Source organism: Staurois parvus, unplaced genomic scaffold, assembly GCF_062004578.1.
Source record: "Staurois parvus isolate SC_StPar_1 unplaced genomic scaffold, SC_StPar_1.0 ptg001620l, whole genome shotgun sequence".
NCBI classification, from domain to species: domain Eukaryota; kingdom Metazoa; phylum Chordata; class Amphibia; order Anura; family Ranidae; genus Staurois; species Staurois parvus.
This window is the reverse complement of record NW_028319416.1, coordinates 217,565-289,653: the sequence shown is the minus strand read 5'-3', so window position 1 is coordinate 289,653 and position 72,089 is coordinate 217,565. Positions and strand designations below refer to the sequence as shown.

The window sequence follows — 72,089 nt, the reverse complement described above, 5'->3', positions numbered from 1 at the left end:
ATCAGAGACTGCAGATATAATAGAAGAGATGGTCAGAGACTGCGGACATGATACAAGAGATGGTCAGAGACTGCAGACAGGATACAAGAGATGGCCAGAGACTGCGGCCAGGATACAAGAGATGGTCAGAGACTGCGGACAGGATACAAGAGATGGCCAGAGACTGTGGACAAGATACAAGAGATGGCCAGAGACTATGGACATACAGTAATAGGAGAGATGGTCAGAGACTGTGGACAGGATACAAGAGATGGTCAGAGACTGCGGACAGGATACAAGAGGTGGTCAGAGACTGCGGATAGGATACAAGAGATGGTCAGAGCCTGCAAACATACTGCAGGAGATGGTCAGAGACTGAAGACATATTACAGTAGATGGTCAGAGACTGCAGACATGATACATGCCTGGTTGGAGTATACAGAGAAGCAGCAAAATGCAGTTAGGGACTGTGGGCATGTTATAGCAGACTTAGAGATCTCAGCCATTACAGCCCATTACAAACCAATGCAACCAAACCTGGTCTCCCTATCCAGCTATACACACTTAGATTTCCGGCTAAACAGCATGGATGGAGGACTCCCCCGGCAGGCTATTGTATTCAGACAGCAACAGCACCCGTAGCTGTCAGAATACCCAAACAGTGACTGCCTCTGGTTTGTTGCTGTAGCAATATGGATGGCAATTTTCTACCCAGCTCATTTGATTTTTCAAAGTTTGTTGAGCAGGGCAGTGCTGGCAGCGCCCCCTGTGGTCAGTGTGGAGTGGACCAGCCGTTTGACACAGGACATGGAGGAGCGCGGAGATCGCTGTAGCAGTGCCGACTACTAGAGTTTCACCAGTATGAGATATCCATACTTTGGTTCATGCCGGACCAATGAGGGTATGCAAAAAGGATCATAGCTGGAGTCCAGCTTTAATATCTACACCCCTTCTGGAACCTATGATGGCCATGGGCCTCCAGGACTGGCATCCAGTGAAGTCACTGGGCCTCTTGGGGTTAATATCCCAACCTAACGCTGGAACCAGACTCCAGATTATGGGCCCCAGACTGTATCTTATAACCCATAACGCTCACGCAGCTGGCGTGGGGTCTGGCATTACACCTCCTCGTGACTACCGGCTGTAGACTCCGCGTCGCACCCCTGCAGACAGACAGATGTGCTGAGCGGGGGATTATGGGTAAAGCCGCCTATAAAACCCCATCAGCCCCTTCACTGCCAAACCAGTGCCCCCCAGAGGTGATGGTCCCCGAACCCCTACGCCTCTGGCAGCCAGCTGCCTTGTCCACGAGGTGGTATCCATTATATCCTTGCACCTGTTGGCCCCTCGGACCCCCTTAGTCCTCCAGGGCCGCAGAGGCCCCTAGAAACTTGCACCTGTTGCCTGAGCTTAGATCCAGAGGTGTGGGAATGACTGGAGAACGGCATGTTCTACAGAGAAAAGAGGGAGAGGGGGCTTTAATCTAAGACAGGCTGGCCAGGGAGGTGAATTGGGCCCCCTCCCCAGCATCCCGGACCCCCCTCCTCGGCAGTAAGACCCACCTTTGTCTCCGATCATAACTTTCCCACAGTCCCGGGGCCCCTCTCCCTGGGAGAATGGCTTTCATTAGAAGAGGAATGAGAGCAGCAGGAGATGTGCAAGTCACAGGCCAGTCATTACACGGCACATGAACGGGACCCCGGCACAGCCATATGAGGAGCAATGATGGCAATACTGCCACAGACAACCAATCAGATTTCTCCTTGCATCAAATTGAACCCAAAATCTATTTTTCAGTACGTTTGGCATCATGTCTAGCACTTCTTCAAGTCATTTTTTTGTAAATCTTTTGCAAAGCTTCTTACCAGGAGATCCTGCCAGTAGCAGCACTTTCTGTTGCAGACTGACAACGCTCAGCCATCATTTGTTATTAGCAGCAGCGTTGTCAGCCTGCCACACGTGCTGCATCGGTTGGCTGTTGGGCTGCCTGTCTGATAGACTCAATAGGTAGCTGAAGGCTGACAACGCTGCTGCTAATTGCAATGGTGGCTTAGCGTTGTCAGCCTGCAAGGGCACACTGTGACACCAATACCTGTGAAACCATGACATGCAGGTTACCAGTACCAGGGGTTGCGGCACCCCTTCTTGCATGATTGTACTGCACCCAGAGTGGCTGCCCCTCCCTGGTGGCCCTGCCTGAAGATCCTGCCAGTAACATTATTTTCTGCTGCAGGCTTGATAGACAGTCTAACAGCCAAATAAAGCAGCTCACACCAGACTGACAACGCTGCTACCAATTGCAAGTTAGTGGTATAGTGTTGTCAGCCTACCACATGTGCTGCTTCAGTTGACTCTTGGGCTGTCCAACAAATCTATTAAATAGGTAGTCCAACAGCCAACTGAAGCAGCACAAACGGCAAGCTGACAACGCTGCTGCTAATTGCCAGTTTAGCATTTTCAGACTGCCGTATGTGCTGCTTCAGTTGGCTGCCTATCAAGTCTACCAGATAGGCAACCCAATAGCCAAATGAAGCAGAAAACATGGTAGGGTGACCCTGCTCTTAATTCCAAGATGGCAGCTTAGCATTGTTTAGCCTGCTGCATTTGTTGCTCCAGTTGGCTGTCGGGCTCCCTATTGAGTCTACCAGATCTAATTGCACCTGAAGACTCAATAGGCAGCCCAACAGCCAGGATGACAACTCCATACCTCTAACTTGCAATAGGTAACAGTGTTGTCAGCCTGCCATGTGTGTTGCTTCAGCTGGGCTGCCTATTGAGTCTACAGGTGCGATAGATCTCGTGGACTCAATAGGTAGCCTACCCGCCAGCTGGAGTAGCAAATGCAGCAGGGTGGAAATGCCAAGCTGCCTCCATGCAACTAGCTGCGGCGTCAGACTACCATGTGTGCAGCTTCATTTGGCTGTTGGACTGCCTATTAAGCCTGCAACAGGAGGATCTCCAGACATGGCCAGAACAAGATGGTGGTGGTGGTGGAGTTTAGTCAGCCGCTACGGATACAGTATGCACATGCAAGAGGGGGTGCCGCACTGTATGTATGCTGCAGATCAGTGGCTGGTAACCTGCGGGTCATGGCTCTATGTCTATTTTGGCAGCTGCTGGTGTCACACTGTGCTCCGTCATGCCAACTCTCTGCCCCAGCCACCAACACAAGAAACACACCCTAGCAAAAGCAAGTGATCAGCCATGCATGCGCAGAGCACACTCCATGCCAACCATGGCAGCTGAGGAGGGGGGGGGGGGTTGCAGGGCAGTACACCCATTCTATGTCATGCATTATTAGCAGTGGAGGGGGATGTAGTTTCACATTCTCATCCTGGAGGCTGGATGAATGTGTCCCGGTATGGAACTTACAGATTTACACATTTATTTATTACAGGCACTTATATAGTGCTGTCAATTTACACAGTGCTTTATATATATATATATACAGTTGTGTTCACAATAATAGCTGTGTGCTGAATAAAGTGAATAAAGCTGAAAATCCTTCTAATAGCTTTTATTTCCATCCACACAAATGCATTGGGAACACGACACATTCTATTCCAAATCAAAACATGAAGAAAAATACATCAAATTTGTGTTGTTCCCCTAAAAAAATTGAAGAAAAGTGAATATTAGACGGTTCAAAAAAATCGCAGTGTTTGTATTCTTCTTTACAAACTCAAACATTCACTATATAAACTGAGAAATGTTTGAAGATTTTGCTTTCCTTTGAATGTCTTCATGAATATTTGGTTGTAGTCGCACTGTTTCTGAGAACTGCTGTACATCTGTGTTGCATGGAGTCACCCAACTTCTGGCCCCTGTGATCAGGTATTCCAGCCCAGGATGATTGGACCACATTCTACAGTTCTTCTCTATTTCTTGGTTTTGCCTCAGAAACGGCATTTTTGATGTCACCCCACAAGTTTTCTAATTGATGAAGATCCGGGGATTGGGCGGGCCACTCCATAACGTCCATCTTGTTGGTCTGGAACCAAGATGTCGCCCATTTACTGGTGTGTTTGGGGTTGTTGTCTTGTTGGAACACCCATTTCAAGGGCATTTCCTCTTCAGCATAAGGCAGCATGACCTCTTCAAGTATTCTGATGGATTCAAACTGATCCATGATCCCTGGTATGCGATAAATAGGCCCAACACCGTAGTATGAGAAACATCTCCATATCATGATGCTTGCACCACCATGCTTCACTGTCTTCACAGTGTACTGTGGCTTGAATTCAGTGTTTGGGGGTCGTCTGACAAACTGTCTCCGCCCACTAGACCCAAAAAGAACAATCTTACTTTCATCAGTCCACAAAATGTTCCCCCATTTCTCTTTAGGCCAGTCAATGTGCTCTTTGGCAGATTGTAACCTCTTCAGCACGTCTTTTTTCCAACAGTGGGACTTTGCGGGGACTTCTTGCAGATAGCTTGGCTTCACATAGGCGTCTTCTAATTGTAACAGTCCTCACAGGGAACGTCACACCTTCTTTCATCTTCCTGGAGCTGATTGTTGGCTGAGTCCGCTCCATTTTGGCTATTCTTCTATCCATTCCAATGGTAGTTTTTCGCTTTCTTCCGCGTCTTTCAGGTTTTAGTTGCCATTTTAAACCATTTGCCATCATTTTAGCTGAGCAGCCGATCATTTTCTGCACTTCTTTATATGTTTTCCCCTCCAATCAACTTTTTAATCAAGGTACGCTGTTCTTCTGAACAATGTCTGGAACGACCCATTTTCCTCAGAATTTCAGAGAGAAATGCACTGTAACCAGCATGTCCAACATTTGCTGCCTTCCTTCCTTAAATAAGGGCAATAATTGCCACCTGTTTTTCAAAGAATGAATGACGTCACTAATAGAACTCCACACTGCTATTATTTTGAACATGCCCCTTTCAATGAGTGATTCAATGACACAGAATCAGCAGCATGCATGTCATGACTGTTGGGTCTGTTGGATTTCTATGACTCTACTACACCTGCTAGGAAATTATTTGCCATGTAGAAATATAATTTCTACCAAAAACAGTGATTGATCCGGTTAGTGATGTCTGACGGCTATTATTTTGAACACAACTGTATATATATATTGTACATTCACATCAGTCCCTAACCCTCAAAGAGCTTACAACCTAAAGTCCCTAACTCACATTCATACATACATATACTAGGGCCAATTAACCTACCAGCGTTACAGCATGTCTTTGGAGTGTGGGAGGAAACTGGAGTACCTGGGAGGAATCCCACGCAGGCACAGGGAGAACATGCCAACTCCAGGCAGGTGGTGCTGTGGTTGGGATTTGAATTAATGACCCTAGTGCTGCCAGGCAGAAGTGCTAACCAGCTAACCACTGTGCTGCCCACATGTACTCCCTCCAGCACTGGCTGCATGTCATTGCTTGGGATGGTGACAACAGTGGAATGTGCCTGCACAATGGATGTTGGTGGCTTATTGTTTCTACTAGAAGCACGTGTCAATAGATGCTAACTGTCCCAGATTTGCTGGGACAGTTCTACATGTAAGTGCTCTGCCCTGATGATGCTGTGTCCCGGGATCACAGCACCATTTTTATTTTGCAATACTGAGCATGCATAGTAATTAAAAAAAAAAGATTAGGGGGCAGTAAAACCAGGAGATTAGGCTATGGTTTTACCACCCACCTGAACCCGGGCCTACAGCCGACTCAGGGCTGTACTTATGCCGCAGACCCAAATGCAGTGCCTGGCATACACAGCAAATACCAAATCACATGTAGCGTGTGGTGGGCATTACCGCTGCTGAACATGACCCATGCAAGTCTATGGGGCCAAGCCGTAATCACCCCACAACTGTGCACAGTGTGGGCATTTGTGGCACAGTGCTTTACAGGGTTAGATCAAGTGGTGAGGAGGCAACGTAGAGGCAACACCCTCTGAAAAGCGTTCTAGTGCATATCACATTTCATAGGGGAGGTAAAGACTGACGCACATGAGCTGCTCTGAGTGGGCAGTTGCCCCATAATTAGGAACGAGGTTGCCAAGAAAGTGGACATTATCTGGGCAGGACCATTGGGAAATGTGAGCATGATCTGTCTAGGACTTCCCGGAAGGAGGGCATGATATGTGGGGGGGTCATGGGCAGGAGTGACAGCGTCCCAGGGACTAAGATAAAAATCTTGGTGAGTATGTATGTGATGAGTGACAACACAGGAGCACACCTAGGAGACAAGGGCAGAACGTTGTCACCCCATATCAGGAAGTGCCTGTAAGAAGATCCTCATGGCAGGATCATTATGTGAGGGAAAAGAAAGCAACTGAATTAAGTTAAGTTGAACTTTTCATGGTTTGGACTGACTCCAGAAAGCAAAAACGGCATTGCAGTACCTACAGCCTGGAACTGAAAGTCAGATATGGGCTGCAAAGGGGAAAAATAGGTTGTGTGAAAAATTCACCATAGCCTAGTTACTAAACATTGCAACACCATCAAAGTGTAACAAAGTATAATACAGCTACAAAGTATTTTTTTTCTTATTGCCATTTGGCTGTATTTGTTAGGGCAGCTTATGACGCAGGAAGTGGTCTTTATCGCCCCCCAGCGGTAGTGTTGCAGAAGTACAACATAATCGAATAGCCCACTTTGCATCTTTTTTAATAAAATAGCAAACACTCCAGGTAAACAGCATCAAAAAGCATAGAAAACAGACAATAACTGCACTGAAGGTGTATGCATGTTCAAGCATAGATACCTGAAAAGGATGTGATGACAGGTACTGGGGTATGAAGAGTACTTCCCCTGTGGGGGACCACAGACAGAACATTAAAGGGAAGTGATGCAGATATTGTCACCATAATTAATACATTCTGATTATGCTAATTCCTACACACCCCAGGGCCTGTAAATACACATACTCATAATTAATGAAAGCATATCTAAATTCCCCAAATTTCATACTAGACCCTTTGACTCTGATATGGAATTGAAGGGGGAAGCCCATGCAAAAAAAATAACTCTCCCCCCAAAATCCATACTAGACCTTTATTTGAACATGTAGCCTAGCAGGTAAAGAAAGGGGACATGAGTATGTGCCACACCCTCCTGAACAATACCAGGCCACATGCCCTCAACATGGGGGGCACATTGCCAGGGGGCACCCTCCTGGCCAAGAACATGCATTTACAAAAATTTTTTGTAATCATGTCCCTGTACAGTATTTATGCCTTTAAAGTGCACTTTATGAAGAGTTTTGAACAGATACGACTTTTTTTTTACTTTTTTCTGACCTCTGGAACGGATTAATTGGTTTTCAATGCATTTACAAATTAATCTTTAATCAGGGGCGGACTGACCATTTGGAAACTCGGGCACTGCCCGAGGGCCCAGGGTCAGTAGGGGGCCCCATGAGATGCCCCTGGTACATTTTTCATAGGCTTTTTTGAGTTTGGGCAAGGACACAGGGGCCCCATGATCCCCTATTGCCCGGGGGCCCCATGAGTTGTCAGTCCACCCGTCTTTAATCATGTCCCTGTACAGTATTTGAGCCTTTAAAGTGCACTTTATAAAGAGATTTGAGCAGATAAAAGACCTCTGGAACGGATTAATTGGTTTTCAATGCATTCCTATGGGAAATTGCATTTCGGTAAACCAAGGTATGCCTGTACTACTAGATATACCATGAACTGGATAAATGAGAACCATCACAGACCCTGTGATCCATTGTGTGTATTGTGGTAGTACAATCAGGAATCAGTTTGGCAGCCTGGACTTGGTACTCCAGAAATAAGTAACCAGCACTCTAATTAAACCAAGAAAAGGTCACAAGTCATCCTAATAAATGGGCAGAACAGCATGTCATTACTGAGTGTCTCCAGGTAATAGCTGGACACGTCTTAACATGTCCACTCCTCACTGGGCAGATGGTCATGGTGGGTCATCTACATGGAGTCTTTCACATGGTAATGTTCTCTAGAGAAGTTTTTGTCCTTCCAAACTGTTAATGATTTTTTTTTTTTAAAGTAATGCAAATTTTGATACTTAGGCCTCATGCACACAGGACTATTTAAAAACGCTCCTCCTTTTGGCAGCAGCGTTTTGGCCAAAAAAATGCCTGATACTTGTAGAAGTGTAACGCTTTTACAAACATTTAGGCGTATTTACAGGCATCAAGCGCTTGGGCGTTAGTTCATTTCATTGGCCAGAATAAGAATTTATTCTGGCCATTGAAATGAAATAATGTTTAAGTACTAAACGCGCCTAGAGTTAACATATAGGGTGGCACAGTGGCTTAGTGGTTAGCATGTCTGCCTTGTAGTAAATGGGTCATGGGTTCAATTCCCAACCATGGTGCCTCCTGCATGGAGTTTGCATGTCCTCCCTGTGCTTGCGTGGGTTTCCTCCCACACTCCAAAGACATGCTGGTAGGTGAATTGGCTCCAGTCTAAATTGTCCCTAGTATGTGTATGTATGAATGTGAGTTAGAGACCTTAGATTGTACACCCCTTGAGGGTTAGGGACCTTAGATTGTACGCCCCTTGAGGGTTAGGGACCTTAGATTGTACGCCCCTTGAGGGTTAGGGACCTTAGATTGTACGCCCCTTGAGGGTTAGGGACCTTAGATTGTACGCCCCTTGAGGGTTAGGGACCTTAGATTGTACACCCCTTGAGGGTTAGGGACCTTAGATTGTATGCCCCTTGAGGGTTAGGGACCTTAGATTGTATGCCCCTTGAGGGTTAGGGACCTTAGATTGTACACCCCTTGAGGGTTAGGGACCTTAGATTGTATGCCCCCTGAGGGTTAGGGACCTTTGATTGCATGCCCCTTGAGGGTTAGGGACTGATGTGAATGTACAATATATATGTAAAGTGCTGTGTAAATTGATGGCGATATACTGTATAAGTACCTGAAATAAATAAATATGCTTAAAGCAAGTTTTTTTTGCCAAAACACTGCTACTCCTGGACGCACTGGCAGTGAATTCTTTTTTTACAGCTCCTAAAAGCCCCTGCCACTAAAAACTTCTAAAAGTCTAAGTTTGCATGGACACATAGGATACCATGGAGGGGCCTTTGGGGAAAAAAAAAACGCCTGATCCCCCTAAAAGTGGCTGCAAAAATGTGAATGAGGCCTAAATATGGTGACTGTAAGGGAACTGTCCACAGTAAAACAGACCTAAGCCTGATCACTTTCCTTGCATTTCCTTAAAGTGCATAATGGGTTTCTACAGTGTTAGAATATTGCACAACACAACATGCGTTTTATGTGCTTAATACAATGCGTTCTCTTCCTTCTCATTGAATCTTACCTTCATTTTGTGGGTCTGCGTTGATTAGAAATATGAATGTGACTTGAAAAATGCTCTAATTAAAACATGCATTTTCAGGGCTCAGGCAGGTGAGTTGCGGTCATGGGCACTGCTCTATGCACACTATGCACACTACAAACCCCATAGTCCATCCTGGGAAAAAGAGGTGGCTAAATTCCTACTCATAGCGGAACCATGGACAGCAAATGTACCAATCCTCCAACATGCAGTCAGATCACAGCAGCAAAAACCTTTTTTTTTTTTTATTACATTTGGCCCAGGTATATCATTTTCAATGGTGTCAACTCCCTGGATTGTCAGTTTAACTGTTCCACTATTGCAAAACATTAGAGTGGACTTAACATTTTATATACTTTTTACATTTTTAGTGCATCCATGCTAATGACTGTGTACATGTAACACTTCCAGGTATTTAATACTTCTCACAGCACTCTCCCCGACAATACCTTTCAGCTGCTTTTATCTCCAGAAGAGCAGCACCATCTTTGTTCAGGCTTCATCCAATGTCACCATCTACTTCTTGGTCTGTGATGACAGCTCAGAGATAACACAGTCATGTAAATCCTGGTGTCTGTGCAGTTCTTTGCTGTGTTCACAAATGCCTGACTCCAGAAGAGCAGCACCATCTTTGTTCAGGCTTCGACCAATGTCACCATCTACTTCTTGGTCTGTGATGATGGCTCAGAGATAACACAGTCATGTAAATTCTGTTGCCTGGTCACTTCTTTGCTGTGTTCACAAATGCCTGACACAGATCAGCCTCTCAGCTTGTGGATTGATATAATGTTACCATGTTGCAGTCTGATCACCTGGGGGGGGGGGGGGGGGGAGACTAAGGAAATGCTTCCTCCTGCCTGCAGCAGGCTGATGACATCATCTCTGCCTAGGCCAAATCATTGGACTAGAACTTTGTGCTAGTAAAAATTGGAGCCTTAAAAAAAAAATGATATTGTTTATGTGTAGCGCTACCCTTGTGGTGTTTTATTAAGGGAGATCAACTTGGATAGGAATTATGGGATGCCCAGTTGGCTTGAATCAATGGAAGGGGGACATTTTCTTCCTATGTACAAAGGCAGATCCTGGACTGTTCTTTTCTTGAAAGCTGTCAGTCGTCGTGGATCAGTAGCAACAGACATTTAAGGGCGAGGAACTAGCAGCCCCTCAAAAATCAGCTTAACTTCTCTTGACTACATGCAGGTATGTCTTTTCTCCCCCCTGTAGAGCTACTCCCAGCTCCACGTCTGCAGACACTACCAGCCCTCCTAGATTCTTGGACGATCTCCCAGGGCAAGGGTAAAGGATTAGGCCCAGCGCTGTCCTTAGATATCTTGCTACATGTGGCAGTCTTCCCCCTTGTAAATCCCAGAGAGTATTGCTGTACACACTCTGTCCTCATTGCTCTCTGCTGCTCCAGGTCTTGATCCCATTCACACCTCACAGATGAATATTTCCTCCTGCGTCAGCCTGAGCCCAGCCTGGAGGTCGGCTCCCCCTAGACCTAGGGGACCTCTCCTAGGCACAGACAGTCTCCTCAGCCCTCCATCTTCCACTCGACTCCTCTGTTAGCCTGACTATCCCATATTTATGGGCCAGTCCACCACTCTACGAGGACCTCAAAACCTGGGATTGGCCAAACTCCCATAAACATGCAGATTAGGCCTGCACCCCTTCCTGCTTACCGACTTCTGGAAGGTTCTATGGTCCTCCAGAATCAAGAGGAGGCGATAGAGCCCCAACCTGTTATGTCATCCAGCTGACCTGCAATAACCTGGCCCCAGTCACAGACTCACGCAGTTACCATGAGTCATACACAATGATTTTCCTTGCAGTACACTATGCTAGTAGCACATTAGAGGGTGCTACAGATGTATACAGTGGTGTATTTAGGTTTTGTGCTTCCCTAGGGGAGAGAGAGCGAGGGCAGAGAGAGAGAGCGAGGGCAGGGAGCGATAATCCCACCGGTGTCCCCGCCGAGCATTCAGCATGTAAGGGGTCAACTGACTTCTCTGGCTGCAGCAGCTCTGCTTGTTCTGTCTGAAGCCGGCTGGCGCATGCAAAGTTTTTGTCACCTCTACCTAGTCTCAGGATACAGATTTTGCTGGAACATGCGGCAATGCCTACATCGGCCGGCGGCTACTCCACCACACTGCCTACAGTCCCCCTCCCCAGACCGTGTCCACTTCCCCAGGCCGGCAACACTCACCTGCCTGGCCAATCACAGGGTGCCCTTCGCTGAGCTTCAGGCAGGCTCACAGCCTCAGGCTACTGGCGAGAGCGGCGGTAGGAGTGGGAGCGCAGTGTCAGACAGACAGACAAAAGTTAAAAATGGAGTGACAGTGGATAGCCGGCGCAGGACTTTATGCGTCCCTTTAGATGTTGTGCCGCCCTCTTAAAAATGGCGCCCAAGGCAAATGCCTTGTTTGCCTTGCAGTAAATACGGCCCTGGCTGTATATTGTGACTTGTGCATACTTTTACTTACAGGTCCACTTTAAAGCTGAACTCCTGGCATAGTGACATTGTTCCAGCATGGAGAAATGTAAGTATGGATATGCAATGCCTGGGGCTTTCAGTGCCTGGTGACTGAGCGAATCCATGTGGTCACCGTGCAGCCAGCCAATTTATAAAGCATCTAATCAAACCGATCTTTGTTTGTTCAGATGCTTTAAGGCAGCCATAGACAATAGCCATAGAGCTATTTTCTTTCTTGCAACCACAAGTAGCTCGATTCCCCCATCAATATAGTCAGTGTTGATGGGGGAATCCCTCCCGCAGAGCGTTCTCCTGGTGGTGGGGGGGGTAGGGGTTCGAGGGGCCATCCTCACCGGGACAACAGTGATTACAGCTAGCGCCTATAATAGCCACTGGCATTAATTGCATGTAAAATCCGAAAATCCGACAGCCTGCCCATACATGGTTCAAATCTCGGCTGGCCCCTGCTGAACTGCCTGAGATTCGAACCGTCCATGGCCGGCTTTACAGGGTGAGGAGAGGTCTGGGGTTTAATAGACCCCAGATCTCTCAGTAAAGAGAACCTGACACTGACCATGCTTTTATTCACTCCTTGTGATAGCAATAAAGTTGATACAAAAAATAAAATAAATATATAAATTTGAAAATATTTTTTGACGCACCCCTTTTCCCCAGTGCTCACATATGGAAATGGAAATCCCACCCTACACATGAGATATTGTATGCGCTAAAATTCATCAAAGTGTGTTTTTTCCAGAAAATTGGCATTTTAAAAAATAGCTGTGAAAATGTTTTACAACATAAAACATTTGCAACAACATTTTTTCTCTAGGGCCTTTGCTTTCAGAAAATATATACTGTCTCGGTGTTCTAAGCAATTTTCTAGCAACATTCAGATTTTAACCTGTATATGAGAACGTTTAGGATTGTTCTGGGTGGCAACTGGTTAAAGCGGTATTAAACCCAAAACCAACAATGCAATATATTGGATCAACCATTAGAATTGGTGGCTGCATTAGTTTTCTTATTTTTTTTAGGCAGTTTCACCTGGTGATCTATCCAGTAACACACCTCCTGTATTAGAGTACCCCTACTCTGGATGAAGGAGCACAGGGGGCACCTTTGGACAGCAACATTGTCAAACAGAGGGGGGTTACATGTACTAGCAGACTAACGAACTTAAGCCAAGCTCCGACTCACACCTTATCAGTTACAACAATTTTTCACCTTTTGGGATAAAGGTTTTACACAAATAAATAAAAGCTTATCATTGTAAGCACCCCTGTCAGTGGTAAATTATTAAGTGTTCTTGCACGGCAAGACCACTTCCTGTTATCTCACATATATATTCTTATTATTATAGCCAAATTTACCACCCTAACTCCTCCCAGTTTTTACAATACATAGACAGGAATATACAGAAACGTGCGGATTTTTCCCGATTGGTGTGCTATTACTTTGTAGAACGTTTTGCCGAATGGTTCACGAAATATCGGCGTTTTTGTGGCGAAATTGGTCCCATAGGAATGAATGGCGGAATGTTCAAAACTAGAGTGGGAGCTGACAAAAGCTAGAGTGTGAGCTGAAAAATCAGGACATGATTTCTAAACTGCCATCACTCCCTCATTTTCAAGCCCACCTACACAAATCTTACATCAAAACGTCCAGCTATCCCTGCTGCCAATACAAATGTCCACGGCTAAGCCATAGTCCTGATAGTTTTCACAACATGACCATTTGTTTGCAACTCACGCCGCCCATTGACATTCATTGAAACTCCACTCTAGCCACCTCAAATTTGAAGGGCAATTTCTAAACTGCGACTGTGCCTTCATTTTTAATATTTCAGAGACATACTATGCATCAAAATTTAGGTCTGGGTCAGTGAAGTGAGCAAGTTGGAGCAGTTTGTTTTTAACCGCTCTTCTCTGCCCTTGCTGTAGAGTGAGTTGCCATAGAAACCCACAACACCCAGTTACTCCGCCCACTCCAGCTGTAGACTACTGGTGGAGGCAAGAACACTTCACACAATTTCCCCAGAAATTGTAGCTTTTCTATTTTGTCTTATTCCTGTAACTGCTACATCTGCAGGACAGCTTGTTCTTTTTAAAACCAACAGACTTATTGGCTGGATCACCAGGTGCAAAATAAAGGAAAAAAAGCCTTAAAAAGAAAACAAATGCAGCCACTACTCTAAGGATTGGTAAGCTCCAATATAATAATAGTTTGCTCTTGTATTTAATATTGCTTTAAGCTGCTGGAAAACATTAGGTGGCAGTTGAACTTGCATGCACCATCTGTTTGTTGGACAAGAATTATCCTTCAGGATCCTGAAGGGTCCTATAAGCATTTCCAGCCTCCTTAATGTCTTTAGGCACCTTGAAATGAAGGTGTCTATTAGAAGCAATCAATCAATGATTTCAACAGATTTCCAATTTTGTATTCTGCTTTTTAATTAGTCAGAGAATTGCTCTTCGAGGGCCAGACATTTTCACCTCTTCAATGGATGAAGATGACATTTTTTTTTTCCAGGTGGGTTTACAGGAGATGTAATTGGCCCCTAGGGATGAGACTGGGACCCCCTAATTATATGCTGGGGAACGTTTTGAGGATCTGTCACATCTGTAGGTGACATGTCCCAACGCATGGCCTTGTCTTCTCTGCTCATCCCTCGGGATATCCAGCTCCGGCCATTATCACCCAAATCCCTCAGTTGCGGCTCTCTCAGAAGCAGGATTAGGATGGCTCAATCTTCAATGAAAAATGATTTTGGAATTACGGCTTTTTTATTTTTGTGCACTTCAATTACGGCATCCATGACAAAGAGATAGAAGATGAAAAGACCAAAAGATGTGCTAAAGAACACTTTTGAAAGGCAACAGAGCTTGTACAATATGAGTCAGACTGGACAAAGCTGTTAGAGGATGGTTGGATGACGGGGAACGATCCAATCACCCAACAATGGTCATTTCAAATGGTGGTATTGATGTACAGCCAAGTATATAAGACACAGGGGCCCCATGATCCCCTATTGCCCGGGGGCCCCATGAATTGTCAGTTCACCCCTGTTTAGATGTATCTGAATTTCTGAATTACAATAGTAACACATTTAAACAAAACTAAATTTTAAATTCTTTGATTTGAATTGAAAATGAATTTGAAAGTGAAATTTAATTCAAAAACAATTCTGTAAACATATTGCGGATTTCCTTCAAAGACTGTGTCTTAGTGTTAGAATATAGCCATCTTCCAAAATTCAAAAATAATAGAATAAAACAGAATAGAATAAAAAAAAAGAAAAGAATAGAATGATAATATAGAAAAAAAATAGAATAGAATAAGATAGAAAGAATATAGCCATCTATAGATTAGAATAGAATAAAATTGAAAGAGTATAGCCGTCTTTCGAATTTCAAAATTTGAATAAAATAGATTAATTTTGAAAGAATATAGCTGGGAAACTGCTTGTCACATTTGTCCAGCAAATGTATTTATTTAATTAGAAAACAGTTCTGTAAACGTATTGCTGATTTCCTTCAAAGACTTTGTCTTAGACTATTGCCATCTTCCAAAATTCTAAATAAATAGAGAAAGACGAAATAGAGAAATAAAGAGTAGAATAAAAACAGAATAGAATTTAAAAAAAAAGAAGAATAGAAAAAAATAATATGGAAAAAATAAAATAGAATAAAATAAAAAGAATATAGCCGTCTTCTGAAATTCGATTTTCGAAATTAGTTTAGAATAGAATAAAATATAAAGAATATAGCCGTCTTTTGAATTTTGAATTTCAAAATTAGATTAGAATAGAATAGAATAAAATAGAAAGGATATAAACATCTTCTGAAATTCGAATTTTGAAATTAGATTAGAATAGAATAAAATAGAAAGAATATTGAATTTCAAAATTAGATTAGAATAGAATAAAATAGAAAGAATATAGCCGTCTTCTGAAATTCGATTTTTGAAATTAGATTAGAATAGAATACAAAAAAAATAAAAAGAATATAGCCGTCTTTCCAATTTCGAAATTTAAATAGAATGGAATGAAATTGAAAGAATATAGCTGGGAAGACGTGGTGCATCCATCAGCGTGATCTGCCTGCTAGGTGGGGGATCTCTCTGCTGATCCCTGCTGAGCAAGTGGATGACAGGTCTCTGCCTGCTCTGCTGCTGCCCACTGGTTTCAATGGGACGGTTGGATGGGGAACGGATCTGATCTGCTGGACGAATGGGGAACGGATCTGATCTGCTGGACGGATGGGGAACGGATCTGATCTGCTGGACGGATGGGGAACGGATCTGATCTGCTGGACGGATGGAGAACGGATCTGATCTGCTGGACGGATGGGGAACGGATCTGATCTGCTGGACGGATGGGGAACGGATCTGATCTGCTGGACGGATGGGGAACGGATCTGATCTGCTGGACGGATAGGGAACGGATCTGATCTGCTGGACGGATGGGGAACGGATCTGATCTGCTGGACGGATGGGGAACGGATCTGATCTGCTGGACGGATGGGGAACGGATCTGATCTGCTGGACGGATGGGGAACGGATCTGATCTGCTGGACGGATGGGGAACGGATCTGATCTGCTGGACGGATGGGGAACGGATCTGATCTGCTGGACGGATGGGGATTGGATCTGATCTGCTGGACGGATGGGGAACGGATCTGATCTGCTGGATGGATGGGGATTGGATCTGATCTGCTGGACGGATGGGGAACGGATCTGATCTGCTGGACGGATGGGGAATGGATTTGATCTGCTGGACGGATGGGGATTGGATCTGATCTGCTGGACAGATGGGGAATGGATCTGATCTTCTGGACAGATGGGGAACGGATCTGATCTGCTGGACAGATGGGGAACGGATCCCCATCCGTCTATTATTGGCATACACAGGATCGGATCCGATGCCAGCGAGTGTTAGCAGACTATTGCCCTCTAACACCCGCCAGTCCATAGAAGTCTAAGGATGGACCGATCGGGGCCGGCTGAAAAACGGACAGGCGGACCCCATCAGACAGGGACAGGGGGCTAAAAGGTGGGGTTTTCGAAAGGGACCCAACTAAGGTAGTCACCTTGTGATACAGCAGATCATAAAGATTATCATCCTTTTTTTTTGGATCAGTTAAGATCAGGGATGAACTAATACCGTTTTTCTTTATAGCGAGTACAACAATCCTTTTTTTTTTTACCAATTACCGATAACTGTTTTCTTTACACTTCAGCTGGCGAACCCGGCTGACAGCTGAATGAGTGATCAGTTGTTAAGAACTTGGTGGTCCCTCTCAGGGGCGGACTGACAATTCATGGGGCCCCCAAGCAATAGGGGATCATGGGGCCCCTGTGTCCTTGCCCAAACTCAAAAAGACCTATGAAAAAGGTACCAGGGGCATGTCATGGGGCCCCCTACTGGCCGTCCGCACCTGGTCCCACTCCTTAACCACTTCAGCCCACACACCTGTTCACCCCTCATGGACCAGAGCGATTTTTACATTTCTGCTAAAGACCTGTTTGTTCGGCGATAACTTTGTCATTACTTAAGATAACAACATAATACATATGTTGTTTTTTTATGGACAAACAAGGCTTTCTTTTTGTTAATATTGACTTGCAACAATAATATTTTTTTTACACAAACTTTAGACAATTAAATGTAACAAAACTAAAACTAAAAACACACTTTCAATTTTTTTGAGCAGTGTTTAAAATAAATAGTATTACTGCACATAAAAAGTGCCATTTTTTCTGCAATTTGCCCTGTTTAAAAGGACACCAAAATTATGATTCTGGTATAAGGCATTGAAAAGTTATTTACAAATGAAATTTATCTTTTTTATTTTCAATTTTGCACTTTTTTTTATGTGAAACATGTAAATATATGTTAAAGGTGTAAAAATATTACCGAACAAAGCAAACAAAAAAAAAAAAAGAAGAAAATTAGTAATAGTTTATAAAATAGAAATGAACAAAAAAAAAAACCAGCAGGAAAATAATAATTAAATGGAGAAGGAAAATAGGGAGTTAAGTAGGGATGATTAGAGTAAAATAAAGAGGTAGTAAACCGATTTTATTTCCAGAAAAATATATAGTTTTAAGTTTTTTGTTTTTTTTTGCTTACTGCATTTTCTTTCTATGCCAAGAGAAACTGGTGCCATATTGGGTCTCCTCTTCCGCATCTAGGCTGCTAATAACTCTGCCCTCTCTCTATGATGGCCCAAAATCTTGCGCATGCGCAGTATATATTAGCTAACCCTCGTTTTTATCAATAGTTACTATGGGGTGTTTCAGGAACTCGGCCGAGCATCCGCACTCTTGCGATATTTCATTGCAATGCCACGACTGCTGATGACAATGGAATGGTAGGAGGCCATCTTAACTGATAGCACACAGATCATGCCATGAATGATGGACTAATTGTGCATGCGCCAGTGACATCATTAAAGAAGAAATCAGGCTAAATATACTAACGGGCTGCAGTGGGGAAGGTGTAAAGCACATGGGCCAGTAAGGTAAAGCACACTACTTATAATTTATTTTTTTATTTCAAGTACTTATATAGCGCCATCAATTTACACAATACATTACTTTATATATTGTACATTCACATCAGTCCCTAACCCTCAAGGGGCGTACAATCTAAGGTCCCCAACTCACATTCATACATACACATACAAGGGATAATTTAGACAAGATTCAATTAACCTCCCAGCATGTCTTTGGAGTGTGGGAGGAAACCGGAGTACCCGGAGGAAACCCATGCAGGCATAGGGAGAACATGCAAACTCCAGGCAGGCGGTGCTGTGGTTGAGATTTGAACCAACGACCCTAGTACTGCCAGGCAGACGTGCTAACCATTTAGCCACTGTGCTGAAAGAATTTATGTATTGTGAGTTTACTACCACTTTAAAAGTTAAACAGAGGAACATTTCATTAAAAACATAACAAAGCAATTTTTTTTTAACTTGACAGGTTGCTTTTAACTGACTTCATCTGTAGATGGAAGTTCAACCCTTTGATCTGTAGATGAATAAACAGAAAGATATAAAAAAAAGAAACATTTTTTCATTTTGTCTTTCTGTTTTAGGGCTGAGCATTGTTGTTGATAAACATTGTCAGGCTGCTCTTTTCTTTTCTTTTTTTGACTGCTCCAATTTGGGAGGTTTCTTTTGTTAACACTTTAGCTGTCAGCAGGGGAACACCATTGACAGCAGATTGAACCATCCTTTATTAAGGACGCGGCAACCCCATTTCTTAGCAACCAGTAATTGCCAGCTTTTTTGTGGGTTTTGTCTACATTTCAGCTGTCAGCGAGAAAATCCTGCTGACAGTTGCAAGAACCGAGCCTGAAGGTATCAGTGTCAGGTATCAGCATTTGTACTGATACTCGTGCAAATACTTAATATCGGCACCGATATCGATATCAGTGCAACCCTACTGACGACGTGCAAATTACCTTCCGATTTCAAAAGCCATACTTTACACTGCAAAAAAGTCTTTATCTTTTTTTTTTCTTATACTGTACTTTATGGGTGATCAGGAACTGGAAAAAGGCCTTGTTAATATATATTTTTAAGACAGTTGTGGCATTTAGGGGAAGTTATCATTTTTTGAGGTTTGCTTACTCATTCAAAAGTTTTCACATGAATATAGATTAGATCACAGGATCGTCTAAACAACAATTATGAATGCCAAGAAAGATATTTTCACTTTCATTTCTTCTGAACTGTCAGCAATGGCATCTGCGGATCTAAGAGAGGAGCTGGAGTGTTCCATCTGTCTGAGCATTTATACGGATCCTGTAAACCTAAAATGCGGACACAACTTCTGCCGAGCGTGTATTGATTGTGTGCTGGACAAACAAGAGAGGTCTGGAGGATATTCTTGTCCTGAATGCCGACAGGATTTTAAGGAACGTCCTGTACTGCAGAAAAACATAACTTTGTGTAACATAGCAAAGCGGTTTTTGTCTGCTCCACCAAACCAAGAGGAAACAGGGGTCTCCTGTACTTATTGTGTTGATATTCCGGCATCTGCTGCTATCTTCTGTCAGCTGTGTGAAGCCTTCCTCTGTGAAAAACACCTTAAAGTCCACAGCAAGCATCAGAACATGTCTTATCTGACCCCAACACTTTCCAGGAGAGCAGAACATGCTGTGTTCATAAGAAGATCCTGGAGTATTATTGCACTGAGGACACTGCCTGCATATGCATGTCTTGCAGGCAGGATGGAGAACATCAGGGACACCAGGTGAAGAAGCTGGATGAGGCTGAGAAAAAAGAGAAACTGAGAAATGTTCTGCAGAAAGTGAAGACAGAGAGAGTGGAGACTGAGAGGAGAGCCCTGAGTCTGCAGGAAAGCTGGAGAAAAGTACAGGAGAAAGCAGCTGATGAAACCGAGAGGATCACTTTCCTGTTCAGAGACATCAGGAAACAGCTGGTAGACCTGGAAAAGAGAGTCCTGAGTGAAATCGCTAACCAGGTGGAGCAGATCTCAATCTCGGTTTCGGATAAGATCCAACTACTTGAAGTAAAGAAGGATGAGCTGTTCAGTAAGATGTGTTACATTGAGGAACTGTGCTACATTTCAGATCCAATAACTATCTTGCAGGAATCAGACACGGGTTTCTTGCACGACAAAGAGATGGGAGATGATGTGGAAAGATGGAGAACTGCTAATCACCTAATGGATGGATGTGACCTGGATGTGGCCCTCATATCAGCCACATTACACACAGGTTTATCTGATATTATGTCTGGGATTAAACATACAGACACAAGAGGCTTTCCAGGTTCAAATATAGAAGACACAATTTACACTGAGGCCCATGAACCATCAATGCCATTCTGTCAACCCATCTCAACTGAGATGGGAGAAGGAAGACTAACTATTGGGTTTGTACAGAAAATATCTGGACTGTTGGACAAGGAACACTTATCATTGGATATAAATACTGCTGGTAGTTATGTACATATTTCAGATGATGGCAAAACTGCTTCCTGGTCACCAAACCAGAATCACCCTGAAAAACCAGGAAGATTTCAGGATCAGCCTCAAGTTTTAAGCAGTTATCCTTTTTTCTCAGGACGGCATTGCTGGGAGGTGGATGTCAGTGGGTCACAGAGGTGGATAGTTGGGATGTGTTATCCTAGTATAGCCAGAAGCGGTGATCAGTCATTGATTGGAAATAATAACAAGTCCTGGTGTTTGGAGAGGTGGGATAGTCTGTATTCAGTCATACATAACAGTGAAGTAATACAGTTGCCTGACAATGTCTCTAGTGATCGAATCAGTATCTATCTGGATTACGAGGGAGGGCAACTCTCTTTTCATGATCTGTGTTACCCAGTCCGACACTTGCACACCTTCACTGCCATCTTCACCGAGCCCCTATATGCTGTTTTAGCTGTAGGAAAAGATGGTAGAATAAAGATATCTCGGGGAAATTGGGACATGTGAATGATGGGATGGTAACCTCACAGGGATGGTAATACAACTTGTAAAATTCTCATCCAGCTGGATGAGGCAATGCATCTACAACAGTCACACCATGTGTTTTGGCGTTGGGTTTTTATCTAACTATAACTCATTAAAGCAACCCTGTTGTTATGCTATATGTGCTTAGCCAATTTGTATATACCAGGCTTTCCCAACCTTTTTATACCAGAGGAACCTTTCAAATATTTTTTAGGTCTTATGGAACCCCCTACTATAAATCATTACATGAACAGAAGACAATATGTTATCTCCATCAGTAAGTTCTAGATATAATAAAGAAAATAAGAAATGTGGTGTTTTCCCAACTGACTCTCAAAGTGGGTAATTTTTTGGATATCTTGGTGGTCAGTGAAAAAAGGAATACATCCTTAAATTAATGGTCATTGGAGAATGTCATGTAAATGTAATGTAAAAAAAAAAAGAAGAGGTGTTCCATTGAGCCCAGGTTACTACCTCTTCCCATCTATTATGCAATCTCTAGAGGAAAAGTAGGGCTCCACGGAACCATGGTTGAGAAAGGCTGGTCCATAATTCATTCTTCTGCTGCCTACACCACTGAACAGTGCTCCATTCAGTAACAAAAATCATTCCTCCAAAATAGGGAAACCAAAACACCTGTAACGCAAGGTCAACAGGAGGAACCAGTGGGACTGACACTCCCAGAACTGTTGGTTTCCCAGAAGACTTCGAAGGATAATTTGTAATGGATGTGAGGGTGTTCAGCAGCACAGGCAGCAGGAGAGGTCAGTATTCACACTCTTCCTTTATAGGTACAACTTTATTGGGAACCTCAGTTTAGCGGCATGTCACTTGAACATGTTTTATGAACTGACAACTTTCTCAAAGCAGGGAAAAAAACGAAACTTATTTAGCAGAGAAAGCAGCACACGTTACACATTGTTAGGCACACAGTTTACACTTTGATTGCCCCTAGATGTTAACCCCTTCCCAGCCAGCATCGTTAGTACAGTGACAGTGTATAATATTATCACTGATCACTGTTTTAGTGTCACTGGGGTTGTCATCCACATGGAAGAAAAATATATTTGAAATACATTTAAAAAATATTCTTCTCAAATATATTGCCATATTAGAAATACTACAATTTTGGCCGTATTCAATATATTGTAATATATATATATATATATATATATACACACACACACACACTGTATGTTGAAATGCGTTTTTATTACAAAATATCTAAAAAATATTTTTAAAAATACATTTCAAATATACTGTATGTCTTTAAAAATACAATTCTACATTTTTGGAATGCATTTACAAATATATGTAAAGATTACTTTTTTATGTTACAATATGAGCTAACAAAGTTATTGACTATTTATACACAGACGCTAATTGAAATTTTAAAAAGCCACAGATGTGGGAAACTATCCTTAAATCGGATTTCCAATCACACTGTAAAAAAATAAAAGTCAGCAGCTACAAAAACAGCTTTTAAAAAACAGCCACTTACCTGTCCCTCGGTCCCGCGGTGTGTCCCCCGCAGCCCGTTTCACCAGCCATCCTGTATTCCAGGAGGCCGGCATCTTCAGTGTGGGCACCCGGCTGTGATAGCTTCTGGCCCACTGCGCATGCGCGAGTAGCGCTGCGCTTCATGAATGGTCCTGTAGTCTTCTGGGACCTGTCACGTGTCCCAAAAGACTACAGGGAGGGAGGGAGGACACCTTCTGCTTCCCATCACCTAGGTGATCGGACTGGAAATGGGAGCGGGTACCTGTCAAATTCAGGTACCCGCTCCCCAAATGTGCCAATCCCTAATGGGGAGCAGTCCATAAAGCGGAACTTCCCCTTCTGGGTGGAGCTCTGCTTTTAAATAGAAGTTTTTTGGCTTAATCAGTCATATTTTTAATATCAATGCCAAAATGTCACCATATCTGCCAGAGTATGCAAACTTTTAAGCACAGCTGTACCTAGCACCTGCCCAAAGCTATCACAAGGGGGATTGTTAACCCCGCGTGATAGCAATAAAGTTAAATGAAATCATTTTTTTTTTAAAGTGTTAAAAAAAATTACACGAAATAAAAATAATGTTGAAAAAAAAAGAAAAAAGTGTATATAATGTATTAGGTTCTAAGCCGTTTTTTTTTAAATGCAGATTTTAACATGTATGTGGGAAATATAAAGAGGATAATACATTCATAAAATCAGTACTGTGCATTTAAGCATATTTTTAAAAAAAAAAAATGGTAAAAATGGTCGGATAGCGAATAGCTTGAATGAAAAAACACCCAATGATATGGTAATGGATGTAAAGGTGACACTTTGGTTCCACTTTTATCACAGGGGACATCAGATTTACGGCACATGCCTCACATTATTAGCTAAATATAATAATAATAATAATAATAATCTGTCATTATAAAAGGCTCAGTGTGCAGCTTTTTCACTCGTTTTGGTGACTTACTTGCTGTGTGGAACTATGATGCTGGTCTCAAGTTTCCAGCCGGAGCGGATTTCCAGTGCACACAGCAGCCTGTCCCGGCTCAGGTAAGCAGGGGGGATGAGACGCTATGTAGTTGCCATGGTGATAGACAGTTGGGGCGCGAGCTCCCGCAGAGTGATAGACAGGCGGCTGTGATCCGCGCAGGGGAGTCTGGGAAAAGGGGGAAAAAAGCGCGCGGAGAGATTAAAATGGCGGCGCCCAGTGACCTCCACAAAGCTGTATTCAGTCATATTGGTGCCAGTCACAGGGAAATAATGGCTGAGTGTCATACTGTCTGTGTGTATAAAATACCTCCGTGCACGTATACAAATACAAGTATGGACTGTTAACTATTTGCTGCTGCACTCATTTTTCCACAAACATGACTGAACCTTTACATTAATCCTTGGTGCACACCGATGCGGTGCGGAATTAGCAGCGTTTTCTGTGCGAATTCTGCACCGCATCAGAATTGCGCCCCATCTGTGCGAACCGCTGCGGGTGTGTGTGTTAACAACTCCCCGAAAGTGGTGCGAAGTGCAGAATTGGATCGAATAGGTGTGAATACCCATGCGATCCGATTCTAGTGCGGACCCAAAAAAGGGTCCTGCAAATGTACGGCTCCTATTGCACCGCGCACAAATCGCATGTGATTCACACAGGAGTGCGGTTCCTGTGTGAATCACATGCGATATACCGCACCGCACATATGTGAACCTGGGCTAAAGGTCCCATTTACTTGCAGTCCACACCCTCCCACATACACAGCCATTGAAAAATTACATTTGTAGAGTAGAAAAGACTAAACCACCTGTCTCTTCTTTGGAGAGCTGCGGTTCACATAGCGTTGCCACCTCATCCCTTTTAAACCAAACACATTAATTAAACAGGTTCTGGGGCTGATTAAGGTGGTAATTAACCCCTTCATGCCTAATGCAGGCCGTAGACGGGTCGAAAATTGGCCGATTTAAAAAAAAAAACGAAAAATTGGTCGTTTGATTGGCAGATGTTACCACCAACGTTAAAAAAATTGGCCAATTTTCGTCCAATCTACGACCGGCATTAACCCCATAACTTCTGTCCCTTGTAGAGTCGGGGGAGCACACCATACAATGTGACAGCAATACATAAGAAGAAGAATTCCAGTCCGCTATTATATTTTATATGAAAAGTCTTGCGGTTGCAACAAATGTATCCATTTGTATCCAAATAAAAACATTGTAATACATTGTTTGGATTACAATGTTTTTATTGTATTTTTTTTTTATTGTAGACCTGTAATTTTTAGGAATACCGTATTTTCTGGCGTATAAGACGACTTTTTGACCCTTGAAAATCTTCTCAAAAGTCGGGGGTCGTCTTATACGCCGGTATACGTCAGGGCGGCACTTTTTAGGGGGGCGGCGCGGTCCCCCCCTTCCGACGGAAGGGACATTAAGTACAGGGGTGGGCAGAGGGCTGCTGTCTCTTACCTGGCTCCCACGACGACCCAGTCCAGGAAGCGCTGCTCCTTCAGTCACTCCGGCCACTCCCTCACTCCTGCCACTCGGCTCCGCCTCCTCACCGGTGATTGGCCGCCAGAACTGTAGCTCAGGAAAGGCACACAGGCGGCCAATCACGGGCGAGGAGGCGGAGCTGAGAGGACCCGCGAAAATCGAGTGAGGGAAAAGCCGGTAAGTGTGCAGTGCAGAGGTGCTGCTGCAACCACATATGTTGGCTGCAGCAGCACCATACTGGAGCAGGAGTCAGCAAGTGTCATTGGTGTCAGTGGGAGGAATAGTGCCCCATCATTGGTGTCACTGATACCAATGATGGGGCACTATTCCTCCCACTGACATCAATGATGGGGCACTATTCCTCCCACTGACACTAACGATGGGGCACTATTCCTCCCACTGACACCAATGATGGGGCACTATTCCTCCCACTGATACCAATGATGGGGCACTATTCCTCCCACTGATACCAATGATGGGGCACTATTCCTCCAACTGACACCAATGATGGGGCACTATTCCTCCCACTGATACCAATGACGGGACGCTATTCCTCCCACTGACACCAATGATGGGACGCTATTCCTGCCACTGACACCAATGATGGGGCACTATTCCTCCCACTGACACCAATGATGGGGTGCTATTCCTCCCACTGACACCAATGATGGGGCACGATTCTTTGCTCTGACATCAATGATGGGGCACGATTCCTCGCTCTGACACCAATGATGGGGCACTATTCCTCCCACTGACACCAATGATGGGGCACTATTCCTCCCACTGACACCAATGATGGGTCACTATTCCTCCCACTGACACCAATGATGGGGCACTATTCCTCCCACTGACACCAATGATGGGGCACTATTCCTCCCACTGACACCAATGATGGGACACTATTCCCCCCACTGACACCAATGATGGGGCACTATTCCTCCCACTGATACCAATGATGGGGCACTATTCCTCCCACTGACACCAATGATGGGGCACTATTCCTCCCACTGACACCAATGATGGGGCACTATTCCTCCCACTGATACCAATGATGGGGCACTATTCCTCCCACTGACACTAATGATGGGACACTATTCCCCCCACTGACACCAATGATGGGGCACTATTCCTCCCACTGACACCAATGATGGGGCACTATTCCTCCCACTGACACCAATGATGGGGCACTCTTCCTCCCACTGATACCAATGATGGGGCACTATTCCTCCCACTGATACCAATGATGGGGCACTCTTCCTCCCACTGACACCAATGAAGGGGCACTCTTCCTCCCACTGACACCAATGAAGGGGCACTCTTCCTCCCACTGACACCAATGATGGGGCACTCTTCCTCCCACTGATATCAATGATGGGGCACTATTCCTCCCACTGATACCAATGATGGGGCACTATTCCTCCCACTGACACTAATGATGGGACACTATTCCTCCCACTGATACCAATGATGGGGCAAGTAGGGGGTCGTCTTATACTCCAGAAAATACGGTAACTCACTGAAATCTGTCCGAACAAGAGTCTAGTAAATATCCCGGGTATGTTAAAATTTGAAACATGAAATAGTAAATTATAATTTAATAAATAATCATTAAAAATACAATAATATTACATTTAATTCAATAATATAATCAAACCAAAAACACGGAAATGTGAAATATAGCGCCAAGTTCGCACATCACTGAGCAAAGTCGCAAAATCGTTTTCAGTGTCTGATGAGGAATTTCCCCCACGAATCATTATCACTCAATTCTGCAAGTGGTTCTGATTTACTATCACTGTTCTCTAGCCGGTCTAAAACCGCTTTTGACCTAAAGGGCCCTTTTTGGACGCCATGGACGTTTCTCAGTTTCCAGGCAGAAAGAACAGTAAAAATGCAGGCAGGGCGCCGGACAAAGCACTCGGGACAAAATGTATGTGAAATGGTTTGATACAGGAATGTTATACTATGTGATTTTAGTGTATTTAGTGAATGTCACTTTTTGACATTTTAAATTTCCGGCCGGTTCCGTCCCCCGTACGTCCCGACGTCGCAGGGAACGGAACCTGGAAGACAGATGCCGGCATCGGCCGGAGGACATTGCCGGGGACACTGCAGGAGGGACATCGCGGGAGCGCAGGACAAGGTAAGTAAAGAAGTGATCCCGGATCAACGCTGCAGTGTATTCCTGAGTGTAGCTCGGGGTTACCGCTTGTGGTGCTGAAACTTTACCCAGAGCTACACTGGGGAATACCGCCAGGGGGGTTAATGTGGTCATATTAGGTCAATGATATCACGAGCATCCCCACCAATTTTACCAAATGTGACCACATGGACATATGAGGTCAGTGATGTTATTTCCATGTGGTCTTATGAGGTCAGTGATGTCACAAGCATCCTCACCCCTTCTTAATGTCAGCTGTTGGAATCCCCTGTCCTGCAGCCCAATGGACCAGGAATGACAGCTGACTTCCAGGTCCTGACCTGCTCATCAGTTAAATATGTTCCTCCTTTGCTCTGATCCTCCATATATATTTTTTCCAATGAATTGCTTCCTAACCACTGGTTTTAATTCTTTTTTGTTTTTCTATGTGATCACGTGACCACAAAACTTCAACTTTGGCTGGTTCTCGTACACCAGATGTAGAGAAGGGAGTAAGCCTGAGAACCGGAGCTTTGTGGACATGTGACCACAAAGCGTCAACTTTGGCTGGTCCTCGTACACCAGATGTAGAGAAGGGAATGAGCCTCAGAACCGGAGCTTTGTGGTCATGTGACCACAAAGCGTCAACTTTGGCTGGTCCTCGTACACCAACTGTAGAGAAGGGAGTGAGCCTGAGAACCAGAGTGTTGAATATTTAGGAGGTATTTTAAAAACTGTGAAGAGGGAGGATCGAAGCAAAGGGGAAACAGCATTGGCCAGTACGCTCTCCAAAACCCTCTCACTACTTTGCATGAACTCACATCAAAGTCCCAGCTCTTCCTGGATGTTTTTTTTCTTTGTTGTAGTTCTATTGTAATGACTAACAGCATCTTTCTGGCTGCAGGAATGGATGAAGATGGAGTGCACGAGGTGGTGACGGGGATAGAAGGAAGACATCTAGGGGGGTGGGGGCTGCTGCAGATAGCAGGATGTACAGGTTTGGCGGCTTACTCTGTGTGGGCATTGGTGCTGATGCCTGGCTTCAGGAAAGTGCCATTAAAATTGCAGGTAAGTCTTCTCAAGTCAGAATAATCACACAGTAATGTCCGTAAGAAATAAGGAAGATATGTTGGCTCCTCTCATATAAAAACATAAAAGCCTGGATGAAGTCTCATGTCGCCTTTTCTCATTATAGTCCTGTACTCCCGGATGTTATGATTTGTGACCTATTTTAGCTTGGACATGCCTTAAAATTCCTTTTTCTGTCAAATAAATACTGCAGTGCTCTGTGCTGGCAGAGCAGAGTAACAGCCACACCCCTCACTACAGCCGCATCCCTCATCACAGCCACAACCCCCATCACAAGTTTCCTAAAGCCGGCCATAGACGGAGTGATATTCTTTCCTGCAACCTGTGGTTTCCCCATCAACACAGTCAGTGTTCCTCCTCTGGAGTCATTGGAGTTGGTTTACTAAAGGTAAATAGGCTGTGCGCTGCAAATGCAGTTGCTTTAGATCCAAAGCAAGCAAAAATGCTGTTTTTTTATTTTCCTTGCATGTTCCCCTCAGATCTAGAGCAACTGCACTTTCAGTGCACTTGAAGTGCACAGCCTATTTGCCTTTAGTAAATCAACCCCGTTGCATCCCCGCCCGGAGAATAAATAATAGCCACTAGTAATAATCGCATGTAAAATCCAACAGGCTGGTTGTACCTGAGTTGATCAGTCGATTAATTTGGGTACAATCACCTTGCCCATGCATGATTCGAATCTCGTGCTGGTCCCTGCTAAACCTGGGCGAGATTTGAACCGTCTATGGCCGGCTGAACGTAGATTAAGGAAAGGGGGCATTAGCTGATATTACTTGTTATTTTTGGATCTATATGATCGATTGTGATAAATATCAGTTCAGCTTTTCACAATGGCTGCCTGTGGTGTGTCAGTGACCCAGAATGAATTGACATACGTATGAATGTTAGCTCCTAATGAATTCATTAGCTACGCGTTTCTAATTTTTTCATGCCAGCCTTTCTTAACATTTTACCCCAAAGGAACCCTCAAAATATTGTTCAGATGTCCAGGAACCCCTGATAAAAATAAATACATTAGTTTATGTGCCATTGATAGCCCCTATGTGGGCGTGCCTCTTGCAATGCTGGAGTTACAATACTGATCTCTTTTTTTTTTTTTTTTTACCATTGATAGTCCCTGTGTGGGCGTGTCTTTTGCTCTAATCCTTCTTGTTAAATTGTTAACAAAAGTTAATAAAAACCATTGAAATACAAAAATAAATAGTATCATCAGTAAATTGTAGATATAAGAAATGAAATAATAAGGAATGTGGCTTCCCTAGAGTAATATGACTCCCAAGGTGGAGCATTTTTTTGGGCCTCCTTACATTGGTGGTCATTGGAAAGTATGGTTCTCCAAAGGCAGATGGGGGTTAGTCCTAGGCCACTGTCTGTGCCCATCGATGTTGGCCCTGGAACTATGCAGGCACCATCTGGAGGAAATTTATACCACTACTTATTGATTAACTCCTTGGCGCCGACTGTACGCAAATATGCGGTCTCTCGACGGCTGGGCCTTGGTTCCACATATTTGCATACCCAACGTAACCAAAACATGTGGTGTGTCAGTGACCCAGAATGAATTGACATATGCATGAATATTAGCTCCTACAGAATTCATTAGCTATGTGTTTCTATTTTTTTCTTAGTGCACACCAGCCTTTCTTAACAGTTTACTCCAAAGGAACCCTCAAAATATTTTTCAGATGTCAGGGAACCCCCGCTAAAAATAAATACATTGATATCATCAGTAAATTGTAGATATAAGAAATGAAATAATAAGGAATGTGGCTTCCCTAGAGTAATATGACTCCCAAGGTGGAGAATTTTTTTGGGCCTCCTTACATTGGTGGTCACTGGGACGTATGGTGCTCCAAAGGCAGATTAGGGTTAGTCCTAGGCCACTGTCTATGCCCATTGATGTTGGCCCTGGAATTATGCAGGCACAATCTGGAGAAAATCTAAAGCACTATTTATTGATTAACTCTTTGGCACCGACTGTACGCAAATATGCAGCCTCTTGATGGCTGGGCCTTGGTTCCACATATTTGCATACCCAACATAAACAAAACGTGCCTCACGGAAAGGTCCTGATAGCTACTTGCAGTCAGGAGCTTTCCGATCATGTGAAAGTCAATAATGGCGGTCTCACGACCTTAAACCCGGCATCACAAACCCCTTAAAGTGCCAGGAGGCACCTGCACCAAGAGGTTGAGGAACCTCTAGCAATCTTTGGAGGAACCCTGGTTGGGAAAGGCTGGGTTGCAGGATGACTGTCCATATGATGTCACTATACCTTTGTAGCTTGATATGTTTTTGTCAGCGTTAGTTTTATTGACAAGATCACTGCTACGGCTCGGTATAGACGAGTTCTCACATGTTTTATTTTTTTGTCACTTTGTCTCCTTAGGTTCCTTACATGCCAGCCAGTGCCAGGCAAATGGATAATGTACTAACACTGCTGAAGGGACGGTCGGGAAAGATGGTGGACCTGGGCTCTGGCGATGGCAGAATAGTAAGATCATAATTGATATATGGCTTTATTCAGTAAACATTTTTAGGAAACAGAAGTGCATTGACCCATAGAAGCCCCCTGAATTCACTCTGGTCATACTAGTACAAAATGAAACACTGGGGAAAAAAAACAAAAACACAGATAAATGAAAATGGCTTCCGACTGCGTAACAGATCAAATTCTAAATCCTAACACTGACGTACAAAGCTGTCACCATACTGCCCCAAATTACATCACCGACCTAATATCCAAGTACCACCCAACACGCACACTCCGCTCCTCACAAGACCTCCTTCTCTCTAGTTCCCTGGTCTCCTCCTCCCATGCCCGCCTCCAGGATCTCTCCAGGGTGTCTCCCATCCTCTGGAACTCCCTACACAAACCCATCAGACTATCACCTACTCTCCTCTCCTTTAGGCGCACCCTGAAAACCGACCTCTTCAGGGAAGCCTACCCCACCCCCTGCTAACTTGCCGACCTCCTCCACTCTTCCTACCACTCCATCCCCCACAGTTATCTCCTCCTGTGCCACCATCCCCTCCCTCCTAGATTGTAAGCTCCAAAGAGCAGGGCCCTCGATCCCCTCATGTTTTGCATTGTATTGGTATTGTTCTGTCACATGTTCTGTCTCCCTTTGTAATGTACAGCGCTGAGCGAACTATTGGCGCTTTATAAATACTGTATAATAATAATAATAATAATTAAAATGCATTTTTATTAGAAAATATATGAAAAATATTTTTAAAAATACATTTTCAAATATTCTGTATGTCTTTAAAAATAAGTTTAATCTACATTTTTGGAATTTATTTACAAGTATATGTGAAAATATATGTTAAAATTACATTTTTATATTAAAAAAAATGTGAAGAATATATTTAAAAAAATATATTTTTAAAGATATTTTTCATATATTTTGTAAAATATAAATAAACGCATTTCAATATGCAGTATACGTGTGTGTGTATATATATATATATATATATATATATATATATATATATATATATGGAAATATATTTTGAAATATATTGAATACAACCAAAAGTAGTATTTCAAATATATATCAATATATTTGGGAGGAACATTTTTAAAATATATTTCAAATATACTTTTCTTCCATGTGGGCTGTGTTAGTATGTAGACTTTAATACTAAAGGAAATCTTAAAATTTTGCTTGACCATAACTGCCCATTATTCAGAGCTGGGGGGGGGGGAGCCCTGAGAGTTTCTGTAGGTAGACGATTAGGATTTCTGTGTACTGTAGAGCAGTATAGGGATTTGATGTCTCTCTATGAAGATAGAATATTACTAATAATGTAAATAACTTGCTGTGATCACATCACATTACTGTACCACAATTGCGGAATTCTCTAAGCCACGTTTCATGTAATTGTTTTGCAGGTTCTGGAGGCGGCCAGACGGGGCTTCAGTCCAGCGGTGGGGTATGAGCTGAACCCCTGGCTAGTGCGTCTGTCATATTTCTACGCCTGGAAGTCGGATTATCACCGCCGGGTGTCTTACCTGCGAGAAGACTTGTGGAAGGTAAATGACCTGAGACCTAAAACCACACTGTTCCTCTTGAGGATTCTGAAAATAAAGCCAAAATGATAGTATTACCTTTGGCTGGACCCTATAGGCTGATAAAATTTGCCAGTTCTTTCTTCAGTTTGACATTTTTATGTTTTTGTTTTTTTTTTTTAGTTTTGGCCAGATTGTAAAGAAATTATTTATTGTGGTCTGTGACCTCAGTTGGGGAGTTTCACTGTCCATTTGTCCTGGTGACCAGTGGCATCCCTAGGGGGGTGCGGGCCGCACTGGGTGACACCATCAGAGGGGGTGCAGGAGCAGGATGCCGGTACAGTGACAGCTGCCCCCGCCCCGGTGTAGTGGTAAAATGAGTATCCTCTGAAGCAACTGCGCATGTGCCAGTTTCAAAGAAGCCGTTCGCCGGCTGTGTGCTAAAGTCAGAGATCGGCTTCTTCGGCCTGAAACCAGCACATGCGCAGTTGCTTCGGTGGATACATATCTTCACGGGATACTCATTTTACCACGGCACCACTCCTTCCTCTCTGGAGGGGTGACACCACGTGTTACTGCACCGGGTGACACCAATCCTAGGGACGCCTCTGCTGGTGACCATTGTCATTGGGAGTGATAGAGGAATCTATACTTTTGTTGTTGTCACCAGAACAGGTAATAAAAGAAAAGAAGATAAATCTTTCAATGGGGACACTTCTTCTGGCGAAAGGTCACTTTGGAGAGATTTTCTTTCACTTTCTGCTGGGTCCACAGTACAGGAAAGTGATGGAAAATCTCCCTTAAAAGACACTGATGAAAAAAAAAAATCTAACTTGGGATTTAACCCTCCCCTACTATATTCCAAATGTGAAAAAAAGTTTTGGCCTTTGGTATACTTTATAGTTGTAATGGGAGCTATCAATGCATTGTGGTGGTGTTTATTCAAAAACATGGGACTTTTCTTCTCTTCTCTTTTCTTGTTTTCCTTCTCTCCCTTCTCTTCTGGCTCTATTCTTCCTTTCTACTATTTGTGTTTGTACCTGTGTGTGTGTTTTTTGTATTCTATCCTCCTGCAACACCGGAACCTGTGACTGAATAGTTAACATGGCTGTGCTTTTGCCTTTTATACTTCTGTGTCTCTCTGCAGTCTTTTTTGTTTGTTTCCTCAGGCCGTATCTTGTCACTACCACTTTGGTTCTAGAGGCCTACTGTACCCTGTAGTAGCTTGTTTTCAGGTTAATACTTCTAGAATGTTAGTATTTGCTGGATATTACTAGGATCTCCCTGTGTTCCAATCTTCAGTGTTCTACATATTTATCTTGTACTGTTTATATGTATCATTTTCCCAAGTCATTGGGTCTTGGGTTTGTTTCACCTTTTGTACTGCCGGTACCTTGTTTTACATTCGGCCCCACAATGGCCTGCTTGTTTGTATGTTTGTCTGTTTTTATTTTTTCTTATGTGCTCCATGTTGACATAAAATCTTTGACAAGGAAAAACATGGGATTTGTCTGGTTTTAGTTGCGATGGCAGCCCATTCAAAATGTATACGCTGCTTAAAGCAAATCACAACAACATATGCCTTACCGGACATTAACCCCTTGGCACCGGCGCCTCCCGGCCCTTTAAAGGTTTCAGAAGCTGAGAGGTGTGGCAGAGTTTAGGGTCATGTGACGGAATGTCACGGCGGTCAAATGATCGGGAAAGGTCCCGATGGAAAGAGGAGATCGGGAGCTTTCCGTGAGTACCGGACATGTGTGCTGGGTGCGTGCAGGGCGCGCTCTCTCAGCACATATGTTTTTTTTAATAGAACGCAAATGTACGGCCGCTCGGCGTCTAGGTCCGGACGCCGGGAGGCCGCACATTTGCGTTCGGCCGGCGCCAAGAGGTTAAGGTGCATGTGGCAACGCACCACAACAGACTGCATGAGTATGAAAGTGCCTTTAAAGGCGAAGTGCAGCCACAGCTTTTTTTGGCTGTAAGTCTCCTGTGGATCATGGGAGTGCAGTTGGTTCTGCACTCCTTTGACCTGTTTTCAGCTGACAGTGTGCTGACGTTTGCTGTTGGCTGCCATCACTCAGCTGGTCCAGGCTGGGGAAAGATCCTGACTTTGAGAGCCTGAGCCAGCCACTCCCTCCTCCTCCACAGCCCAGCGCTCCAGTGAGCGCGGGGGGATGGCAGAGCAGACAGCGGTGACTGACAGTCCCACTCTCTGCTCAGAGTAGCTGTGAGAATTCAGCGATCAGCAGTCATGTGATCGCTGAGTCCTCACACTTAGAGCCGGTGGGGGGGGGCAGATGCAGCATTGGACTGATGCTGCATCCTCCTCCTACATAAGTATGAATTTGAAAAAAAAGCCACCCCATACTTTTCTTTTACAGATTGGGCAAAGTGACATGTCCTTTTGTTAGGCACCCACCATCCTTACCCACCCACCATCCTTACCACCCACTGCCAAAGCCCTCAAAAAGACCTGAAACTTTTAGGCACGGTCATGTGACCTTCTCCCTTTCCTCCTAGGAGCCAATAGCCACATGGTGGAAGGAAAGAGGTTCTAAACCCTGTGTAAGCTCCAGCATTCAAACATGGTTGTGGGGGAAGTGCAGTTAAGGTCAATATCAGTATCAGTGGGTGGGTCATCCTTACCCACCCACCCACCATCCTTACCACCCCCTGCTAAAGCCCTCAAAAAGACCTGGAGCTTTAAGGCAAGGTCATGTGACCTTCTCCCTTTCCTCCTAGGAGCCAATAGCCACATGGTGGAGGGAAAGAGGTTCTAAACTCTGTGTAAGCTCCAGCATTCAAACATGGTTGTGGGGGAAGTGCAGTTAAGGTCAGTATCAGTGGGTGGGTCATTCCCTACTTGAATGTGCAGAGCTCTATTAAAGCTTTCCACATGTAGTACAGAACTTGTCATTCAGATTGATAGAACATCCATATGTTGGATTCACTCACTGATGAATTGTATGTCTAGCACAGGAAGGGGGGGGGGGGGAATGTCAGGGATTTAGAAGCAGAAACTTTTTTTGTGGCACAGGCTTTTTGTGGTTGTAAAGGTAGAAGGTATTTCATCTTTATGCATTCTATGCATGAAGATAAGAAACCTTCTCTGTTTAGCAGCCCCCCAACCCCCCCAATACTCATCTAATCCTCCTCTCGATCCAGCGATGTGCTCTGGAGTCTTGGCTACCCTGGGACTCCCTCTCCACCATTGGCTCCCGCTTTTATCAATAACTGCCAGTCAGTCAATGAGGAGGGAGAGGGGCGGAGCCAAGCCATGGCTCCGTGTATCAATGGAGCCTGCTTGGTGCCCCCATAGCAAGCTGCTTGCTGTGGGGGCACTCAAAAGGAGAGAGGGGCTAGGAGCGCCGTCGAAGGTCCTGAGAAGAGGAGGATCGGGGCTGCTCTGTGCAAATCCACTGCACACGGCAGGTAAGTATAGACATGTTTGTTATTTTAAAAGAAAAAAAAAATTTGCCTTCACAATCGCTTTAGGAGTACATTCACACCAGCCACTGCATTGCAACGCGGCAGCAGGTGTGCAATGTGGTGAAGGCAGTGCTGATCGCAACGTACCGCACAGGCTCCTTTTTTAAAAACAAACTTTATTATTATGTCACACAGTGACTTTTCATAAAGTACATCGGAAACAATGTATTCAGCCTTGTCTTCCAGAGAGGGTGCGGTGGGACTGTGCTGGAAAAGCCGCCCAACGTGGTCACACTGCACCTGTTATGAATCTACACAGTGGCTAAATGGTTAGTACTTCCACTTGGCAGTACTCGGGTCGTTGGTTCAGATCCCAACCACAGCACCACCTGCCTGGAGTTTGCATGTTCTCCCTGTGCCTGCGTGGGTTTCCTTTGGGTACTCCGGTTTCCTTCCAAACTCCAAAGACCTGCTGGTAGGTAAATTGTCCTTAGTATGTGTATGTATGAATGTGAGTTAATGACCTTAGATTGTACGCCCCTTGAGGGTTAGGGACTGATGTGAATGTACAATATGTATGTAAAGCACGGAGTACATTGACAGCGCTATATAAGTGCCTGAAATAAATAAATACCCTAAAGCTGTTTTCTGAAATCAGGAAATGTGACCCAGAACATCCGAGAGACATCCAAGAAGAGGCACATACATGTATTTGGTGATTTATGCATATCTCATTTGTAATTTCATGAATGTTCTTCACACACAGATGAAACTACATGACTGCAAGAACGTCTCCATATTTCTGGCCCCGAGTGTGGTGAGTGCATGATGGTGTGTCTTTCTTTAGTATTTGCAGTATATTGTGTTCACCTTACAATAGTTTCCTGAGTCTTCCATGTGTTGGTGTTGCATGAATGAATGTGCATGGGGGATGTTCCAGATCATGTAAAGTGTTGGATGAATGAGTGTGTATGGGGGATGTTCCAGATGATGTAAAGTGTTGGATGAATGAGTGTGTATGGGGGATGTTCCAGATGATGTGAAGTGTTGGATGAATGAGTGTGTATGGGGGATGTTCCAGATAATGTAAAGTGTTGGATGAATGAGTGTGTATGGGGGATGTTCCAGATGATGTGAAGTGTTGGATGAATGAGTGTGTATGGGGGATGTTCCAGATCATGTAAAGTGTTGGATGAATGAGTGTGTATGGGGGATGTTCCAGATGATGTGAAGTGTTGGATGAATGAGTGTGTATGGGGGATGTTCCAGATGATGTAAAGTGTTGGATGAATGAGTGTGTATGGGGGATGTTCCAGATCATGTAAAGTGTTGGATGAATGAGTGTGTATGGGGGATGTTCCAGATGATGTAAAGTGTTGGATGAATGAGTGTGTATGGGGGATGTTCCAGATGATGTAAAGTGTTGGATGAATGAGTGTGTATGGGGGATGTTCCACATCATGTAAAGTGTTGGATGAATGAGTGTGCACGGGGGATGTTCCAGATGATGTAAAGTGTTGGATGAATGAGTGTGCACGGCGGATGTTCCAGATGATGTGAAGTGTTGGATGAATGAATGTGCATGGGGGATGTTCCAGATGATGTAAAGTGTTGGATGAATGAATGTGCATGGGGGATGTTCCAGATGATGTAAAGTGTTGGATGAATGAATGTGCATGGGGGATGTTCCAGATGATGTAAAGTGTTGGATGAATGAATGTGTATGGGGGATGTTCCAGATGATGTAAAGTGTTGGATGAATGAATGTGTATGGGGGATGTTCCAGATGATGTAAAGTGTTGGATGAATGAGTGTGCATGGGGGATGTTCCAGATGATGTAAAGTGTTTGATGAATGAGTGTGCATGGGGGATGTTCCAGATGATGTAAAGTGTTAGATGAATGAGTGTGTATGGGGGATGTTCCAGATGATGTAAAGTGTTGGATGAATGAGTGTGTATGGGGGATGTTCCAGATGATGTAATGTGTTGGATGAATGAATGTCTATGGGGGATGTTCCAGATGATGTAAAGTTTATTTTTGGATTTTGCATGCGCCCCTGGTTCAGAGTTTCTCAGGTATGTAATGGCAACTTGATATAGAATCGCTAGTTTCATATTTACATAGTTAGTCTGGCTGAAAAAAGACAAAAGTCCATCCAAGTCACCAGCACTTCAGTAAAGATTCTCACACATTTATTGGTGGGACACGAGATAAAGGGGACATTTTGGGGCCTTCCAGGGTCCCTTCCTCAAGGTGACATGGTGACCTTGAGGAAAGGACCCTGTGAGGCCCTGAAATATCAGCTTTATATGACTTATGTAATGTTCCTCCAATAAATGTGTGAGAACCTACATTGGAGTGCTGGTGGCTTATCATTCTCACCACTTATCTTCTCCAATGTAGCTGCTGATGGCCAAGGTGCAGTAGTGAGCTGTAGCTGCATAGATCAGCACCACAGCTACAGCAGCAACTCTGTAAGTCCTCATGCACATGGGATGTTTTTACAGCGGCTGTATTTGGCTTTTGAAGTTTTTTTCTACAGCCAGTAAACCCCCAGCATGTTATCATATACAGTCAGGTCCATAAATATTGGGACATCGACACAATTCTAACATTTTGGCTCTATACACCACCACAATGGATTTGAAATGAAACAAACAAGATGTGCTTTAACTGCAGACTGTCAGATTTAATTTGAGGGTATTTACATCCAAATCAGGTGAACGGTGTAGGAATTACAACAGTTTGCATATGTGCCTCCCACCTGTTAAGGGACCAAAAGTAATGGGACAGAATAGTAATCATAAATCAAACTTTCACTTTTTAATACTTGGTTGCAAATCCTTTGCAGTCAATTACAGCCTGAAGTGTGGAACGCATAGACATCACCAGACGCTGGGTTTCATCCCTGATGATACTCTGCCAGGCCTCTACTGCAACTGTCTTCAGTTCCTGCTTGTTCTTGGGGCATTTTCCCTTCAGTTTTGTCTTCAGCAAGTGAAATGCTCAATCGGATTCAGGTCAGGTGATTGACTTGGCCATTGCTTAACATTCCACTTCTTTCCCTTAAAAAACTCTTTGTTGCTTTTGCAGTATGCTTTGGGTCATTGTCCATCTGCACTGTGAAGCGTCCAATGAGTTGTGAAGCATTTGGCTGAATATGAGCAGATAATATTCCCGAAACACTTCAGAATTCATCCTGCTGCTTTTGTCAGCAGTCACATCATCAATAAATACAAGAGAACCAGTTCCATTGGCAGCCATACATGCCCACGCCATGACACTACCACCACCATGCTTCACTGATGAGGTGGTATGCTTAGGATCATGAGCAGTTCCTTTCCTTCTCCATACTCTTCTCTTCCCATCACTCTGGTACAAGTTGATCTCGGTCTCATCTGTCCATAGGATGTTGTTCCAGAACTGTGAAGGCTTTTTTAGATGTCGTTTGGCAAACTCTAATCTGGCCTTCCTGTTTTTGAGGCTCACCAATGGTTTCCATCTTGTGGTGAACCCTCTGTATTCACTCTGGTGAAGTCTTCTCTTGATTGTTGACTTTGGCACACATACGCCTACTTCCTGGAGAGTGTTCTTGATCTGGCCAACTGTTGTGAAGGGTGTTTTCTTCACCAGGGAAAGAATTCTTCGGTCATCCACCACAGTTGTTTTCTGTGGTCTTCCGGGTCTTTTAGTGTTGCTGAGCTCACCGGTGCGTTCCTTCTTTTTAAGAATGTTCCAAACAGTTGTTTTGGCCACGCCTAATGTTTTTGCTATCTCTCTGATGGGTTTGTTTTGTTTTTTCAGCCTAATGATGGCTTGCTTCACTGATAGTGACAGCTCTTTGGATCTCATCTTGAGAGTTGACAGCAACAGATTCCAAATGCAAATAGCACACTTGAAATTAACTCTGGACCTTTTATCTACTCATTGTAATTGTGATAATGAGGGAATAACACACACCTGGCCATGGAACAGCTAAGGAGCCAAATGTCCCATTACTTTTGGTCCCTTAACAAGTGGGAGGCACATATGCAAACTATTGTAATTCCTACACCGTTCACCTGATTTGGATGTAAATACCCTCAAATTAAAGCTGACAGTCTGCAGTTAAAGCACATCTTGTTCATTTCATTTAAAATCCATTGTGGTGGTATATAGAGCCAAAAATGTTAGAATTGTGTTGATGTCCCAATATTTATGGACCTGACTGTATGTCCATACACACATAGACTGGAATCAGCGTTTTTTGGCTGGGACGTTGTTTGGCTGGAGAAAAAACCCAGGTGAACAGGCAAAGTGACAGGTTATGTGTAACCGTCCCTCAAAATGAATGACATCAATTCACAAATCTAATCTTGCCCCTCAGGGATAGGTGTGTGTCTTGTTATCCTCTTGTATTCTCTCCCTGTCAGTTTTGTCAGGGCTTCAGTTTTTTTTCATGTCATCCAATGCCAGTTGCCTGGAGTTCAGTTTTAATGTCCGTCTACTGTTATAGCTCACGTTGTTGGAGGAGAAGATGCTGGAGGAGCTTCCTGATGATGCCCGTGTGGTGACAGGACGCTTTCCCTTACCGACATGGGCACCCAGTGCCATCATTGGAGAGGGCACAGAGAGAGCATGGGCCTATGATCTTAGGACTGTCCGGCAAGCCACGACAGCCAATCAGCATGGGACTGAGGTGTGACCGTGGACAAGCTGAATGATTTTTGCAGTTAACATCACCTCTGGGGTCAAGAACACCAATATGACATGGCTTGGTTATTTGGAGATTTGCTCAGAGAGGCCGATAGTATGGGTGCATATATATCTGTGGCGGACATATTTTATCTTTTATTTATGTGAGTATACTGTATCTGTGTATATCTCTGTGTATGCCAGACAGCAACACAATCCGACCTATTGAAAAAATAGGTCTGACTCTACATGAGTCAACGAGATGGCAACCTTTACTTTCTTGGCTTCTTAGATATTTAAAGCTAAAATGTGATTGGTTACTTCAAGTGACATCACATTTGCACTCATTGCGCAATAATATTTTGTCATTAATTTTAAAATGTAACTGCAGAAACTTCACCAATGGTGTTTTATGTGGTATTGGGCATCAGTGGCTGGGCCTTACTTAGGACACTATTAAACGCCAGTAAGGAGAACTCTGCGCTCGCCTGCATATTGAAGTTATGACCGGTAAAATAAAATCAGTATGTCAGTATGATATAGTTACATAGTTAGTCTGGCTGAAAAAAGTCAAAAGTCCATCCAGTTCAACCATAGGAAAAAAAAAAAAAAAGTTTGAATCCTACACCCACAGTTGATCCAGAGGAAGGCAAAAAAAAACCCCAACAAAGCATGATCCAATTTGCTCCTGCTGGGAAAAAATTCCTTCCTGATCCCCCGAGAGGCAATCGCATATTTCCTGGATCAACTTTACTTATGAATGTATAATATACAGGAGAAAGTAGCATATAATAGCAGATCTTTGAAAAGCTCAACTATCTCCTCCAGGAGGTAAATGTATACTGTAGCTGGATGATGCGCATGCTCATTGAAGCAATCTCTACACCTGTGTTAAGGCTAGGTTCACATCTGTGCGGGTGGTGCCACTGCAGATCCGTATGAAAATCTGTGCAGCTGCACCACCCGCACAGAGGAATGCGGACCCGCGGGCGGGTGCCATTAGTTCTAATGGAACGCCGCTCGCACTGGAAAATGCAACCGTACTGGGAACTGAGATTCTTGCGTGGGCTTTCCTTTGAATGACTTCATGAATATTTGGTTGTAGTCGCACTGTTTCTGAGAACTGCTGTACATCTGTGTTGCATGGAGTCACCCAACTTCTGGCCCCTGTGATCAGGTATTCCAGCCCAGGATGATTGGACCACATTCCACAGTTCTTCTCTATTTCTTGGTTTTGCCTCAGAAACGGCATTTTTGATGTCACCCCACAAGTTTTCTATTGGATTAAGATCCGGGGATTGGGCTGGCCACTCCATAACGTCCATCTTGTTGGTCTGGAACCAAGATGTTGCACGTTTACTGGTGGGTTTGGGGTCGTTGTCTTGTTGGAACACCCATTTCAAGGGCATTTCCTCTTCAGCATAAGGCAGCATGACCTCTTCAAGTATTCTGATGTATTCAAACTGATCCATGATCCCTGGTATGCGATAAATAGGCCCAACACCGTAGTATGAGAAACATCCCCATATCATGATGCTTGCACCACCATGCTTCACTGTCTTCACAGTGTACTGTGGCTTGAATTCAGTGTTTGGGGGTCGTCTGACAAACTGTCGCCGCCCACTAGACCCAAAAAGATCAATCTTACTTTCATAAGTCCACAAAATGTTGCGCCATTTCTCTTTAGGCCAGTCAATGTGCTCTTTGGCAGATTGTAACCTCTTCAGCACACGTCTTTTTCCCAACAGTGGGACTTTGCGGGGACTTCTTGCAGATAGCTTGGCTTCACATAGGCGTCTTCTCATTGTAACAGTCCTCACAGGGAACGTCACACCTTCTTTCATCTTCCTGGAGCTGATTGTTGGCTGAGTCCGCGCCATTTTGGCTATTCTTCTATCCATTCTTATGGTAGTTTTTCGCTTTCTTCCACATCTTTCAGGTTTTGGTTGCCATTTTAAAGCATTTGAGATCGTTTTAGCTGAGCAGCCGATCATTTTCTGCACTTCTTTATATGTTTTCCCCTCTCCAATCAACTTTTTAATCAAGGTACGCTGTTCTTCTGAACAATGTCTGGAACGACCCATTTTGCTCAGAATTTCAGAGAGAAATGCACTGTAACCAGCATGTCCAACATTTGCTGCCTTCCTTCCTTAAATAAGGGCAATCATTGCCACCTGTTTTTCAAAGAATGAATGACCTCACTAATAGAACTCCACACTGCTATTATTTTGAACACGCCCCTCAATGAGTGATTCAATGACACAGAATCAGCAGCATGCATGTCATGACTGTTGGGTCTGTTGGATTTCTATGATTCCACTACACCTGCTAGGAAATTATTTACCATGTAGAAATATAATTACACACACACACACACACACACACACACACACACACACACACCCCCCCCCCAGAAATATTGGGGGCCCTGCATTTCTGTCAGATAATGCACCACTTCACCCATTTTTTGGGGTTTTGTGTGGAATGTGTCAGATTTTTATATATATATATACATACCGTATGTTGAAATGCATTTTTATTACAAAATATTTGAAAAATATTTGTTAAAAAATACATTTCAAATATACTGTATGTCTTTAAAAGTACAAATCTACATTTTTGGAATTGCATTTACAAATATATGTTAGAATAACTTTTTGATATGTTTAAAAAAATCTGAAGAATATATTTTTAAAAATATATGTTTTAAAATATATTCTTCAGATTTTTTTTAACGTATAAAAAAGGGGTATGCCTATGAGGACATGCACCCGTCCTCGCATGCCTGTCAGGCTTGGATAAGCAGGTGAGTCCGTTCAGCCGATACGTCTATATTAACTAACATAGACGCCTGCATACAGCTCCACACTGACACGGCGCTCACATGCTGTACCGGTCTCTGCGCCCATGTGAATGAGCCCTAAGATGTAGCACACATTTTGTTTTCATGCACCTCGACTGTAGTTAGCCGATTTAAACAAAGTACTTTCAGAGAGTTCAGTAACCATCCAATAATCAGTGTAAGTGCCATTGCAGCTATTCGGGTACATATTTGGGATACCTCGGGTATCGGTGCCAAAGCCCTGGGACAAGGGAGCCACAATGTGATCATAAAACATAATGACATATTTGAATCACATATTATTGTTTTTTAATTTATAAAAGAAATATATACATATTTAAAATGTAATAACGGTTTTATCCATTTTATTGTTTTATATATTATTTCTAATATATCTGCCTTAAATAATGATATTTTTATATGACCAATAAATTCTTCTGAAATGTGGAGCCTTGTGATGGTTGATTTTTTTTATGGTATTTGTTGTATTGTCTGCAGCAACATTGATGAAGAAGGCCGTCTTCCCAAACACAGACCTTTTGGTTATAAAATAAATGGTGAATATTGGTCAGGTCAGCACCTGGCTGTGTTTTCAGTCCACGGTCATGGTGGCCAGCACACAGTACTGAGGGCAGTCACTGAATCAGGCAGGTCACATGTCATGGCTGCTTCTCCTCGCCCCTCTGGATTGATAGGAGTGAGGGCCGTCAGCGCTGAATGCCCGTGACCCTTCGCTGCCGAGAAGCTTACGTAAGCGCATTATCTCTTGTTTGTACCTGCAGAAAAAGAGAAAATTCAAAAAGTAGGTCCCACTGAATTCATCTTTATAACTAGGCCAATATAGTGTGAGTTTGTTTTCTACACTGGGTCAGAGATAGACATTTAACAGTTCATGTGAATGTGAACCCACCTTCCCAAGTGTTTATCCACATATTCCTGCAGCTCCGCCACCTGCTCCTCTGCCACCACGGCCCGCGACAGTAGCTGACTCCTCTCCCTCTCCATTTCCTCCTGGAGGGAAAAATAAGCATATAACCCAGAACTCAGCACAGGGATGGTTGGAACCCCTCATAATGGGCATAGTACGTATACAGACTGAGGAACTCGGCACAGGGATGGTGGGAACCCCTCCTAATGGGCACAGCAGGTTCATAGACCTGGGAACTCAGCACAGGGATGGTGGGAACCCCTCCTAATGGGCATAGTACGTATACAGACCGAGGAACTAAGCACAGGGATGGTGGAAAGCTCTCATAATGGGCACAGCGGGTGTACAGACCCGGGAACTCGGCACAGGGATGGTGGGAACCCCTCCTAATGGGCATAGTACGTATACAGACTGAGGAACTAAGCACAGGGATGGTGGAAAGCTCTCATAATGGGCACAGCAGGTGTACAGACCTTGGAACTCAGCACAGGGATGGTGGGAAGCCCTCATAATGGGCACAGCAGGTGTACTCACCGAGGAACTCAGCACAGGGATGGTGGGAAGCCCTCATAATGGGCAGAGCAGGTGTACAGATCTGGGAACTCAGCACATGGATTATGGGAAGCCCTCATAATGGGCAGAGCAGGTGTATAGATCTGGGAACTCAGCACAGGGATGGTGGGAAGTCCTCATAATGGGCACAGCACGTGTACAGACCTGGGAACTCAGCGCAGGGATGGTGGGACCCCTCATAATGGGCACAGTACGTATACAGAGCGAGGAACTCAGCACAGGGATGGTGGGAAGCCCTCATAATGGGCATAGCAGATGTACAGACCTTGGAACTCAGCACAGGGATGGTGGGAAGTCCTCATAATGGGCACAACAGGTGTACAGACCTGGGAACTCAGCACAGGGATGGTGGGAAGTCCGCATATTTGGGCACAGTAGGTGTACAGACTTGTGAACTCAGCACAGGGATGGTGGGAAGTCCTCATAATGGGAACAGCAGGTCTACAAACCTGGGAACTCAGCACATGATTGGTGGGAAGTCCTCATAATGGGCACAGCAGGTGAACAGACCCAATAACTCTATGTAGGGAATTAGCACCACAGGAACTTACTCCTGGGACCCTCCCAATAGAGTACCCTAATGTCAAAAGAAATTGTTGGTTGGTTCAACTCTCCAGTATCCACCAACTACTGAAATATCCAGTTCTGGATGGACTAACCCTTTAATTGATCATTTGGTCACGGTATGTATAGTACTGACCTGTGTATTGTGTGTGAATTCTCTCAGCTGTTTCCTGATCCCTGCCCAGTTCTCCTCACTCATCTCCCCTTGTAATCTGTACAGTATAGAAGATACATCTGTTAATATTGCTGTATACAAACATTTCTCAGTTCTATCTCAGTAGCAGTGCTGGTCGAGCGGATATATTGTGGGGGGATGAGCCCATGAGAACGATGTATGATGCTGGGTGCCATTTAACCCAGAAAACTGAGGACATCTTGTAGTAAAAAAGTATAACTGCGGGAGACAGCAACGGAGATGAGGTGAGTACTGCAGCCAGAGCTTCATGGGAGACTTCTACAAAAATATAGCCCAGAATTTGACTTTAATACTTACTTTTGATTGGATGTTGTATTTTCATTGATGCGTCTCTGCAAGTGAGATATAAGACAGTTACCAATCGAAAAAAAAAAAAAACACATTTCTTAAAATGTACCGTGACCATGACTGTATAGTTTTCAAGAGACAAGTCATATCCGTGTATGCAAACACTTCTGCCGAGTCTGCTTCACAGGCTATTCACAACACAACAGCTAAATACTGTGCAGAAAAAACCTGCATTTACAGCCCCTAGGGCACCAGCTGCTGTCTGCAAGTGTCAATTAATAAGTATTAAGTGCAATATTTCATATACTCCAGGCCAAAAAAGAAACCAAGATATGTAGAAAGCAGTAAGGGCACCGCACCATTGGCGTTAGCGTCCACAGTGGTCTTTTTTTTGATAATCAATAGGGTAAAAATGGGCAATTATTACTGGTGCTAACACTCAACATTGTATTTACAAGCATTTTCCTATTTCTCTAAGTCCAAGCATTTCTGAAGCTGTACAATATGTAAGCCCTGATGAAGGGGATGTGTGTCTCTTGAAACTCGTCGGCTTTCTTATTCTATTCAGTATCTAATAAAAAACCACCCTGGACTCCAACACCATTGGTGTGGTGCCCTTACTGCTTTCCACTTATCTGAATGTTCCTATTTATGTTTATATCTTTCTCTGAATTAGTCATTTATTCAGCAGTGACGCATGCGCAGAATGATCTCAACCAATACTGAATGACTACATTTTGCATGCACTGCTGCCATATGAATGACCCATTAAGGAGATGATGTAAAAAAAAAACAGCAGTGTGTAGTCAGCACCACTAGTTACACATTGCTGATTTTTACTGGCAGTGACTGCGTCCATTTACCTCCTCCTCTCCTACTCCTCTTACTGTAGGGGTCCCCCAAGGTTCTGTCCTTGGACCTCTCCTATTATCGATCTACACCTCTTCCTTGGGTCAGCTGATAGCTTCCCATGGCTTCCAATACCATTTCTATGCTGATGACACACAAATCTATCTCTCTACTCCTCAGCTCACCCCATCAGTTTCCTCTCGTATCACCGATTTACTAACAGACATATCAGACTGGATGTCACACCACTTCTTAAAACTTAATCTCTCCAAAACTGAGTTCATAATATTTCCTCCCCCATGTGTCGCTTCCCTGATTTCTTGGTCAGGATCAATAGCACCACTATCAACCCATCCCCGCATGCCAGAGTGCTAGGTGTAACCCTGGATTCCGAACTATCCTTTCAGGCCCACATCCAATCCCTGTCGAAATCATGCCGCCTCAACCTCCGCAACATCTCCAGAATACGCCCCTTTTTAACCAACGATACCACAAAGCTCCTAATTCACTACCTGGTTATCTCTCGCCTCGACGTCCGCAACTCCCTCCTCATTGGCTTACCTTTACATAGGCTATCTCCCCTCCAGTCCATCATGAATACTGATGCCAGGCTCATCTACCTTACCAACCGTTCAGTGTCTGCTACCCCTCTCTGCCAACCCCTCCACTGGCCTCCCATTCAGTGTTCTCCACCCCTCTCTGCCAATCTCTCCACTGGCCTCCATTCAGTGTCCTCCACCCCTCTCTGCCAATCCCTCCACTGGCCTCCACTCAGTGTCCTCCACCCCTCTCTGCCAATCCTTCCACTGGCCTCCACTCAGTGTCCTCCACCCCTCTCTGCCAATCCCTCCACTGGCCTCCACTCAGTGTCCTCCACCCCTCTCTGCCAATCCCTCCACTGGCTTCCACTCGCCCAACGAATAAAATTCAAAATACTAACAACAAATTGTGTTTCTTAATCCTAAATATAACAAAAAAAATACTTTCTAAAACATAATATAGTCTTTTTAAAAACCTGTTTTCATTGTCCATGGCTACACCAGTTTATACTGACCTTCTCCTTTAAATCCAGGATCTTGTTCTCCAGTCGAGCCTTGTCCTCTCGCAGTCGGCTTAATTCCAAGGCGGACTGACTTTGCAGCTCAGGGTCAGTGATAGAGAAATGGTGCTCAGGGGGTCCCGGGTCCACTTCACTGCTTCCCAGAGCCTGAATCTGCTCTCTCTGCATGCTGTAAGACAAAAGTGCACACATATAATATTATGGTCTACATCCATTTCAGCCAGGATTGTCCCATCACTATATTTTGTCTGAAGGTTGTTTGTAGAACCTCAAAACAGGCTCTATGGCAGATCTTTGGTACAATATGTGGACTCAGACATGGCAAATGACTCCTTTAGTGACATAGATAAGAATGCTTGCAGTGCCACTCAAAGCTGAGAAGGAGGCTCTTCCCTAGATTCACAAGGAAGCAGGGTTTTGATGTGTCCGTATACTAAGGGTATACCAGAGGGTAACTCCCACATTAATAAAGAGACCACCACTCTGCCAACCAGCCCATGCTACATAGAAGTGAGGAGCGGCCTCAGTCTATATGTTTCTGGTAAGCCACCTCCTTCTGATGTGGTTCACCCCAACCACCGGGGCTTAGTCTTAAGTGTCCTTTAGTGGCACAGCTTAAAGCCCAGCTTTAGTCATAAAAATAGATGTCCAGTCAGATGGACATTGTACTTACAACCTCAATTTTCCAGTTGCAGCAGTTGTTATGGGGTGTCTAAACATGACTGTACAGGCCAATAGGCATCAGAGTTAAAACTGGCCATACACTGATCGAAATTTTTTCAGCAGGAACCAGCCGAATTTCAGCCAGTATGGATCTTTCTCAAATGATGGACAGAAGTTGAACATTTGATTAACTTCTGTCGAAGGGATATTTTTAATCATTTTTCTTAGATCAGCGACTGCAGTCAGGCAGCTGCAGTTTCTTATCAATGTATTCTGAAGGGTGCTAATGTCAGAATACAATGGGGATGTGGGGGGCGGGGGTTGGGGAATTCCTCCATATACCTTGTTTGTGGCTGAATGATAAAAAACTAATAGTGTATAATCAGCTTTAGATCCAGTGCACTCAGTAATCAGCACTCATTAACAGACCTAGTCAGACAGGCCCCCTTTCTCTCTCTCTGCAATACAGGACGCTTGTGCTAAGGGGTGTGGCTATTACTCAGCTCTGCCAGTACAGAGCACTGCAGTGGGAGGGCAGGAAGTTGCCTTTTCACTAAGGGAAAATATCTTAAGGTCAAGGAAAAATCGGCTGCAAATTATAACATGCTACAAGCAGTGGTGTATTTAGGTTTTGTGCTGCCCTAGGCAACACAAAAATCATCTGCCCCACTGGCACTGACCAACACCCTGCCCCCCACCTGGGAGAAGCTTCCACTACCCCCCCCCCCCTTCCCCAGTGATAGGGAGAAAGACACTCATCTTCACAGCTCCAGACATTCCCGGGAACAAGAGTCAGGTTCTACATACACCATCAAGCAGCCCACAGCCTCTCTCATATCCCACCTAGTTCCCATGGAGTGCATGTCCCTTCTTTCATCCCTTCTTCTGGTGGGAGGTGCTGCCCCCCTAAAAAATGCCACCCTAGGCAAGTGCCTTGTTTGCCTTGTGGTAAATACACCCCTGGCTACAAGGGGAGCAGTGAAAGAGATAAAAAGTTGTGAGACTCCAGTTTTTTTTTAACAACAAAGACAAAACGGGGGGCTTTCTTGATAGGTTTCAAGTTGCAACTTCTGCCCACGTGACCTAGTGCTGTCACAATGGTGTGGTTGATCATACAGTACTGGAGATGTTGGTCCTTATCTGTAGTGAGAAACCACCCAGTGTGTCTGACTGCTCATCACCCCCTCTCACCGATAGGCAATGAGAAGGCTCTCGTGTTTTTTGACCAGATTCTGCATCCTCTTTTTGTACTGTCGAGCGGCGCTGGCGAGCTGCTCCTCTCTAGATCTGTGTGAAGCTTTCATGTCACTCAGCATGCTGTCCACATATTGCTTCAAGTGAGCAGGCTCCAGCTGCGACCTCCCAGATGTACCATTTCTCAGATTCCCATCCACGTATTCCTACATATGAGACAGAACAAACTGCCATGGTCAGTACCAGTACTATACAGTATGTCCCACAAATAAGAGTTATGGAATTCAGGATTAGAGGATTATCATATTATATGAAATCCAAGAAAAAAGGTCTATACCAGACTGTATGTCCAAGGTTGTTGTAAAGGAAACCTCTACATTAAAAGGCAATTGTACGTACGTTGTATGACAGGGTTGTGATGTTTATGTATACTTACAGCCAAGTCCTGGATGTAGCGGTTGAGACGGGATCGATATTCTTCATTCAGTTCCTTTAGCTGCAGCTGGAGACGTGAGTTTTCTGCCTCAGTTTCCTTCATCTGGCTCTGGGAGGTCAGGAGGACCTGGAGAAGGAATGGTGTTATTATCATCATCATCACTGATGTCCACGTTATGGAAATAAAGGTCCCTCCTTGGATCTACCCATGGTCCATGAAGGTGCCATTCACCCAATCACAGCAAGGCAGCCTTCTTGCATGTATATACACTCATCGGCCACTTTATTAGGTACACCTTCCTAGTAACGGGTTGGACCCCTTTTGCCTTCAGAACTGCCTTCGTTCTTCGTGGCATAGATTCAACAAGGTGTTGGAAACATTCCTCAGAGATTTTGGTCCATATTGACATGATAGCATCACACAGTTACTGTAGATTTGTTGGCTGTTCTTCCATGAACTGTTGATACAAGGCAGGATGGATCCATGCTTTCATGTTTTTTACGCCAAATTCTGACCCTACCATCTGAATGTTGCAGCTGAAATCGAGACTCATCAGACCAGGCAGCGTTTTTCCAATCTTCTATTGTCCAATTTTGGTGACCCTGTGCAAATTGTAGCCTCCGTTTCCTGTTCTTAGCTCACAGGAGTGCCACCCGGTGTGGTCCTTTGCTGCTGTAGCCCATCTGCTCCAAGGTTGGACATGTTGTGCATTCAGAGATGGTATTCTGTATACCTTGATTGTAACGAGTGGTTATTTGAGTTACTGTTGCCTTTCTATGATCTCATATCAGTCTACCCATTCTCCTCTGACCTCAACACGACATTTTACACACAATTACCACTTGCTGGATAAATTCTCTTTTTCTAACCATTCTCTGTAAACCCTAGAGATGGTTGTGCATGAAAATCCCGGTAGATCAGCAGTTTTTGAAATGCTTAGACCAGCCTGTCTGGCACCAACAACCATGCCATGTTCAAAGTCACTTATATCCCCTTCTTCCCCATTCTGATGCTCGGTTTGAACTTCAGCAAGTCGTCTTGACCACGTCTAGATACCTAAATGCATTGAGTTGCTGCCATGTGATTGGCTGATTAGCAATTTTTGTTACAAAGTAATTGAATAGGTGTACTTAATAAAGCGGCCGGTGAGTGTATATTTATGAAACTGGATTATTTCATAATCTGCATCTATTGTACAGAACACTTACCGCCGACTGTTCAGCCATCTTCTGCTGGGTGTTGCGAATAGCCCTTTTTGCCTCCTGTAGCTCTTTACCCATCGCTACCCTGTTGGTGGATTGGTCAGAGTTACCTTATAATAAATGTATAGGCTAACAAAATTCATATGGGAATTTTTAGTTTCTAAATACATGAAACACCAAAGACACTGGTCCAGGGAGCAAATGAGCATAACTAGGTCAACCAACAGCTAGTCAAAGTTAGCAGTCACACCAACAGAAATCCATTTAACTCCAATATTATACTTGTTGGCCACATTGAAAGGTAGACAGTGGTGTATTTAGGTTTTGTGCTGCCCTAGGCAACACAAAAATTGGCGCCCCCCGCAGAGAGAGCCTGACCGACAACACCCCAGCCTCCCACCCAAGAGAGCCTTCCACTACCACTGCCCCCCATACACCAGCCACCATCCCCGTGGCGAGAGAGAGAAATACACTCACCTTCACAGCTTTGGACATCCCTGGGAACGAGAGTCGGGCTGTACATACACCTTCATGAAACCCACAGCATCTCTTGGAACCCACCAGGTGCCCATGCCGCATGTGTCTTTTCTTCCGTCCCTTCTTCCAAGGGGCAGTGCTGCCCCCCTGAAAAATGCCACCCTAGACAAATGCCTTGTTTGCCTTGTGGTAAATACATCCCTGAAGGTAGACACATTATTTTTGCCGACAGTGCAGCTACATGAGGGTCTTCTGGGATTTAGGGGGTCCCAGCATTCAAATCCATATTATGCTGGGACCCCCTCCCCCTATCTCGTACACCTGGCCATTGCCTATTCATAGGGCGGGTGGAAAGGTCATGCCATATTTATGCACCAGGTCTGTAATATCTAAGTGATGTTGTGCAGCGAGCATCTCCTGATTGGCATTGATACAGTGAGGAACAGAAGTATTTGAACACCCTGCGATTTTGCAAGTTCTCCCACTTAGAAATCATGGAGGGGTCTGAGATTCACATTGTAGGTGCATTCCCACCCATTTGTCTTGCACTGCTGAACAGAAGTATTTGAACCCCTGAGAAAATCAGTGTTAATATTTGGTACAGAAGCCTTTGTTTGGAATTACAGAGGTCAGACGTTTCCTGTAGTTCCTGACCAGGTTTGCACTGCAACAGGGATTTTGGCCGACTCCTCCACACCGATCTCCTCTAGATCTGCCAGGTTTCGGGGCTGTCGTTGAGCAACACGGAGTTTCAGCTCCCTCCAAAGATTTTCTATTGGATTTAGGTCTGGAGACTGGCTAGGCCTTATATTGGATATTATGGGCTGTGAGAGAGTTCAGAACACACAAGGACTATTGTTCACCTGCACTTATCTCTCTATACACCGTGAATACTTGTTGTCATTAACGGAGCTGGGGAGAATTGTTTCCACACAGTGACCCTTTGCTGACAATGTCCACCCCTGCCCAATTAAACTGTCAGTTTAAATCAGTTAAACACCTTCCAGATGCATCGATATAAAAGGCATTTAAAGTCTCACATTGTATTGCCTTTGGATAATAGGAAAGAAGGAGTGCCCATTGTCCAAAAGAATGCACTTTTGATGGTAGATTAAGAGGCATTTATTGAGAATATCAAAGATATTGCTGCCCCTGGAATGACAGCCGTAACTCTGTTAGTTTTTCCTCTGAAACCTTGAAAATATATCATCTTTCCCATTTAATAGCATGCAGCAACAGCCCTGAAGAAGGGAGAGTCTTTTATTCCGAAATGCGTTGGCTTGATGTACTTGTTGATATTCTCAATAAATGGCTCCTAATCTTAATCAAAAGTGAATTCTTTTGGACATTGGGTGCTCTTTCTTTCCTATTATTCCAAGTCTACGTGTGGAAACGACCTTAAGGCCATACCAGAAGGCAGCAGCCCAAACACTAAAAGGCCAGTATCGAGCATTGGGCACAATCAACTGGAGGGACATCTCCTTACCCACACAACCACCCACCTATGACCAGTGACTGATCCAGTGTGGTCTTCATCACAAACATTTTATTGCCTTTAGAAAGCAGCCTCAGTCTGAGTAGAAAAGGCCATCCCCTGCCAGTATACTGCAGAGAAGGACTCTTGCTCTCTGTGTGGAAGCAGCAGTCTCTCCGCAGAGGTCAGGCATGCCCCGTACTGAATCAGAGCTAGAGTGCTCCAATAGTAGAGAGCATGAGTGTCACTAAATACAGAGCTATAGGTGTTCAACTGCTTTGCAATTTCCACAAAAAAAGAGAAAAGGAAGTTAGATCACTTCACCTACTTGCCACACGTGGTTGGCTTAAGGGTAGACCACCATACACTGCCTTATACATAATCTCAGTAGTGTGACTGAACTCAGCCCGCTGGATAATATACGTAACGTCATTGGCCTGTATTATTCCATAGGGGGCTTGATGTGACTTAAACAGTATGTTCACAAGTAAGACTTACACCCTTTCCTCCAGCTTCTGTTGCTGAGTGTTGTGGATCTTCTTCATGCTCTCAAGCTCCTCCTTGATTTCGTCTTGATTCCCGAAAAGCTGTAATAAAATAATCATTGGGGTAACGGTGTAGAGGATTCACACTTGTCTTTTAAAAGAAGCTCTAGTCAGTTACAAAAAAAATTAAAAGTCATCAGCTACAAATACTGCAGCTGCTGTCTTTAACACTTACCAGTCCAGGGACCCAGCGCTATCATCACCTGGGCCGGTTCTTTGCCAGTTTTTGGATCCCTGGTGCCGCCATCTTGCTTATGGGAAGCTAGCATTAATTTCCTAGTGTTTTACAACTGAACAAACTACCCGATACAGGCATGCTGGGTGTCTGCACAGTGTCCTGTACCTATGAATGGCCAGCCAAAGGATGAAAACTGACCACAACATAACAGATCAACTTCTGTGCTTTGTGTGGTCAGTTTAGAAGAAAAGTGACTGGCAGGATCAATCAAGTACTTCAGATGGAAGAAGTACATGAAAATGATAGAGACTATAATTTATAAAATACACATACAGAATGTGAACACACATTTTTTTGGGGTAACATACACTTCAAGTTCTTTCCTCCATCTTATCACCTTCCTAGCAACCTTACACATATATATATGGCAGCATGGAGGTTGGCCTTAGTTTGTGCTGCCATACAGTTCTGGGACAAGGTCATCTAGCACCCAGGGCAAAAATGTCAAACGCCACCCCCCACCCCAATGTATGAGCATTGTGTATCAGAAAAAATCCCCTCCCAAAAAAAAATTCAAGCACTGATCTTCACACTTACCCCCTAAGCAAAAATTCCCTCTTCCAGTACAAATCCCCCCTCCCAGCTCAAATCTGCTCCCTCCCCAAATCTCCCCTCCTAGCACAAATCCTTTACCCCTCAAATTATCCCTCTGAGCATAAATTCTCTCCCTCCTCCAGATTCCCTTCTCCCAGCACAAATCCCTCCAAATCCTCTCTCCAAGCATTAATTCCCCCCCCCCCAATTTATCCTAGCTCAAATCTGCCCAATCATCCCTACTAGCACAAATCATACCACCACCCCACCCCCACCCAAATCCCTCTTCCTAACACAAATCCACCCTCCTAGTACAGATCCCCTCCAAAATCACCCCTTCTAGCACAATCCTCCAAATCCCCAACCATGCCCAGGGTAGTCGCCCCTCCTGCCCATCCCTTGTTCCAGCCCTATTGCCATACACTGTACAGGTATATACGTCATTGTTTAGCGTTCAATCAGGCACCCCCCAGCACTATGATCACACTGCCACTGACAGCTCCAGGTCACATAATAATGATCCAAAGCCAGTAAGATGGGCTCCCAATCTCGTGATCACCGTGACAGCCAATAATTGGTTTTCATATTAACTGATCGCCCATTTTAGGAATTGGAGTGGATGGGTAGTTACCTCTATTTGGTATTTTCAGTATTTAAAACTGTATTCTACATTTCCTTTGGTCTATGGTTCTTTTTTGCAGGAAAAGCAATCTAACTGGGCAGTATAAAAGTATATCTTTAATAAAGAAATGGCACACTTGTTGCTTGCTTTCAATGCGACCATTTTCCCTGACTCCTGGTCCTTCTACACAACATCGTATTACAAGATGAATCCTTTACAGTAGAGAATCGGTATGACTTCCCAACCTACACTTCTCTCTAGTTTTCTCCTTTCATGTTCAGAGGCAACAAGTTCTTCTGGCTAAAAAGAAGGAAGCAAAAAAATTAAATTATACATATCTAAAAACATTTCTATAGAATATTCATATAGTATTTCCATAGTATATTACATTTTTATATTATTAAAATTGAATCCCAGATACGGCTACTTTTGCATAGTTACAATGGTCCAGTGTGGATGAATGCAAGGATGCATTTGTCAAGGTGATGAGAGCAGGACGGTGAGGTCACAATCACCCCCTAGTCCAATCAGAGGACAGCTTGCGTTTATTGAGAAAAATACAAGATGTTCTGTGCCAAGCAAGCACTCCCCTGTGTTTACTATGCAGCAGGGCAGCTGTTTGGCATGGGACATGAAAGACAGCGGCAATTTCTGTAGTAGTGAAGACTATTGCAGAGATTCTCTGCTTTTATGGCTGTCCCATTGGTATGACATATGCATACTGTGACAGACCCAACTGGGACAGGGGCTTTTGAAGGGGACTGCAGGCTAGCCTATTGCCTGGGGGGAATTTTTACTTTGGATTCAAGTCCATGTGTGGCCAAAACAAAATCTGTATCCTCATCCTCCAGTTCTCAGAGTCTGTGTGTTTCGGGGGACACATGGACCTGAATCCAAAGTAAAAGTTCCCCCCAGGCACACACCTACAAAGAATAGAACCCCCTCAGATGCCAGGGCACATGGTCAGTATGTAAGGGGCTAGCCTGCAGTCCCCTTCAAAAGCTCCTGTCCTGGTTTGGTCTGTCACACGTACTTACATTTGTTCAAGCTGGACCAAGGTAACTATTTCATAAAATCCATATTTAGCTTTAAAAGTCCACAAGGGAACAATAAAGATGTTGATTTGAAGGATTTACATTTGCTTCAAGTGAAATCCCTTGGCTAGTATGTGAAAAACACTATGAATTAGGCAGTGCTAAGTATTATTGGTCATACCAGACTGGTTCCTGTACCTTGATCTTACGTGCCGACAGGCGGTCCACCATGGCCCGAACCCTCTCCAGCTCCATGGTGGCCTCATCGACGAGTGCCCGAGACTGAGAATAGTTCTCCTCATTTTCCCTCTTAGCCAGGTTCAGGAGCTCCATACTCAACTCATCATTTTTGGCCACCTGTAAGAATAGACATGTAGTGTTAGCCAATAGAGCACAGCAGAGGCAACAGCCTAACCCAAGGCATCCAATCTTCTTTGAGTTTACTAAAAGCAGACAACTGAAAAATGAATTCCGGGTGCTTGCTATTGGCTACTGCACTTTGTACTTGCTAATAGATGGACATAGAGATCTGGAGAGGAAGGTAAAGACTGCTGGGTGGATAAGGTCACTTGATGTCAGCAAGAGATCAAAGGAACAAAGTTCAGAGTGGGTAAAATAAGGACTCCATTAAAGTGATCTTGCCATGTTAGAAGTATGGGGCTGCCATTGCTGGTTTCCATCTGAAATTAGATTGTTGCCTGACTGTGTCTGGAATTACTAATTTTTGAGCATGCTGGTGATAATGAGTATCCGAATTCCTCTTTTTTATACTTGATCCATGTCAGAATCTCAAGAAGCAATGAATAGAAAGGCAGCCAGTCATCTAGCAACCTCCATGCTTCTCTCATGACAGGTCTCCATTCAACAGTGTTTGTGTATGAAAATCTAATATGTAAAAAATTTACCCGCCATTATTATTTTAGAAAAACTTTCTGTGAAAAATATGTGGAGTTTATGGTACTGTTGCATTTCCGTCTTTCACGTACTGGGGCCAAAATGTGACGTTTAACATTATGCATGTTACTATTCTTCTTCCTTAACGCTTGCACATGCAATGCATGGTATCCAAGAGACTGGGTACCAATACCACATTTTCAGATACAGGTGTTAATTGGTTGTATTCAGTAAAAGCAGCTTTTATTTTTAAACAATATCCTGGTTTTCCATAATTCTTCCTTCTTTAGGGACTAATACATGTCAATTTTGGTAGTTCATCATTTATAGTACATGTTTTTTTGCCTACAAGAAGCTTCTCACCTCTCTTTCATGCTCTTTGCTCAGGGCCAGGTAGTTGCTCTTCAGAACTATGTACTCATCAGCCAGCTCCTTGCGGTTGGTCTCCACCGAATGTAGACGTTCCTTCACAGCTTCGTACTCACCTGTCAACTTCTCCTTCTGAAGTTCCAGAGTCATTAACCGGTTCTCCATTGCCAGGACCTAGGGCAGATATAAAAAAATTCTGAATGGTTTAAAGTAAAAGTTGAAGTGGACTTAGGTGTCCTTGCCATTATGCATTTAAAAATCAGCTTACCGTGTTCTTCAGTTCAAAGGTCTCAGCCTCATAATGTTCCCTTATTTTGTTGGTCTCTATCTGAAGTTCAATGAGCTCCTTTGAAATCTACAAAAATAGATATGTGTTGGAAGATGATGGAGAGTCAAAAAATCTGCACCATATCTGACATGGTTGTTTATGGGGGTGAAGGGTTTGGCTCCAACATATTTATCATATTTAAAAGCCTACATTACTACTCCCCAAAAAAAGATACCCCAAACCTCAGTCTAAATCTAAAACTTTAACCAAACCTTACCCTTAATTTCCAACTAACACTGAACCCAGACCCTTAAAGGCAGGCTATACTGAGGAGGTCTATCAGAATGAGGGAAAGAAGACTGAAAATGTTTGCCCAACGATAATTATTTATAAAGCACAGCTTGAGACAGAATTTTTTTTTACTTTGTAAAAGAGTGGGATTAGAACTTCTGATTACACTGGGCAGATTTCCACTCACTGTCACAGCAGGAAAAGAAACGAGGAAAATAAGGGTCACCAGGACAGGAAAGAATGGACCACAATAAAACCTGATCAGTGCTGTAACCTTTCCCCATTGCACTAAAAATGTTTTTTTTTTAATATTTGCTGCCTATGTTCCCAGCAAAGACATTTCCCATATCATGCTCATCTGATTTCCTGTTACTGAGACAGGAAGAGATGGGAAATCTCTTAGTGGGAACACAGACAGCAATATAGACCAAACAGAAGTTCAATCTTGTCCAAAACAAGAAAAATATTTACTGAAATTGGACTTTGAAACAGTTAACCTTTCTACACTTGGGGTACCTGTGTATGTTAGACTCTTTCAGAAAAAACTTCTAAGAATGAACAAGCAAGCTTCTTAGAACAAACTGGGCCTGCTTAGACCACAGGTCAAATGTACATATCCAGGTACTACGCTTATCTGGCACCAATGGGTAGCCCAGGTACTTTTTGATCATCATTCCAGATCCTGCCTTCTGCCCCCCAATCTAAAAAGGAAGAGAGAGAAGAGAGACGTTCCTCCAGCACTCACCTTCGGAATTAAAGCAGCTGACCATCCCTGGAGACATGGTCAGGAAAGCCCAGTGTCGTCCTTGTGTGGGAACAAGAGTTGGCCTCTGCCTACACCCTCCAGCAGCCCTCAGTGTCTCTCGGATCCCATGGGGGAGCTCAGGCAGTGCCTCACCTGGTCCCCATCCTCTGTCACCTGCCTCGTGTGTCCCTTCTTCTGGGGGGCGGTGTTTCCCCCCTAAATAATGCTGCCCAAGGTAAATGCCTTGTAAATACGCCCCTGACTGCACCCCAATGAAATTTCATTGTGTCCAGTAACCTGAGGTATCCATCACAAGCCACATCACATGGTACATCATGCACCAGTCACTGGTTGGTGACCTCCCTTTTACACTACGACCCATGATAAATCACACCTATACCTTTAGCTTTTCTTCTTCGCTAAGGACCAGTCTGGAGGACAGATCAGTCTTGGAGCCAGCCAGTTTCCCCATCTTCTCCTGCAACTCGTTCAGCTTGGCATACAACCTCTCATTGCGATCCAGCAGTTGTATCTGAGGGGGAGAGACAATATTGAATCACTGAAAAAGAATAAATATTGACAAACTTACGGAGGAGTAGTGCGGCGTACACACCAGAAAAAGCTAAAATTGTATTGTAAATTGGAATTTCTGTTGGAACATTTGCAGGATTTACTGTCTCCCTGCTCCCCATGTGACAGCACTGGGCTAAGCACAAAACAATTGCACAGGAAAATTCTGATGCAAAGAAGCATTGCTGTTTACACGAGTACAGGGGGCGTACAGCCATTCACTTCTATGGCTGGCTGTACGCAACACCTGCTGCTCCTCAACTGAGAAAAGATGTGTTTTTATGCTAGGCATATTTTATGCTAAGTATAACTAAAAGGCTATTTTATTTTTTTAAATTAGATAGAGTGGAGAGGGATTTAGAACCCCTGTTGGGTTTAATTACTATCTGTGGTCCCATTAAGGAGATTCTCCCTCTCTATTTTCCCTATTTACTGTTATCATTGAAAGTGAAAGTAAATCCCAATTTTCCAATGGGGACAATAGCTCTGGTGACCTGGGGGGTCCCAAGGAATTCACTTTATTTGGAGGGATTTCCTCTCCCTTCCTATTTTGGTTATGGGACAGGAAGTGAAGGGGAATCTCCCCAATGGGACACAGATGGTGAAACCCCCCCAAAAAACTGACAGGGATTAGACCCTCCCTTACATGATCCAAAATGAAAAAGAAAGGTTTGCCTATAGTTCTACTTTAATTCCTTCCATGTGCATGAGACCTTCTGAGTATTTCCAGACCTGTTCATAAAACATTTCTTGTAAATTATGTTTTGATCTCATTGTGGCGATCGTGGCGTCAGACTCCTGACCTTCTCACCAAACTCGTGACTGAAGGACTAGCCAATCTAAAACTGCGATGTCATGTTTGTATCAATGCCACACCCAGCTGCACCCTGCACAACGATTTTCCAGCTAAGGGACCACCAATCGATGTACCGGCAGCCTGAATGCGATTGTTACTGGGTCAGGTTAATTACGCAATTAACCCTTCACACTGCCACCACCTCCTTTTTGTACAGAAAAAGAGGAAACTCAGTAATAACACTACTGATGGTTGAGATAATCGTCTGTATAGCACTGTCACCAAAGACAGGTTATACAGAGGGTTAAACAAACACAGTAGCGCACCTTTAGAGGCAGGAATGCTTAAGTTGCAATAAAGAGCTATAGAAACAGTTCAACACTTTCATAAAGAGAGATTTATTACTAAAAGGTCAAAAGGGTGCAATAAAAATATTTATAGAACAAAGATGTAACCAATATATATATAAATCTACAGAGAACAACAGCACAGCAAAGAGGTAACAGAAAGGAGATTAAAGGGTTAAAGTACTTGCCAATCAGCTTTGGGTTTGCAGATCAAGTTTCAGAGCAAAAGGGCACGATGTCCCAAATGGTCCTGATGTTAAAAGGGAGAATTCTTCAACTTACTCCCTTAGGCCTGACAGCCCATTTTGTAGTCCCGCAGCGGGGGGGTCTCTAAAGCCAAGGACCAATGCTTCATTTAGGGAGGGAAGGTCTGGGCGTAAACCTAAACTAGAGCCAAAATCTCTCTTAACTCATATTTTGGCTAACAGCTTTTCCTATGCACAAGTACCATTCCACCCGCGGGTAGATTAGTATGCACACACATCTGAGGAACGGTTACATATGAAATATGAAATACATATTTGAAGGGTTCAAGAGATGTAATTTTCTGCTGTCCTAGGTATTCCAGTCAGGGAGTGTGACCTATCAAACTGTCTTCTCGTGGCCAACCTGAAGATATACCTGGTTTTTATGTAAGTCTCTCATATTCCAAGATATGAGACATAGGGGAAAAATGGATTTTAAAAGTGTTATCTAGGCTCTACTCCTCTGGAATGTGTTTGAACTCAGGAGAAGGCTTGGGTGATCTTTTTACGATGTGCTAGATGGCACAGGTACTTTGGACAGCGAGGCCCCAGCTCCCTTGGGGGTTTTATAACTCGGGGCTCCCTGCTGTGCTCAGGCCTCCTGTGACACTGCCAACACACAGGCCATATGTCACTGTGGCTGAACAGAGAGGAAGAATAAGAACGAGGGGGATATGTTTGTACAAGATGGAGGATCCTTTTCCAAGATGGAGATTGGAGCCAAAATGGTTGAACCGTGGGCATGATTGCTACACTCATATGCAAACATTTAGGCTGCATTCACACCTATCAAAAATAATAAATAAAATTCCCACCTCACTTAACAGTCAGCCTGCAACAAAACCAAATTGACCCTGTCCAACAGTTCATGTTAAAAACAAGGGGTTTAGTTTGCACACCTTTAAAAATATTTGTATAAGCTGCAGTGGCCACATCATGGTACCCCAGAGTACTGCAGTCCTAAATAAAGGTTTGCCTTTTATGTCCAATTCATGCAAAACTCCACGTAATCCCAAGGGGTTCACATACTTTTTCTTGCAACTGTAGGTTGGGCGGCTGCCATTTGTTTGTAAAGTTGAAGTGGATCAGTATGGGAACACACTGGGTACCTTCAGCTGCCATTGTGCTCTTGCTGTATGTCCCTGTACCTTTAAGGAGGGGTGGGCTCCCTCCAGGCATACCTGCCCTTAATCAATCCATTATTATATACGTGCTCTAACTTTGGAGAATCTCAAAATTTATAGAGTTAGGACCGCTGTCCATGATGAAATAGAAGACGTGGTAACGCACGTGGTCAGAATAGCACTAGTTGCATAGCTCCCGATGTACACAGGACGATGTCTTTTGGCACACTGACTTATGAAGGTCGGTGTTCCATGTGACTGTGCATGCCACCTTGTGATGCCATCTGTTGGTGTGTTACAAAACTAATCTCGAAACCTTTTGATAACACCTCGTATTAGGCATGCATCTATACCGGTATCAGTGCCAATACCAAATATTTTCACGAGTAAGGAGAGAAACAGACAGGGAATTCTAATCCCTGATGCTTTCTCTCCTCTCCTACCATTGAGAATATGAAGCAACTGCCACCACAGTATACATCCCCAATGTCCACTGTGGGAAACGTCCCTGCACTGCTTCTGGGTGAGCTCAGGCTTTGACAACCTAGGTTCACACAGAAGCAGCGTGGAAACCACATGTGATTTGGATAGGAATCACATTCTTGTTCCAACAGCATGCTAATCTTTGCGGTGCAATTTGCGGCCATACATTTTGTATTGATACAAATCGCACCGCAAAGTATCGGTAATTGGTATCGGTGAGTACTTGACCAAAAGTATCGTTACTCGTACTTGCTGATAAAAAACAAGTATTGGTGCATCCCTACTTCGTGTGTGTGTATCAGGGGTGAACTGACAACTCACGGAGCCCCCGGGCAATAGGGGATCATGAGGCCCCTGTGTCCTTGCCCACACTGAAAGCACACCCAAAAAAGCCTATAAAAGGTACCAGGGGAATTTCATGGGGCCCCCTCCTGCCCCCGGCCCCATGGGCAGTGCCCGAGTGCTCGAATGGTCAGTCCGCCCCTGGTGTGTGTGTATATACAGTATATATATACATACAGGCGTACCTTAGTTTACAAATTTAATTTGTTCTGCGGGACTTTTCCTATATATAGCGAGACATTCGTAAACCAAAACGCGGTTTCCCGCAGGAATGCATTGAAAACCAATTAATCCGTTCCAGAGGTCAGAAACAAGTTTCAAAAAAGTCTTTTTTTTTGGTCAAAACTCTTTATAAAGTGCACTTTAAAGGCACAAATACTGTACAGGGACATGATTAAAAAACAATTTGTAAATGCATTGAAAACCAATTACAGTATTCCATTCCGGAGGTAAGAAAAAAGTAAAAAAAAATGAATCTGTTGAAAACTCTTTATAAAGTGCACTTTAAAGACATACAGTAAATACTGGACAGGGATATGATTAAACAAAAATTTGTAAATGCAATTTAAAACCAATTAATCCATTCTTATTGTGGAAAAAATTTGTAAACCTAGGCATTATTTTCAATGGATTTTTACTTGTAAACCGAGGTATGCCTGTGTGTGTGTATATATATATATATATATATATATATATATATGCTACACAAATTGATGGCACTACATAAGTACCTGTAATAGTAATATACCTTCAACTAAATGTTGTGGGAAAGAATTAGGGAAGTCAATGGAAGAGGGTAACATGGTGATGATAATCTCTTACGGAAATACCAATTAATAAAATAAAAGTATAAGAAAATGTTAAAAGTTACAGCTTAATTGTTGATAAAAAGTTACAGCTTAATTAATAGTTAATATAAATACATAAAAGACAAAAAATAGAGAAGGGAAAGGAGTAACAGGATGGTGATAATCTGCTGTGGAAATACAAATTAATAATACTGTAAATATCTAGAAAATATAAAGCATAAGAAAATAAAAAACGTTAAAAGATACAACAAAATTGTTAAGTCAATACAAATACATAAAAGACAACAAAATAAGGAAGGGAAGAGGGAAACAGGTGATTGTAATATCCTACTGAAATATCAATTAATATTAAGAAAAAAATTAAATAAAACATGTTAAAAGTTACTAAAAAAATAGTTTTGCTACTCGAAATACTTAAAAGACAACAAAAATGTGATATTATCAAGTAACCCTGTAAAGCAGCATGCAGTACTTTGTGATCTTCCAGGGCAAGGTTGCAGTCTGAAGACTCCGCAGTTAAAAAAAAAAATTCAAAAAGTTTCCCCCTGTGTGTCTTTTTTTTTTGGTGGTCTACTCACATTTTCATTGCTCAGCTGTCTGACTTGGTCCTTCAGAGGGAAGTCTTCTGAGGCATCCATGAGTTTAGGAGAGGGGAAAATCTGACGGTTGGGAACAATTCACCTGGGGCAGATCTGTTTACTGTAGAGGAAGGGGTTGCTATGGAGGCTTCTCTTCTGGTGTGAGTGACTCTCAGCAGACAGGGAGGGACAATGGCTGGAAGAGCGACTCACACAGCAGCAGCAGCATCACACTGCAGGGTGGAATGGCACAGTGTAACACTGGCCGCATGCTTAGCAGTCAGGGTTGCCACATGGTTAGAAAAAACTTGTGTACATTAACAGGGTTATTGATGGGAAAAAACATTAACCACTTGCAGTCCGGACACTTTCACCCCTTCCAGTCCAGGCCAATTTTCAGCTTTCAGCGCTATCACACTGAATGACAATTGCGCGGTCATGCAACACTGTACCCATTTGAATTTTTTAGCATTTTTTTGAGACAGATAAAACTTTATTTTGGTGGTATTTATTCATCCTGGGATTTTTATTGTTTTGCTATATAAATGAAAACATCCAAATGTTTTGAAAAAAAAAGGTGTTTTTTTTATAAAATTTTGCAAATAAATAACCTTTCTTCATAAATCTCGACCAAAATGTATTCATCTATCTTTTTAGTAAAAAAAAAAAAAAAAACAACAAATTACTTAATAACCAAAAATGATAATTTTTCAAAAACATTTTTTACATTTTTATTTATTTTTTTATATTATTATTATTATTATTATTATTATTTTTTAACATACTGTCACCCTAGCAGTACAGTGTCACCATAGTGACACTGTACTACTTGTGGGGGGTGATGAAGATTGTTTTTTTTTTTTTACACTGATTGCTTTTACACTCATAAAGGCTGTAAAAGCAATCATTTCTCCTTCTCTCTGGCTGCATTCCTGCAACCATTGAGAAATACTGTGAAAGCTGTTATTGGTCACAGCTTGTCACATGGTACAAGGCTGTTGTGAATGGCCCTGTACCATGTGATCTCTGTGATCATTCACAGATTTCACACGTAGTAAGCAATGATGTCAGAAGTGACATCTTGCTTACACCTATTCATGTGATCACTGATTGGCCAATCAGTGATCACATGAATCAGGACCACCAGATCCCAGGGAGTGCGCACAGGCAGTGAATGGGGGGGTCGTTTATAAACGGCCACCCACCTAGGCACTGCTCCCGTCCGGCCGTCTATCGACATGGGAAGTGGTTAAGGTGAGACGGATCCTTATTATGCACTAGTGCAAAGTGTTTGGTGAAACCTTTTTTGATATTCTGTATGTGTTCCTTAACCTCCCTAGCGGTCTGATTATGTCCATATTTCTGTGCTCAAAGTGGTACATTTTTATGGAAATATGTATTTTTTTAATTGCAGGCCTGTAATTTTTAGGAATAAATCTGTCCGAACAAGAGTCTAGTAAACATCCCGGGGATGATAAAACTTGAAACACGAAATCATAAATTATAATTTAATAAATAATCATAAAAAATAATAATATAATAATACATTTAATTCAATAATATAATCAAACCAAAAACACTGAAATGTGAAATATAGCGCCAAGTTTGCACATCACTGAGCAAAGTCGCAAAATCGTTTTCAGTGTCTGATGAGGAATTTCCCCCACGAATCATTATCACTCAATTCTGCAAGTGGTTCTGATTTACTATCGCTGTTCTCTAGCCGGTCTAAAACCGATTTTGACCTAAAGGGACGCTTTTTGGACGCCATGGACGTTTCTCAGTTTCCAGGCAGAAAGAACAGTAAAAATGCAGGCAGGGCGCCGGACAAAGCACTCGGGACAAAATGTATGTGAAATGGTTTGATACAGGAATGTTATACTATGTGATTTTAGTGAATGTCACTTTTTGTCATTTTCAAATTTCCCGCCGTTCCGTCCCCCGTACGTCCCGCCGTCGCAGGGAACAGAACCCAGAAGACAGATGCTGGCATCGGCCGGATTACATTGCCGGGGACACTGCAGGAGGGACATCGCGGGAGCGCAGGACAAGGTAAGTGATCAAGGGATCCCGGAGCAGCGCCGCATGGTAAGCCCGAGTGTAGCTCGGGGTTACCGCTTTTGGTACTGAAACTTTACCCCGAGCTACACTCGGGAATACCACCAGGGGGGTTAATTCTCACCTTCAGTGGTCGTTTAGTTCTGCCCACATATTATAATTTACATGTGCACTCCAATATATAGACTACCCCTTCAGTATTACACCATATGAATGCTTTCATTGGATGGATTTCTCCTGTACTGGTAGCCATAAATTCAGACTTCTTCTCATTCTGTCTTCTTGTCTGGCTGCACGCGTCACGCCTTTTACATGGGTAGAATCCTTTTCCCGAGACAAAAGAGAAATTATTTTTTGTTGGTGGTTCAATTACATTTTTTACAATTTTTTTCCTTAGGTTCCATGTACACGGGATGTTTGGAAAACTCTTCTGAACGATGGAAACTGACTGTTGGAAAACGTAGGTTAAAAAAACTTCAGTTTAGCGCGTTTGCATACCGCGCTTATGCTTGTTTGCGTTTAGAAGCGTTTTTTTTAAGATAACCTCAGGAAACCTTCCCAAATGCCCAGAATGCATTGAAAAACAGTAAAAAATTAACTATTGCAGACATTTTGATAGAAATAGAGAGAGCAGAAGCAGAGAGAGCAGTATGTGTTGAGATTACCTGTCTTTTCTGGTTGTATTCACTATGGATCCCATCATGAGAATAATGCGGTGCGTTCTACCATTTTTTCCTTCACGCGAAACCTGGAACTGACTGCGCTGGTGTACCGCGTCCATTTGAATACATGGAAAACGCTTTGCATGCATTTTTGATGCAGAAAAAAGGCTCTGGACAGCATCTGGACATGGAACAGTTAAAAAATGCTTCAAAATGCAAACGCTTATAAACGCCGTTAACCTCACTTACAAGCGTTTGGCATTTGAAACACTGATAAAATCTACTCCTGAACGCAAGTTTGGTGCGTTCAAAAAAACGACTGTTAACTCAACTGCCTGTAAACAATGATGTGTACATGGACCAGGGGCGGACTGACAACTCATGGGGCCCCCGGGCAATAGGGGATCATGGGGCCCCTGTGTCCTTGCCCAAACTCAAAAAAGCCTATGAAAAATGTACCAGGGGCATCTCATGGGGCCCCCTACTGACCCCGGGCCCTTGGGCAGTGCCCTAGTTTCCAAATGGTCAGTCCGCCCCTGACATGGACACATAGGAAAACATTAGGGAGAGTTCAGGGGCTGCTGAAAAAAATGCAGAAAAGCTCCTAAACGTCAGTTTATCAGCTGCAGTGTACATGAGCTCTTATTGTGGGAGCTTTTATATATATATGAATCTGGGTTGATCAGGTTGGGTAGTGCAAAATGGTTTATCTGCCTTAAGTACAGTATATGCCAATGCTGTTGTATGAATTCTCTACTTGTTTATATTGTATATTATACTCCAGGATAATTGGTGCCATATCCTTACATTGTTTATCCTCCCTAACTGTGTTGATCAGTTTACCTCTATCCATGTCTTCTTTGATCTTATCATCTATAAATTGTTGATTATACAGTATCCTTTGGTGGTAAATCTTCTACCCATCATTTGTGCTTGTTCAAGGAAAAAGAAGAACCAAGAAGGAAGATTTCCTTGACATGGGAAAATATATAAATATATTTATATATATACACATACACACGGCTCAAAAAAAAAATGAAAGGAACACTTTGAAAACACATCAGATCTCAATGAGGAGAATCTCCTGCTGGATATCTATATTGATATGGACGGAGTAATGTGTGAGGATTCCCCATCGTTTGACGGAAATGATCGACCTACAGGGGACTGAATTCAAAGACACCCCGAAAATCAAAGTGAAAAAATGATGCAGCAGGCGAGTCCATTTTGCTGAAATGTCATTGCAGCAACTCAGAATGGTCCTCAGTAGTTTGTGTGGCCACCACGTGCTTGTATGCATGCCTGACAACGTCGGGGGAGGGTCCTAATGAGATTACAGATGGTGCCCTGGGGGATTTCCTCCCAGATCTGGACCAGAGCATCACTGAGCTCCTTGACAGTCTGTGGTGCAACCTGGTGGCGTCGGATGGACCGAAACATGACATCCCAGAGGTGTTCTATAGGATTTAGGTCAGGCAAGTGTGGGGGCCATTCAATGGTATCAATTCCTTCATCCTCCAGGAACTGTCTGCATACTCTCCCCACATGAGGCCGGGCATTGTCGTGCACCTGGAGGAACTCAGGACCCACTGTACCAGGAGGAACTCAGGACCCACTGTACCAGGAGGAACCCAGGACCCACTGTACCAGGAGGAACCTAGGACCCACTGCACCAGTGTAGGGTCTGACAATGGGTCCAAGGATTTCATCCCGATACCTAATGGCAGTCAGGGTGCCATTGTCTAGACTGTAGAGGTCTGTGCGCCCCTCCATGGGTATGCCTCCCCAGACCATCACTGACCCACAACCAAAACGGTCATGCTGAACCATGTTACAGGCAGCAGAACGTTCTCCACGGCTTCCCCAGACCCTTTCTCATCTGTCACATGTGCTCAGGGTGAACCTGCTCTAATCTGTTAAAAGTACAGGGTGCCAGTGGTGGACCTGCCAATTCTGGTGTTCAATGGCAAATGCCAACCAAGCTCTATGGTGCCGGGCAGTGAGCACAGGGCCCACTAGAGGATGACGGGCCCTCAGGCCACCCTCATGAAGTCTGTTGCTGATTGTTTGGTCAAAGACATTCACACCAGTGGCCTGCTGGAGGTCATTTTGTAGGGCTCTGGCAGTGCTCATCCTGTTTCTCCTTACACAAAGGAGCAGATACCGGTCCTGCTGATGGGTTAAGGACCTTCTACGGCCCTGTCCAGCTCTCCTAGGGTTACTGCCTGTCTCCTGGAATCTCCTCCATGCTCTTGAGACTGTGCTGGGAGACACAGCAAACCTTCTGGCAATGACACGTATTGATGTGCCATCCTGGAGGAGTTGGAGTACCTGTGCAACCTCTGTAGGGTCCAGGTATGACCTCATGCTACCAGTAGTGACACTGACCCTAGCCAAATGCAAAACTAGTGAAAAACAGTCAGAAAAGATGAGTAGGGAAAACAAATGTCAGTGGCCTCCACCTGTAAAACCATTCCTGTTTTGGGGGTCGTCTCATTGTTGCCCACCTAGTGCACCTGTTGGTAATTTAATTAACACCAAAGCAGCTGAAACTGATTAACAACCCCCTCTGCTACTTTACAACCAGATCAATATCCCAGGAGTTTCAGTGAATTGATGCTATATATATATTGCAGAAATCTTCAGGAATCTCTGAGAACGCTGGGTGCTCATACACCACCAATCCCGCACAGACACACCCAACTCTAGCTGAGGAATCTAGCTGATACTTTGGCAATGAGTAAACATAACTATTCTCCTGCTAAATCGTGTCATTGTGGGAACTGGTACAGCAAGGCAGGAAGGATACTGCCAGATAACCTTTTGCCCTTATAAAAAATGGCAGCAGGGCAGAGATTGGGCACTCCGGGATTTCATTGAAATCTGAGGCTCCTCAAACCACACGACGCCAAAGAAAACTTAAAGTGGTTGTAAACCCTTACATATACCCAGTGAAGTGACTGGCCCTCAAGTGATACACAGAGATGAAACAAATGCTCCTACATAAGTTGTACCTGTTTATCTGAAGTCTTCTAATCTCTACATCAGTTCAAATTGCAGAATTTGTAAAGTTTGTCTGAGAGTTCAGAAAAAAAGGGGGCAGAGAGCTGAAGTTACATTCTTCAGAGCTCAGTGAGGAAAGCTCTGTGAGCTGATTGGAGGGAAGAGAAACACACCCTTCACACAGTTCACACAGAGGTGAGGCTGTCAATCTGCTGGAGGCCCCACCCCATCACCATTTTTCTCTTGGTGTCAGGAAAACTTGTCAGAAGTGACTAGCAGAAGAATGAGGCAGCAGACAGAAATGACACTTAGTGCTCTGGACTGAGACAAGTACACACTATAGAGGGATATTGTTTTATTCATATTTCATGTCTGAGGTTTACAACCACTTTAATGTATGCAAGCATTTCAGTTCAGATTTTGGTGACGTCCCGAGACTTGGAAGAAACCTCACTTCCTTGTATCTAGAACATGACTTCTATACACCTGCGTCCTGTGATCAGGGAGGGAGGCTGGAGACGCCCTGGAAGCATCTGTTGCCTGACAACATTATCCTGGCACGGGGAAGGTTCTGATTGTTCTTGCTTGGGGCAGGGAAGCCTGCAGAGCAATGCTAGATGACATGTAAAATGAAATCTTGTATGTTCACAGGGAGAGGACGCCTAAAACAATTCTATAGATGGCCATAATCTGGTAGATTTTCAAGCGAATATTCTTTCGCTTGAAAATGGACTTCAATGGACCCGTACCAAAAATGCAAGTGTTGTGTTTTTTTATGCATTTTTGATTCTTTTTGTGGGGTGTTTTTTTTTTTTTTTGCTAATGGAAAAGCACGGGAGTTTTGTTCATGTAGTGCAACTTTGATGTGACTTTGATACAACTTTACATTCTTGGCACTCAAGTAGCATCAAAGTAGTACAGGAACCTTTATGTGTCCAAAGGCAATGTTAGGGTTAGGGCTGAGAGTTAGGGTTAAATGTTAGGGTTGAGGGATAGGGTTAGATTTAAATGTTAGGGTTAGAGTTAAAGGCTAGGGTAGAGTTAAATGTTAGGGTTAGGGTTAAATGTTAGGATTAGGGTTGAGGGCTAGGGTTAGAGTTAAATGTTAGGGTTGAGGGCTAAGGTTAAATGTTAGGATTAGGGTTGAGGGTTAAATGTTAGGGTTGAGGGCTAGGGTTAGGCTTAAATGTTAGGGTTAGGGTTAAATGTTAGGGTTAGGGTTGAGGGTTAGGGTTAAATGTTAGGGTTAGGGTTGAGGGTTAGGGTTAAATGTTAGGGTTAGGGTTGAGGGCTAGGGTTAAATGCTAGGGTTAGGATTAAGGGTTAGGGTTAGAGTTAAATGTTAGGGTATAGTGTTAAATGTTAGGGCTAGGGTTGAGGGTTAGAGTTAGGTTTGAGGGCTAGGGTTAAATGTTAGGGTTAAAGTTGAGGGATAGGGTTAGGGTTAAATGTTATAGTTGAGGGGTGGGGTTAAATGTTAGGATTAGGGTTGAGGGCTAGGGTTAGAGTTAAATGTTAGGGTTAAGGGCTAGGGCTAATTGTTAGGATTAGGGTTGAGGGCTAGAATTAAATGTTAGGGTTGAGGGCTAGGGTTAGGGTTAAATGTTAGGGTTGAGGGTTAGGGTTGAGGGTTAGGGTTAAAAGTTAGGGTTAGAGTTGGGGGATAGGGTGAGGGTTAAATGTTAGGGTTAGGGTTGAGGGCTAGGGTTAAATGTTAGGGTTAGGGCTGAGAGTTAGGGTTGAATGTTAGGGTTGAGGGATAGGGTTAGATTTAAATGTTGGGGTTAGAGTTAAAGGCTAGGGTAGAGTTAAATGTTAGGGTTAGGGTTAAATGTTAGGATTAGGGTTGAGGGCTAGGGTTAGAGTTAAATGTTAGGGTTGAGGGCTAAGGTTAAATGTTAGGATTAGGGTTGAGGGCTAGGGTTAAATGTTAGGGTTGAGGGCTAGGGTTAGGCTTAAATGTTAGGGTTAGGGTTGAGGGTTAGGGTTAAATGTTAGGGTTAGGGTTGAGGGCTAGGGTTAAATGCTAGGGTTAGGATTAAGGGTTAGGGTTAGAGTTAAATGTTAGGGTATAGTGTTAACTGTTAGGGCTAGGGTTGAGGGTTAGAGTTAGGTTTGAGGGCTAGGGTTAAATGTTAGGGTTAAAGTTGAGGGATAGGGTTAGGGTTAAATGTTATAGTTGAGGGGTGGGGTTAAATGTTAGGATTAGGGTTGAGGGCTAGGGTTAGAGTT

The 72,089-nt window shown here is 43.6% G+C and overlaps 2 protein-coding genes and 1 pseudogene across 3 annotated transcripts; 2 read left to right on the top strand and 1 right to left on the bottom strand.

Annotated features, from left to right (window-relative positions):
• Window positions 1-19,497: 19,497 nt before the first annotated feature.
• LOC149435054 (E3 ubiquitin/ISG15 ligase TRIM25-like) lies at window positions 19,498-21,565 on the top strand (annotated as a pseudogene).
• Window positions 21,566-23,710: 2,145 nt separating this feature from the next.
• Window positions 23,711-43,843, top strand: ANTKMT (adenine nucleotide translocase lysine methyltransferase). The gene is made up of 6 exons (XM_089663068.1): window positions 23,711-23,774; window positions 28,250-28,413; window positions 30,824-30,928; window positions 32,333-32,473; window positions 36,645-36,695; window positions 40,376-43,843. Exons 2-6 carry the CDS (start codon window positions 28,252-28,254, stop codon window positions 40,562-40,564), a joined length of 648 nt encoding a protein of 215 aa, XP_089519194.1. The 5' UTR covers window positions 23,711-23,774; window positions 28,250-28,251; the 3' UTR covers window positions 40,565-43,843.
• Window positions 43,689-64,372, bottom strand: CCDC78 (coiled-coil domain containing 78). Of its 2 annotated transcripts, XM_089663066.1 has the most exons (15): window positions 64,135-64,368; window positions 59,241-59,372; window positions 57,805-57,891; window positions 57,531-57,710; window positions 56,472-56,630; window positions 55,489-55,539; window positions 53,799-53,887; window positions 51,356-51,434; window positions 50,148-50,273; window positions 49,709-49,917; window positions 47,849-48,023; window positions 45,955-45,989; window positions 45,598-45,673; window positions 44,307-44,407; window positions 43,689-44,172 (listed from the first exon to the last, which is right to left on the bottom strand). In XM_089663066.1, exons 1-15 carry the CDS (start codon window positions 64,192-64,194, stop codon window positions 44,049-44,051), a joined length of 1,683 nt encoding a protein of 560 aa, XP_089519192.1. In that variant the 5' UTR covers window positions 64,195-64,368; the 3' UTR covers window positions 43,689-44,048. The 2 variants fall into 2 exon arrangements, with proteins under 2 accessions (XP_089519192.1, XP_089519193.1); XM_089663067.1 differs by lacking the exon at window positions 45,598-45,673 and having other exon boundaries at window positions 64,135-64,372.
• Window positions 64,373-72,089: the final 7,717 nt, after the last annotated feature.

What these genes read in the sequence shown, in the direction of transcription:
- ANTKMT (XM_089663068.1), top strand. Translation starts at nt 28,252, where the DNA reads ATGGATGAAGATGGAGTGCACGAGGTGGTGACGGGGATAGAAGGAAGA. An exon ending in AAGTGCCATTAAAATTGCAG is followed by an intron (nt 28,414 to 30,823) that starts GTAAGTCTTCTC and finishes TTGTCTCCTTAG; the next exon opens with GTTCCTTACATGCCAGCCAG. An exon ending in GCTCTGGCGATGGCAGAATA is followed by an intron (nt 30,929 to 32,332) that starts GTAAGATCATAA and finishes ATTGTTTTGCAG; the next exon opens with GTTCTGGAGGCGGCCAGACG.
- CCDC78 (XM_089663066.1), bottom strand. Translation starts at nt 64,194, where the DNA reads ATGGATGCCTCAGAAGACTTCCCTCTGAAGGACCAAGTCAGACAGCTG. An exon ending in GACAGCTGAGCAATGAAAAT is followed by an intron (nt 59,373 to 64,134) that starts GTGAGTAGACCA and finishes TCTCCCCCTCAG; the next exon opens with ATACAACTGCTGGATCGCAA. An exon ending in GCAAAGAGCATGAAAGAGAG is followed by an intron (nt 56,631 to 57,530) that starts GTGAGAAGCTTC and finishes CTATTCTTACAG; the next exon opens with GTGGCCAAAAATGATGAGTT.